Consider the following 72,089-nt stretch of genomic DNA (forward strand, 5'->3'; position numbering starts at 1 on the left):
GTGCGAGCGACAGTTTTTTCATGAAACCTCTCTCTTGTTTATATATTTTTCTTCCTTAACAGAAAGTGGTGCTAAGAAGTGATTCTTCCTAAATTAAGAAATGCATAGTATTAAACAAAAATAAGGTATTTAGTTCATGAACAAAAATTTCATTTCCAAGAGAGAAGAAGTCGGATTCGAGCAATTGATTGGAACAAATTCTGCAAAAACTTTCGATGTTGTTCAAAGGTACACAAATTTGATGTTTCTGTTACTCGATTTTAATAATCATTAGTATCAAGAGTTGTTGTTGTGTATTCTATGTACATAAATATGGATACACAGTGAAATTTTTTCTGGGTAAATAGAAAACTCTATTGGAAAAGTTTGCCTCTAATCACTGTGTGTTGTTGTTTGTCTAATAATAACAAAAGCAAACTTCTCTTTATTTTGTTTATTTTTTTATTTTTTCCCATTAACAGTGTATGGGAGAGATATTTATAGAGTTGAAATTTTTGTGTTAATGCCACATAAATTTCTTTCATTGGAACTTGTGAATTGTCTAGGTTATGTATTAAAATTAGATGTAACGGCCCGATCGGTCGTTTTGAGCATTTGCATCTCGTTCAGCTATCTAAAGTCTTGAGCATCATCGTATTATGTATTATGACTTGTGTGAATCGTCGGTTTTGGTTTTCAGGTTATTCGGAATCGATTTGGAAGAATGGACGTCATGATTGAAGCTTTAAATTGGAAGAGTTGACTAAGTTTGACTTTTAGCATTTGACCTCGGATTGGAATTTTGATGGTTCCGTTAGGTCCAGATGGTGATTTTGGACTCGGTCGTATGCCCAAATTTCTAATTAGATATTTCTAGAAGGATTCGGCACTAATTGGCAAAAATTAGAATTTGAAGGTTTGGAAGTACGTTAAGTTTGATTTGAGGTGCGACTTGTCGTTTTAATATTTTATGAGTGATTTGAGGCCTCGAGTAGGTACGCATTATTTTATGTGACTTGTTGGTATGTTCGGATGGGTCCCGAGGAGCTCTGGTAAGTTTCAGACAGGTTTGAGTTGTGTTGCGCTCGTTTATTATGTTTCGACGTCGTTTCTTCAATCATAAATGATACCTTATTAAGCAATTGAGCTCCAATTTATGTTTTAATTAATGAATTAGATCGTATTGTAATTACAAAGCCACAGAAAAAAGAATCGTCGAATTTGGACCTCATATGGGGAGTTTATGGTCATTTTACTAAGAATTGGGTTGCTAGATTTTTTAGATTAATTATGAAATTGTCACTCACTTGTCACGACCAAAATCCGACCTTTCGTGATGGCACCTATCGTGAAACTAGGCCAGCCACAACTCAACAATAAAAAAATAATATAAGTTTGAAAACATTTACGGAAGCTTTTAACAGTAAAAGAACTATTTGAAACATAAGAAATTCCATGAATAGATACAATCCAGCCCAAAACCGGGGTGTCATTAAGTGCATGAGCGTCTAAGGAAAAATACATAGTCTAATATAATGTTTAAGGGTACAACTGGAAAGTAAGGTGGATAGCCAAGGCCTGCAAATACCGTGCAGGTACCTTAATAATCTTCTAAGTCAGAAGCCTCGATCGAACATCCGCCACTGGATCCAAAGTGCCTAAATCTGCACACGAGGTGCATGGGATAACATGTATACATCTCAACAAGTAATAAGTCCAACCTTTGGACTGATAGGTAGTGACGAACTCAACCTCCTCAAGGATAACATAAATAATGTACAGAAACGTAGGCATGCTTTCAGTTAAATAAACAACTCGAATAGTAAAACAGAGCAAGTATGGACAAGGTAAAGAAATGTTACTCTGCTACATCTACATGTCAATGTACATGCTGTATGAAATGCACCATGCTGAATGCCTCATGTACCCACAATCTCAAATGCATCGTCCACTCAGTATTGTATAAGGCTCATACGACCCAGGAAAGATCCATACCGGAATATATACATCTCTGATAACAGTCACTCAGTACTGAGGAACGCCATTCTAGCCGATGGAGAAGATCCATCTCCAGATAATAACAATAACAACCTCACAACCACTCGGTACTGTATATGTCTCACAAGGCCCAGGGAAGATCCATCCCGGAATATATACACATCACTGACTATAGTCATCTAGTACCGAGGAAGGCCATTCCAGCCCTATGGAGAAGATCCATCTCCAGGTATCAATACTTCGGACAAGATCCATGTCCAAGGAAGATCCATCCCTCAATATCATCAACTGCACTCACTGGGGGTGTAAAGACTCCGGAGGGGCTTCTCTTAGCCCAAGATCTATATCAAGCCAACAAAGGCATGATCAATATCTCTCTGCGGCGTGCAGCCTGATCCCATACTGTCACTCAATATCATGCTCTCGGCCTCACTCAGTCATCACTCTCCAGTCTCACATACACGGGTTCAAAATGTCATGATACTAGCCCGAACAATGATATGATGTGTCAAATAACAATAATCGAGACTGAGACATGATATAATATGCATGAACAAGACTGAGTACAGAATATCAATGAAGCTAATGATATGACAGCAAGAAACGACATGTCCGGTCTCAGCAGTATTGGCGAGAAGCCTTAACATTATAATTAGCATGATATGCAGCTCATTAACTTTAATTACAACACAGATATCAGCAAGAAAGAGTCACTAAGAGGTGTCATGGAATGATCCAGGCTGCAATGCTCATGGTGCACGCCCATACGCCCGTCACTTGATATTTGCGTCACCTCAATAGTAATCATAGAACACATAGTTCAGGGTTTTGAACCATCAGAAGCAAGTTTGGAAGCATTACTTACCTCAAACCAAGCCAAATTCTAGCCCACAATGCCCTTTCCTCTCGATTCGGCCTCCAAATGCTCCGTCTCTAACCAAAATTAGAACCATAACATCAATATATGCTAAGGGAACAAAGCCCACATGAAAATAATCAAATTACATCAAAAATCCCAAAATTGGTCAAACTCGACCCCCGAGCACACATCTCGGAATACAATAAAAATCACATCAATAAAATCCTTATCTTCCCACGAGTCTATACATACCAAGAACATCAAAATCGGACCTCAAATGGCCCCTCAAATTACCACTTAAAGCTCTCCAAAACTCAAGCCCTAATCCTCCATTTTTAGGCTTTAAATCCCACTAATTGCATGTCTAGTTAGATATAAATCACCATAGATTCGAGTATTGAGTTCAAAACCTTACCTCCAAGTGTTATCCCTTGAATCCTCTTCAAATCCTCTCAAAAAGCTTCAAAACTGAGCACAAATGGTGAGAAATGGGCTAAAAATCGCGAAGGTGAGCTTTTATACTTTCTGCCCAGGCATCTCGCACCTGCAGCTCCAATTCTGCATCTGCGGACCGCTTCTGTGATTAAATAGCCGCACCTGCGGTTTTTCACTTAGGGGCCAAATATCCGCTCCTGCGCCCCAGGCTTTACACCTGCAGGCTCGCAAGTGCAGTAAATCTTTCGCTCCTATGGCTGCCTCCACGCACCTGCGATCATCGCACCTGCGGTCCCCACTCTGCAGGTACGGAAACAACAGAAGCAGCAAATTTTCTGCAGCACAACTCTAAGTCCAACTTTTCGGCAACCATCCAAAACTATCCAGAGGCCCTCGGGACCTCAACCAAATGCGCCAACAAGTCACTTATCGCCATTCAAACTCATACCAACCCTCGGAACACTCAAAGAAACGCCGAAACACCAAATCACTCTCGGATTCAAACCTAAGGATTCCAAAACTTCCGAATTCCGAATTCGATTAAAAAGTTCATCAAACTTCGTCTAAATGACCTAACATTTGCACACACGTCACAAATGACACTACGTACCTATTCCAATTTCTGATATTACATTCCGACCCCGATATCAAGATTTCCACTGCCGTCCGAAAAATGCCAAATTTCCAACTTCGCCAATTCAAGCTTAAATCTTCCACGGACCTCCAAAATACATTCTGGATGTGCTCCCAAGTCCAAAATCACTTAAAGGACCTAACCAAATCATAAAAATCCAAATCCGATATCGAATACTAAAAAGTCAAAACTTGGTCAAACCTTTCAAATTTAAAGCTTCAAGCTGAGAATTGTTCTTCCAAATCTATTGTGATTATCTTGAAAAACAAAACTAACGATTTACATAAGTCATAATACATCATACATGGCTTGTCGTGCCCGAGAACTAGCGAACGAAGTGCAAATTCTCAAAACGACCAGTCAGGTCGTTACATGACTTCATATTTAAAAATCTTCACTATTTTCAAATATCGAAACCAAAATATTTCCTTCATTATAAGGTCAAATAGAGTGATTCAAAAGCCTAACTTGATTGAAATTTTACAAGAAATCCATTGGAGGCGTCAAAAGTAAGTTTCGAGATCGTTTGGCATACGAAACAAGGCAGAACAGCTAGGCAAAAATATTTGATATCGAGGGTTTGTTTATTTGGTCATATTTTGAGGGGGGAGCTCAGATTTGGGCAATTTTTGAGGCGATTTTCACCATATGAATTGGGTAAGTGTTCTCTACTCGATTTTGGTTATATTTCGTGAATCTATATATATTTTTGGTAATTTGATTGTGAATTTTAAAGAGAAAATTGGGTGTTTCTGTCCAAAGTTTCATAGAGTGAATTTTTGAGTTTGAGCATCAATTAGGAGTTGGATTTGGGTGAAACTAGTATGATTGGACTCATAACTGAATGGGTTGTCGGATTTTGTAAATTTTGTCGAGTTTTGAGGCGTGGGCCAGGGTTTGATCTTTTGGTTGATTTTGTGATTTTGATTAAAGATTCGACCTTTATCGATTGAGTTTGTTGCCTATGGCATTATTTGATGTATTTGAGTTGCTTTTGACTAGTTTCGAGGTCAGTACGCGTGTGATGGCATCTTTAGAGCATTGGTTGGCTTGCTCGGTGTTGAATTTGGTTTTTTCGAGGTAAGTGACACTTCTAAACTTGGTGCTGAGGGTATGAAACCCTGAATTACGTGTTATATGATTGATGTTGAGGTGACACATATGCTAGATGACGGGTATGTGGGCGTGCACCATAGGTATTATGATTTAGTTGTTTCCATGGAACTGTGTAGCTATCTTATTTGAACATTTTTACTGTACTTTATATGTTAGAGCACTTGAGTTGTGATTCATACTAGGAATCATGCTTAGGCTATATGCTGATACTGTTGGGACCCATAGTGATCGTTCATTTCTTTTGACTTATTTGTTAAATTGCAGTTATGTACTCAGTCTTATTCATCTTTTCATATCATATCTCAGTCTGTGTTATTGTACATTGTAACATCTCATATCATTGATTGGGGCAGCTTAGTATGAGCGTTGTGAGCTCCAGGTACTTGAGAGATTAATGATTGAGTGAGGTCGAGGGCCTGATTGTGAGTGATATTTATGGGATAGGGTTGCACGTCGCAGCATGTTCTATTTATTTATGCCTGGATTTGGCTTATTATAGCGCTTGGGCTGAAGGAGCCCCTCCGGAGTCTATACACCCCTAGTGATCATAATTTATTTATATTGAGGGATAGATCTTCCTTGGGCATGGATCTTGCCCGAATCAGTTATATTTGGGGATGGACTTTCCCTAGGTTGGATTGGCCTTATACAGTACTAAGTGACTGACTGTCAGTTGATATATATATATATATATATATATATATATATATATATATATATATATATATATATATATATATGGGATATGGAAACTGGGCTTGGATTGACCATATACAGTATTGAGTGATTGAGTGTGTCGAGTGATTGAGCACGATGAGTGGAAAGCCTGAGATAGTGAGATAGAGTACTCTCAGAGTGTGAGTACATGAGTTCATCACTGAGATACATTGCATTTGACATACGTACTTGAGATACATGCATAGAGATGCATTTCTTTCTACTACTCCGGTTTTGGTAACATTCATGATTTTACCTGCATATTGACATGTAGGCACAAAAATGTATCTTTCTCATGCTATCTGAAAATAAAAAATCTTATTTATTGTTGAAAGGTTTTTGGGAAAATCACTGTTTTCAAACTTACTCATACGTTTTTGGTGTTTTCAGTGAAAGATTTCGGATTTACTGTTATACTTGAAAAGCATGTCTATTTTTCGTAACTGTGAATGAGTTGAGCATCTTGTCTCCGAGTTATTTTCTTGTATCACTTTTATTATATTGTTATGAGTTGTGGCTGGTTATTGTTGTTGGACCCTAACCTTTGTCCCAACTCGTCACTACTCTCAACCTAAGGTTAGGTTTGTTACTTATTGAGTACATGAGGTCGATTGTACTCATACTACGCTTCTGCACCTTACATGTAGATGTTGGATACTGATGTTGTTGTGTTCTATGGGAGCTGGATTTGAAGATGTACCCGCGTTCCAGATATAACAACCTTTTTTTTATGGTAGCTATAAACTTACGAAAGATTTGTTCATGTATATTTCAAACAGATGATGTACTTTATTTCATGGCAGCTTTGTAAATTCTAAATCTTAGACGCGCATGATTTGTACTGTCAGTCCTTGAAAATTCTTGGTATAATAGTTCAGTTGTATTATCATTTCTCCTTTTAATGAATCTCATTAAAATGGATAGTTGTTAATTGGCTTACATAGTGGGGTGGGTTAGGTGCCCTATGACTAGTCGGATTTTCGGTTGTGACAGAAGTCTTATAGTTTGACTTTGTAGTTCAAAAAGGCATGGTCGAGTTTGTGCAATGTATTTTTTTTAAAAGTCCAAAGAAATTTTGTTATTAGAAAAGGAATTGCACTATGTTGCAGTATTTTTATTCTAAAGAGAATATTTGTTTATGATAAAACTTAATTGAAAATTGGTATAACAAGAAAAGAAAAGATTATTGGAAATGGATATTGAACGGACATTACTACTGTGACGATCCGACCAGTCGTCTCATGAGTTACCGCTCTGTTTTCCCTATTTCAGCTTCTTTATGCTTTGTTTACCTGTGTTATGTGATATCGGGTTGGTCGGATCGAATCCGGAATGATTTTGGTAAGGTTCGAGACACTTAATCTCTTTTAAGGAAACTTAAGTTGGAAAAGTTAACTGGACGTTGACTTATGTGTTAGAAGGCTCGGATGTGAGTTCTGATGGTTCGATTAGCTTGTGGAGGTGATTTGGGACTTAGGAGCGCGATCGGAATGAGTTTTGAAGGTTCAGAGTAGATTTAGGCTTGAATTGGCGAAGTTGATATTTTTGCTATTTCCGGTTGGTAGGCGAGATTTTGATCTAGGGGTCAGTGGAATTTTTAGAGTTTTAGTAGTTCCATTGTGTCATTTGGGATGTGTGTGCAAAAGTTCAGGTCATTCGGACGTGGTTTGGTTGGGTTTTTGATCAAAAGCGGAATTCGGAAAATTTTGGAAACTTAGGCTTGAATCCGATGTGTTTTGGTTGATTTGATATTGTTTTAGGTGTTTTGAAGATTTGTACAAGTTTGAATAAGGTTTTAGGATATGTTGGTGCCTTTGGTTAAGGTCACGGGGGCCTCGGGTGAGTTTCGAGGGGTTGAACGGATCATTTTTAAGTTAAGAAAGTTGTAGATTTTGGGTTTCAGCAGTTGCAAGCATTTTGGTCTTCGCGTTCGCGAGTGGACCCTCGCGTTCGCGAAGGGTCAGGAAGAGAGGCATCAGGTTTGGCCTTCGTGTTCACGAAAGGGGAGTCTTGCATTCGCGAAGGGCCGGAATAGTAAGCATCGCGTTTGCAAGAGGCTTGGTCGCATTCGCGTAGGTTGGTGAAGCTGAGGCATTGCGTTCGCGATGGTGGGGCCGCGTTTACGAAGAAGAGTTTTTGGTCAACGAAATTTTTGTGCTTCGCAAACCCGAGGCGTTGATCGCGCTCGCGAAGAAGGAATTTAGGTTTGGGCAAAAGGTTTAAAAGGTCGTCTTGTCAGCGAATGTGGGGTTATTTTCTTCTATTATTGGTTGTTATTGGAGATTTTTGAAGAGGATTGAAGAGGGATTAAAAAGGAATCACTTGGAGGTAAGATTCTTAGACTTAGAACTCGATTCTATTGTGAATTCCACCTAGAAAATCATGGAAATTAAGCCAAAAATTGAAGAACTAGGGCTTTGAAATTTAGACCTTTGATTGAGGATTTGAAGGACCATTTGAGGTCAGATTTTAGAACTTTTTTATATGTATGAACTCGTGGGGAGATAGGAAATCTATTAATGTAAAAATTATCAAATTCCGTGACGTGGGCCCCGGGGTCGGGTTTTGGTAATTTCGGGATTTATGTTGTGTTTTGATTAATTTTGCTTAGGATTCGTTCCCTTAGCATATTTTGATATCCTCGTTCTGATTTTGGATAGATTCAACGCGAGTGGAGGCCGATTCGAGGGGCAAAGGTCGCGAGCTAGAGATTTGACCAGTTCGAGGTGAGTAATGATTGTAAATGATGTTCGGAGGGTTTGAAACCCCGGATTGCACATCGTAGTACTATATTAAGGTGAGGCACACACTTAATGACGAGCGTGGGGTTGTGCACTATTGGGGATTGTGACTTGGCCCGTCCCGATTTCTTGATTTTACCGCGTATTTGACTGAAATCTATTTGTTATCATCATTATTTGGGCTGAATGCCATATTTGTGCCTTGTGCCAACTATTTGAACCCTTCGAGGATTTTTACTAGTATTTCCTCAATGTTTTGACTTTATACTTGAACTCAGTCATGTTATATTTCACTATTTTTCGTACTCAGCCATGTTTACTCTATTTTAACACTTACATGATCTTTTAAATGATATTTTTGGGTTGAGAATCATGTTTTACTATTGCCCGAGTGGCTTGTGAAGATTTTGACTGAGTAAGGCCGAGGGCCTATGTTGTGAAGAAACATTTGATACTGATTATGAGGCCGAGGGCCTAAGATATGTATGCCACGAGATGGCTTGATTGATGTGAGGTCGAGGGCCTAGTGATGATGTCACGAGGTGGCTTGATATTGCGCTTGGGTCGTAAGAGGCCCCTCCAAGAGTTTGTACACCCCCAGTGAGCGCGGGTACCTATTTTGATGTGAGATTGAGACCGAGGGGCTGGTATTGTTCTATGTGATTGCCCGAGGGGTTGGTATTGTTCTGAGATGTTACCCCAGGGGCAGATTTGTTAATACTATGCCCTAGGGGGAACCTTTATGTGTTTAGTTTTCATAATTGACTATCAATTACCTGCTTAATTATTGAAAAAGACTTTTTATGAAACTGTGTTTGAGTTAAAGAATTTTACCTATCTTTCACTGGCTTACTGTTTTAATTATTTTACTGCTTCATTATAGAATGCTTTGTGTCTTACGTGATTTCTTGCTTTCAGTATTTATTTACATTTGTTACTCACTGAGTTGGAGTACCCACTTTACTCTCTGCACCCCTGTGTGCAGATTTAGGCGTTGCGGATCCTGCTAGTGCGAGTTGAGAGCTCCCGGCAGATACCGGAGTCCATGAGGTAGCTGCTTGACTCCGCAGTACCGTGTTTCTCCTCCTTTATCATTTCTATCTCTTTTCAGACAATTGTACTAGCTTATAGACTTACCAGACTTGTATTATGACTTATAGATGCTCATGACTAGTGACACCCCGATATCGGGCTGTGTTGGGTTGTTCTTCTGCGTATTTATGATATTATCTGCTACTTTGAACTATTTTTATCATGTTTCGACTGTTTCTCAAATGTTTAATCGTTAATAAATTGTAAAATGAGAAGTGTTGACTGGCCTTGTCTTCATTTGAGGCGCCATCACGACCGGGTCTGGGTTTAAGGCCGTGACAAGTTGGTATCAGAACCTAGGTTACATAGGTATTACGAGTCATGAGCAGGTTTAGTAGAGTCCCGCGGATCGATACGAAGACGTTTGTATTTATCCTCGAGAAGCTACAGAACCTTTTAGAAAAACTTCATATTCTTGAAATTCTTGTCGTGTGAATTTGTTGATCCGATTACTAAACTTTTGTTATTCTATTCTCTCACAGATGGCGAGAACACGCGCTACCGGTCAGGATGGACAACCACCCGTGCCACCAGCTGTGGCCACCAGAGGCCAAGGACACGATCGTTGTCGTGGTAGAGGCAAAGCAGTGAGGGCAGCACCTGTAGATCCACCAGCTGCCCCAGTTCAGGACCACGTCCCAGTTATGGGCACTCCAACAGCACCAACTCAGCATCAGCTGTGCCCATTGTGATTCAGGGTCTTAAGGAGGCCTTGGCTCAGATCTTATCAGTTTGCACTGGCCTAGCTCAGGTGGTTTCAGCCACTACAGCTGTAGCTATTTCTCAGGCCGGGGGAGGCAATCAGACTCCCGCCGCTCGCACACCTGAGCAGGTCGTGTAGGGACTTCACACGCCGGGGGCATATCCAGCCCAGCCAGTTGCAGCTGCTCAGGACTATGTAACTCCTGCTATGCCGGAGGATGAGCAGCGTAGGTTGGAGAGGTTTGGTAGATTGCAGCCTCCGACCTTCAGTTGTGGCAGAGGGCGAGGATGCGCCAGGTTTCTTAGATAAGTGCTAGAGGATGCTTCGTACAACGGGTATTCTGGAGACCAGCGGGGTCGATTTCACTACTTATCAATTTTCGAGAGCTGCCTTTACTTGGTGGGAGGCTTTTGAGAGCCGTAGGCCTGTTGGTGTAGCACCCTTTACCTGGTAGTAGTTCTCTGTTCTCTTTCTGGAGAAGTATGTGCCTCAGTCCCGTAGAGAGGAGCTGCGTAGGGAGTTTGAGTGGTTGCGTTAGGGAGAGATGACGGTGATGCAGTACGAGATGAGGTTCTCCAAGTTAGCTCGTCATGCTATTTGGATGGTTCCGACAGATAGAGAGAGGATTAAGAGGTTTGTTGATGGCCTCACTTATCAACTTCGTATTCTCATGACCAGGGAGAGGGTGATTGGTGCTACTTTCGAGGAGGTTGTGGATATTGCCCGTGAGATTGAGTCTGTTCGTCTCCAGGAGCGTGAAGAGAGGGATGCCAAGAGGCCTCGAGGATCTGGTAGTTACAGTGGTACTCCTTCGAGAGGTCAGTTTCAGTACGGAGAGGCCGTCCATTCAGGCATGCTCAGTCAGCTCGCGTAGGTTATTGTGGGCCGTCATCGGGTCATGGTTCTCACAGTTCTCATCAGGGCCAGTCATCATTTAGTGCCCTTCCAGCTCAGAGTTCGTCTTGTGCTTCATTGGTCCAAGGCTCTTCTATGCCTAGTATATCTACTAGTCACTCCGGTCCGAGGGGTTCCCTTTAGTCCCCTTCTCCAACACCTGGGAGTTGTTATGAGTGTGGTGAGATGGGTCATATGTGGAGGCAGTGCCCTCACCGTCTTGCGAGTTCATCTCAGTAGAGGGGTCAATCATCAACTTCAGTGCCAGTTACTTCAACTCCACCCACCCACCCAGCTAGGGGTAGAGGTCAGTCAGCTAGGGGTCGCCCTAGAGGGGGAGGTCGATCAGGTGGCGGTCAGTCCCATTTCTATGCACTTCCCGGTAGACCCGATGTTATTGCTTCAGATGTTGTCATTACAAGTATTGTTTCAGTCTGCCATAGAGATGCCTTTGTATTATTTGATCCCGATTCCACCTTTTCTTATGTAATCATACTTTGCTCATTATTTGGGTACGCCCCGTGAGTTTTTAGCTTCACCTGTTCATGTATCTACCTAGTGGGCGATACTGTTGTTGTAGACCGTGTGTACCGATCGTGTGTGGTGACTATTGGGGGTTTAGAGACCCGTGTGGATCTTTTATAATTATGTATGATGGATTTTGATGTCATTTTGGGCATGGATTGGCTATCTCCATATTGTGCTATTCTGGACTGTCATGCTAAAACAATCACATTGGCTATACCGGGTGTGCCGCGGATTGAGTGGCGAGGTGTGACGAATTATGTTCCCAGTAGAGTTATCTCATTCTTGAAATCCCAGCGTATGGTTTGGAAGGGTTGTCTTTCGTATCTAGCCTTTGTGAGAGATGTGGGTGCTGAGACTCCCAGTATTGATTTTGTTCCAGTTGTGAGGGATTTTCCCGATGTGTTTCCTGCAAACCTTCCGGGCATGCCACCGGACAGGGATATTGATTTTGGTATTGACCTGGTGCCAGGCACTCAGCGCATTTCTATTCCTCCGTATCATATGGCATCAGCGAAGTTGAAGGAATTAAAAGAACAGCTTCAGGAACTCCTTGATAAAGGGTTCATTTGGCCTAGTGTGTCACCCTGGGGTGCGCCAATTCTATTTGTGAAAAAGAAGGATCGCACTATGCAAATGTGCATTAATTATAGGCAATTAAACAAAGTAACAATTAAGAACAAGTATCCTTTGCCTCGCATTGATGATTTATTCGACCAGCTTCAAAGAGCGAGAGTGTTCTCCAAGATTGATCTCCGTTCAGGTTATCACCAGTTGAAGATCAGGGACTCAGATATTCTTAAGATAGCTTTCAGGACCCGATACAGTCATTATGAGTTCTTGGTAATATCTTTTGGGCTGACCAATGCCCCAGCAACGTTCATGCATTTAATGAACAGTGTGTTCCAGCCTTATCTTGACTCATTTGTCATAGTCTTCATTGATGATATTCTGGTGTATTCGCGTAGTCAGGAGGAGCACGTGGAGCATTTGAGAGTTGTGTTATAGAGATTGAGGGAGGAGAAACTTTATGCAAAATTCTTCAAGTGTGAGTTTTGGCTTAGTTTAGTGGCTTTCTTGGGGCACATGGTGTCTAGTAAGGGTATTCAAGTTGATCCAAAGAAGATAGAGGCGGTACAGAGTTGGCCCAGACCGTCCTCAGCCACAGAGATTCGCAGCTTTCTTGGTTTGGCGGGTTATTATTGCCAGTTTGTTCAGGGATTCTTATCTATCGCATCACCCTTGACCAAGTTGACTCAGAAAGGTGCTTCATTTGTATGGTCGGACGTATGTGAGGAGAGCTTTCAGAAGCTCAAGACAACTTTAACCATAGCTCTAGTGTTAGTTTTTCCATCAGCTTCAGGTTCATATACCGTGTATTGTGATGCTTCGAGAGTTGGAATTGGTTGTGTATTGATGTACGAGGGTAGAGTTATTGCTTATGCTTCTCGTCAATTGAAGCCCTATGAGAATAACTACCCCGTTCATGACTTAGAGTTGGTTGCCATCGTTCACGTGTTGAACATTTGGAGGCATTACTTGTATGGTGTGTCTTGTGAGGTATTTATTGATCATCGCAGCCTCCAGCACTTGTTCAAATAGAAGGATCTCAATTTGAGGCAGCGGAGTTGGTTGGAGTTTCTTAAGGATTATAATATCACTATATTATACCATCCGAGAAAGGCCAATGTGGTGGCCGATGCCTTGAGCCTAAAGGCGGCGAGTATGGAGAGCTTGGCATATATTCCAGTTAGGAAGAGACCTCTTGCAGTTGATGTTCAGGCCTTGGCCAATCGGTTCGTGAGATTAGATGTTTAGGAGCCTAGTCTGGTATTGGCTTGTATGGTTTCTCGGTACTTTTTATATGATCGCATCAGAGAGCATCAGTATAATGATCCGCATTTGCTTGTCCTTAAGGACAGAGTTTAGCATGATGATGCCAGAGATGTGACCATTGGTGATGATGGGGTGTTGAGGATGTAGGGCCAGATTTGTGTGCCCAATGTGGATGGGCTTCGGGAGTTGATTCTGGAGGAGGCCCATAGCTCGTGGTATTCCATTCATCCGAGTGCCGCGAAGATATATCAGGATCTGAGACAGCATTATTGGTGGAGAAGAATGAAGAAAGACACTGTGGGATTTGTAGCTCGGTGTCTCAATTGTCAGCAGGTGAAATATGAGCATCAAAGACCGGATGGCTTGCTTCAGCAAATGGATATTCCCGAGTGGAAGTGGGAGAGGATCACTATGGACTTTGTTGTTGGGATTCCACGTACTTTGAGAAAGTTCGATGCTATTTGGGTGATTGTGGATCGGTTGACCTAGTCCGCACACTTCATTCCTATATGTACCACCTGTTCTTTAGAGCGGTTGGCAGAGATCTATATCCGGGAGATTGTTCGTTTGCATGGTGTCCCAGTTTCCATCATTTCAGATAGGAGCACTCAGTTTACATCGTAGTTTTGGAGGTCTGTGTAGCGAGAGTTGGGTACTCAGGTTGACTTGAGCACAACTTTTCACCTTCAGACGGACAGGCAGTTCAAGCGCACTATTCAGATATTGAAGGACAAGATGGGTGCTTGTGTCATTGATTTTGGAGGGTCATGGGATCAGTTTCTACCGCTTGCAGAGTTTGCTTATAACAACAACTACTGGTCGAGTATTCAAATGGCTCCATATGAGTCTTTGTATGGGAGGCGGTGTAGATCTCCCGTTGGTTGGTTCGAGCCCAATGAGGATAGGCTATTGGGGATAGACTTGGTGCAGGATGCCTTAGAAAAGGTGAAGGTGATTCAGGAGAGGCTTCGTATAGCGCAGTTGAAGAAAAAGAGTTATGCTGGCAGGAAGGTTCGAGATGTGTCCTACATGGTTGGTTAAAAGGTTCTGTTGAAGGTTTTTCCCATGAAGGGTGTTATGAGATTTGGAAAGAAAGGTAAATTGAGTCCTTAGTTCATTGGGCCTTTTGAGGTGCTTCGGAGGAGTGGGGAGGTGGTTTATGAGCTTGCTTTGCCACCCAGCTTATCGAGTGTGCATCCAGTATTTCATATTCTATGCTCCTGAAGTATATTGGGGATCCGTCTCATGTTCTGGATTCCAGCACGGTTCAGTTGGGTGATGATTTGACTTATGATGTGGAGCCAGTAGCTATTATGGGTCGTCAGGTTCAAAAGTTGAGGTCAAAGGATATAGCTTCAGTGAAAGTGCAATGGAGAGGTCGGCCCGTGGAGGAAGCTACTTGGGAAACCGAGCGGGAGATGTAGAGAAGATATCCTCACCTGTTTGAGGCTTCAGGTATGTTTCTTGATTCGTTCGCAGACGAACATTTGTTTAAGTTGGGGAGGAAGTGACGACCCGGTCAGTCGTCTCATGAGTTACTACTCCGTTTTCCCTATTTCAGCTTCTTTATGCTTTGTTTATATATGTTATGTGATATTGGGTTGGTTGGATTGAATTCGGAATGATTTTGGTAAGGTTTGAGACACTTAGTCTCTTTTAAGGAAACTTAAGTTGGAAAAGTCAACCAGACGTTGACTAATGTGTTAGAAGACGCGGATGTGAGTTCCGATGGTTCGGTTAGCTTCGGGAGGTTATTTGGGACTTAGGAGCGCGATCGGAATGAGTTTTGGAGGTTCGGAGTAGATTTAGGCTTGAATTGGTGAAGTTGATATTTTGGCAATTTTCGGTTGGTAGGCGAGATTTTGATCTAGGGGTCGGAATGGAATTTCGAGAGTTTTAGTAGTTCCATTGTGTCATTTGGGATGTTTGTGCAAAATTGTAGGTCATTCGGATGTGGTTTGGTTAGGTTTTTGACAAAAGCAGAATTCGGAGGATTTTGGAACTTAGGCTTAAATCCGATGTGTTTTGGTTGATTTGATGTTGTTTGAGGTGTTTTGAAGATTTGTACAAGTTTGAATAAGGTTTTAGGATATGTTGGTGCCTTTGGTTGAGGTCCTGGGGGCCTCGGGTGAGTTTTGAGGGGTTGAACGGATCATTTTTAAGTTAAGAAAATTGCAGATTTTGGGTTTCAGCAATTGCAGGCATTTTGGTCTTCGCGTTCGCGAAGAGTCAGGAAGGGAGGCGTTAGGTTTGGCCTTCGCGTTCACGAAGGGGAGTCCCGCATTCGCAAAGGGCTGGAGTAGTAAGCATCGCGTTCGCGAGAGGCTTGGTCGCGTTCGCGTAGGTTGGTGAGGCTGAGGCATCGCGTTCGCGATGGTGGTGGTCGCATTCGCGAAGAAGAGTTTTTGGTCAACGGAATTTTTGTTCTTCGCGAATGCGTGGCTTTGACCGCATTCGCGAAGAAGGAATTTACGCCTGGGCAGAAGGTTTAAAAGGTTGTCTTGTCCGCGAATATGAGGTTATTTTCTTCCATTGTTGGCCGTTTTTGGAGCTTTTTGAAGGGGATTGAAGAGGGATTCAAGGGGAATCACTTGGAGGTAAGATTCTTGGACTTAAAACTCAATTCTAATGTGAATTCCACCTAGAAAATCATGGAAATTAAACCAAAAATTGAAGAACTAGGGCTTGGAAATTTAGATCTTTGATTGAGGATTTGAAGGACCATTTAAGGTCGGATTTCAGAAATTTTGATATGTATGAACTCATGGGGAGATAAAGAATCTATTGATGTAAAAATTATCGAATTCCGAGACATGAACCCGGGGATTGGGTTTTTGTAATTTCGGGATTTGTGTCGTATTTTGATTATTTTCACTTGGGCTTCGTTCCCTTAGCATATTTTGACGTCCTCGTTCTAATTTTGGATAGATTTGATGTGAGTGGAGGCCGATTCGAGGGGCAAAGGCGTCGCGAGCTAGAGATTTGACCGGTTCGAGGTGAGTAATGATTGTAAATGATGTTCTAAGTGTTTGAAACCCCGGTTTGCACATCCTAGTGCTATATTGAGGTGAGGTACACACTTAATGACGAGCGTGGGTCGTGCACTATTGGGGATTGTGACTTGGTCCGTCCCGATTGATGATTTTACCGCATATTTGACTGAAATCTATTTGTTACCATCATTATTTGGGCTGAATGCCATATTTGGGCCTTGTGCCAACTATTTGAATCCTTCGGAAATTTTTACTGGTATTTCCTCACTGTTTTGACTTTATACTTGAACTCAATCATGTTATATTTCTCTGTTTTTCGTACTCAACCATGTTTACTCTGTTTTAACACTTACATGATCTTTTAAATGATATTTTGGGCTGAGAAACATGTTTTACTACTGCCCGGGTGGCTTGTGAGGATTTTGATTGAGTTAGACCGAGGGCCTATGTTTTGAGGAAACATTTGATATTGATTATGAGGTCGAGGGCCTGAGATATGTACGCCACGAGGTGGCTTGATTGATGTGAGACCGAGGTCATAGTGATGATGCCACGAGGTGGCTTGATATTGCACTTGGGCCGTAAGGGGTCCCTTCAGGAGTCTGTACACCCCCAGTGAGCGTTGGTACCCATTGTGATGTGAGATTGAGCCCGAGGGGCTGGTATTGTTCTATGTGATTGCCCGAGGGGCTGGTACTGTTCTGAGATGTTGCCCGAGGGGCGGATTTGTTGATATTGTGCCCGAGGGGTGAACCTTTATGTGTTTACTTTTCATAATTGATTGTGAATTACCTGCTTAATTATTAAAAAAGGCTTTTCATGAAACTGCATTTGAGTTAAAGAATTTTACCTATCTTTCACTGGCTTACTATTTTAATTGTTTTACTGCTTCATTATAGAATGCTTTGTGCCGTACGTGATTTCTTGCTTTCAGTATTTATTTACATTTGTTACTCACTGAGTTGGAGTACCCACTTTACTCCCTGCACCCCTGTGTGCAGATTTAGGCGTTGCGGATCCTGCTAGTGCGAGTTGAGAGCTCCCGGCAGATACCAGAGTCCATGAGGTAGCTGCTTGACTCCGCAGTCCCGTGTTTCTCCTCCTTTATCATTTCTATCTCTTTTCAGACATTTGTACTAGCTTATAGACTTACCAGACTTGTATTATGACTTATAGATGCTCATGACTAGTGACACCCCGATATCGAGCTGTGTTGGGTTGTTCTTCCACGTATTTATGATATTATCTGCTACTTTGAACTATTTTTATCATGTTTCGATTGCTTCTCAAATGCTTAATCGTTAATAAATTGGAAAATGGGAAGTGTCGGCTGGCCTTGTCTTCACGAGAGGCGCCATCACGACCGGGTCCGGGTTTAGGGTCGTGACAACTACTCTCTCGTTATCTATTAACAGATGATGCTAAAATAAATTGTTGATTTAAGTTGACTTGGCAAAGTTTCTTAGTCAGATTTCCTTCAACTTTTCTCCATTTGTCTATTATTTCTTAATTATTTAAGAATTGCATAATTCTTTGTTTATTTTATTATTTCAGGATCAAATTAGTTCACTTATCTAGAAACTACATATAAATTCAACTGTACCATTTTACATGTAAACAGTTTAGTGCCCACCGTGGGGCCTAAACAGTCGTGCAACTAAATTGATCCTTGCCTTTTTTTTTACTAACGTATTTTAACTATTTTGTCTTCGAAAAAACTCATAAGAAATGGCAGATAACACTGTTAATGACACACACAACCCCAAGATTCGAGGAAATCAGCCTCATTTCGAGGACTTAATCAGTGACACCCACAACGAGGGGAATGGCGTCATACCGGTGCATGATAGGAAATATCCTCGACATGTTCGGGAGAAAACTCTCGATGATGCTGATGAGGAACATGTTGTTGATGTGGTAAGGGTCTTGCAAGAGCAGTAGATGATCATTCTAGGCCACCTCACGCGACAGGATTAGGTTATGACGGAGTTGAAGCAGACGCTGTCAAGGGCCTTGAACAACGCAAATAGACGAGATCCAATTCCTCCCGGTGTTCCCGCAAACCAAACAGCGTAGAGGGTTGACAACAACACTCCTCGGGGTGAAGTTGGCTCCGATGAGGCTGGGGGAAGCGGATCCGGCCTCAATACATCCTTTTAAGAATGAACTTTTACGATTTATGACCAAACTGACCAAACCCTGGGTGCGCCACCAGTGCTAGAAGACCCAGATTCAAAGAAGTATACTCAATTGCCATACAAGCTAAGTGCGACACCAAAATTAATACCCAAGCGGTTCAAAATGCTTGAAGTGCCAAAGTATGACGGAACTTTAGACCCTCAGGAACATATTACCACCTACACAACAGCAGTGAAGGGAAATGATTTAACTCCTCATGAAATTGAATCTGTGTTGCTAAAGAAATTTGGAGAAACTCTCACAAGGAGAGCCTTGACGTGGTATTCATTATTACCCGGGCATTCCATAGATTCCTTTGAAATGCTCGCAGACTCACTACAAAAAAAACATTGTAATAATAGCGGTTACTTTAGCGGGTTACGACGGGTTTAAACCGCCGCTATAAGCATTAGTGGCGGTTTCACGAAACGCCGAAATTACGTCCGCCAAAATGTTATTATGGCGGTTTTCGATTGAATGCCAGAATTGAACCCTCCATAAAATGGTGGTGTACAACCGCCACAATTGTCTCTTTAAAAGTCAGTTTGCACCCGCCATAATTGTTGTCCATTTGTAATTAATTATTACAATTTTTGTTCATTACATATATTTATCCTTTCAATTGCATGAAAGCTTGTCTATTACTTGTAGCAGTTTTGACACAAATATAAGAGAACGATTACTTATATAAAACACATTTTGTACATAAAAACCATAAGAACTTCAGAATTGCACCATCAAATGCATTAAAATTCATGGAGTAATATTTTACATCAATTCAACATAACGGAAAAAACAGTAATGAATCCTAGAAATACATTCAATGAACACTCAATCCGCATAGTTATTTCCATAGAGTGATCTTCTTAGGCTGCTAGATGACGTGATGCAATTTTCTATATCTTGTGCCAATAGAAGTAACAATTGATAAGTAACCAAAACTCAATCATGATTGATACACAGGATGGTAGTAACTAATAGGTATAACGTAACTACATTTTCACAAATGGTGAAATTTTCTTTAATACAACTAAATATATTAGACTCTCTTTGCTCTCATAATTGCACACATAGCACATGAAAATCAAAGCCTTCAATAAACAAACCAAACCAAAATAGGAGAAAGGTGATATAGTTATCCTTTGAGTTAAAACGCAATGAGACTCGAGAAACTTATGCACACTGTGCAGCCTTGCTCCACTTGCAATATCCGAGCTGCATACGCAGCATTATCTGCAGATTGGACCAAGCTTCAATTAACACTCAATTTCCATTCGTACAACATGTTCTCATCCACACATGATTTATGGTGTCCCTAGTTTACAGATAAAAAACTAATTATCAAGAGAACAATCACTCAAGCAAACCCCAAATCAATTAAAAGATTATCCACATATAGGTAATTGAAAAGAGAAATCGATTATGATCCTCTTCGCAATCAATCCCCAAAACTGATATCACTTAACAATTAATAAATATTGAGACTAATAATCAATAGATAACACCATTTCCAACAATTGATTTTTTCAGTGACGCATGTTATCGAACAGTCTGTGCGCATCAAATCATCATATTCTATTTGAGAGATTTGAGGGTTAGACTACTCCCCTAATTACAGCAAGAAGAGAGCGATCCATGGCTTGAGCTAGTTGAGAGAGAAGTAATACAATTACCTAAGAAATATTGTTATCATCAATAGTTCTGAGGCATTCAATGAATTTTCTTGCTGATTTATTCAAGTTCTTCATTCCTGCACCATAATAGTTTAAGCTAGTGATGAATATAAACTCGCAATAAGACAAACATATATTCCTTTTACAGTTTCCAAAGATCGACGAAAATAACAATTGGACCAGTCACAAGGTCACATATATCTCACTTAATTTAATAGTTAGCCAACATACCATACTCCTTGCACATCCAGAATAGTTGTGCTTGTATCAATGCACTTTTTGGCTACCCCTGTATAACCTGAGTAAGGATAGTAAAGTGGTAGATCAAACAAGCAAAAGATTACCTTCTATTAGAATGTTGTATGCCCCTTTATAACCAGATCCGTTAAGGTAAAAAATTAAATCTCACAAAAACATCCATATCATTTTGATCTCACATAATTTTGTCGGGTATAAAAAGAGAAAATCCAAGACAAAATGCAAAAGCAACAAAATGGAAGATGACAGACTAACAGAATATATCCTAAGGAAATTAAGAACCAAAATAACAACTGGTGTAAAAATATGTTAAGGTACATTGATGGTGTAAAAATTCATTGCACTGTCAGTATATATATTTTATATTGTTGTTAAATTACTAATTTTACTTATAATGAACAATAATTATTTGTAGGTGACCTGATAGTATAAATTAAAAAGTTACCTAAAATGAATGATTTCTACTTACCTTTTGACCCCAGGCAGTACCGAATTCATATCCACAGCTTTCAATTTGTTGTGCTTCCTCAATGAAACTTGAGAGGGAATCAGAATTAACTTGCTCAATATTATTTGATCCTGCTGAAAGAGTTTGAGCAACTGATGCTAATAACTTCTTTGATTTATCATAAGTTTTCGGTAAATAATCATCCCTCAATTCTCCTAATTATCATGAAACAAGTTTAATGTTAAGCAACTGTAAAATGAACTCTTTGAAAATTCTCAACAACAACAATAAGACCTTTAATAGCAAAAATCTACTACGGGGCGGATGGATAGTTTTTGGCTCTATAGCAAAATTCCCACCAGGAATTAAGTTTTCTATAGAATAAAGGTTATCCGACCGTTCACAAGTACAAACCATTAAAAGATTTTTAGATAGTCTTTTGCTCGATATCATAAATTTCTAAGGGGAAGCGAAGTTTGTTACCGAGCATAAGATTGTCTAGCAATTCATTAATGGAGTCCTCAAAGGTACAAGACTTCTAGTGTTCCAATTCGTATTCTTCACATTCGAACACTGGGAGGGAGGGGGGAATAAAATGAGGACACAACAACAATGACTGCCACATCGACCGGGAAACAAAAAACCGAAAACATAATTGCATCATCGGGGTAGGGGACTGCGCGGCCAACCCCATAGAAACAAGTTGTACAAGATAGCCACAAGAAATGGCAATTCCTTTTCAGTATAGCAAATGCTTATGTACTTTTGAAAATAGAAGGAATTAAATGAAATGAAATCCTTTTGCTTTTATCTTGTTTCTTGTTTGAACGATGAATTAACTTTGTCATTTGAAAGTTAAACAAGTACTTCAAATGCTAGTGCCGTAATGAACAGGAGACGTCCTCTTCAATAGCACCATAAACATAAGAGGGCCCTATCTTATGAAAACTCTCGCGTTAAAGTGTTGGTTTCGAAAGATTTTATGCTCGGAATCAAAATACCCGAGGACTTATACAAAAGGACACAAAAAGTAAAGTTGCACAAATACTTATAGACGCCCTCACAAAAAAGATTTGATGCCCGGAACCAAAATGTTTTTGGGAAAAATACATCCAAGGCTACACATAATAAATCACATATAGGAAAACTTGCGCAAAGTCCTTAAGCAAAAGGAATAAAATGCAAAGATTAAAAACTTGCATGGATATTCAAACGGAAGTAAGGCTCAAACAATACTTGAGCAAAAAGATGTCTCTGTTTACAAAAACATGCCAAAATGATACAGGTATAGGAATTGGAAAAAGAAAAAAAAGCTAAACTACAGTATCTCCGGAACCAGGAGGAAGAGACATGTCCACGCCCCTGGGAGAAGTAGATGGATCCACCGATAGCTCGACATTATCACCAGTTTGGCCTTCACCGTCATCGTACTCTAATTCTTCTTTAAATATTGAGAACTCGAAACCGAAACCAGAAGGACCAGGAGCTTCAGGCTGCAGTGGGAGTCCATTCTTAGCAGCTAACTTAAGCTCGTGAGCCTTAGCGTTTCAGCATCAAAATCAATGATATGAGCTTTGGTCTCTTCCAAGGTTTTTCTCCTCATGTTGTATATAACATAAGTTTTCTCAACAACGAGGGAAGACGCCCGATGCTTAAGGTCTTCTTTGAGTTGAGCTACCTAGGCAGAAAGGCTTTCCCAGGCGGACCTAACAGATCTGAGGCTAACATCAAGGTCACAGACAGTTGAACTAAAGAACCTATTATGCTCGATAATTTTTCTCTACTTCTCCTCCAACTAGGCATGTTTCGCCCCCGAAGCAGCAAGCTCTTTAGTTTTGGAATTCTAGGCTGCCTCCAAATTATTCAATCTTTCAGCGGAGGCTACCTCACGATCAGATACATCAAGAATGAAATTATGGACTTCAACCCAATTAGCTTTAGCTTCTTCAAATTGAACCCTTAACGGGGCGATCTCCTGGATAAGGGTTTTCTCTTCTTGCTCGCTTTGCTTCAAATGAGCTTCCAATACAACGACCTTAGTGGTCTTGGCTTCCAGTTCCGAGAGGCGAGCGGCACTTTGCTCCCGCTCTGCCAAAAACTGATCCCGTGCAGAAGTTATTTCTTCCTTCTCACGAATCAACCTCTGAAGGCCCTTAGAAGCAAGAAAGTTGGCATGAAAAGCAAGAAAGTTGAAACTCAGAATACATTTACAAAAATAAAGGAAATAATAAAGGAAGAAATGAGCGTACCACTGCGGCATTATGCATGGAGTTGTTCAACAAACACTCTCTCGAGAGTGCCTGAATATTTTCCCAATCTTCTCTGAAGCCAAAGGCTTCAGATTATTAGCAAGCTCTATCGGCCAGGATAACAAGTTGTATCCAGTAGAAACAGAAAGAGTAGCATTCCTCCTCCTTGTGGATCTTTAGAAGGGGCAACATAATTCTGCCCCAAGATCCCATGAACTGGGGAAGAGGAACATGTTCTTCATGGATAGATGTGGCCGGTGGGGATAATGTAGCAGTTGTTGGTGGAAGAGCGGATGAAGATGGAAATGATGTAGCAATTGCTAGTGTTGGTGAAAATGGAAAAGAAGGTGATGGAGTTGAAGAATAAGAAGCAGCTGCATCAAATGTAGTGCTCGTTGTTAGATGCTCGCCAAGCAAAGACGACAGGGACTCGGTATTCAACCCTGCAGCACTGGACACAACAATTGGGGTGGGAGTTGGCATTTTCCACCAAATCACACTCTCCCCAAAGTGTCGAGACATCATCCTCGGTTGGTATAACTAACTCAACAGATTGAGTATTCTGTTAAGTTGATGATGAACGTTGCCTTCTGTGTAGAGAAGCCTCATCATCACTAGCTTCTCCATCATCATCGATCATCATGGTGTCTATGACCGGCCCGGGAGGATGTCTAGTATCACACCTTCTGGAGATGACTCGTGGTCAATAATCTTTGCCCTCTTATTTTTTTCCCGACCACGAAAGAACGCTTTTTTTTGGTTGCTTGTTCTCTGGACAAGGACTCCGTGGTAAAATACCTATGCTCAAAGTAGGTCCGGAGACACATGTTTGAGTAAGCACCTCCTAAAGCAGCATCGCCGCATCAGCAGGATCATCCAAGACATCCTCCTTGGGGACAACAACAGAGCCTGCAAGTAGACCCGATTTCAAGAAAAAGATAGAAAGGATCAATCAAGTTCTTCACATGAAAAATTGAAACAAGGTGAGATTGAATTACTATGATTTTTGTCCTTCCTCCCATATTTAGGGGCTAGTTCTTTCCAATAACGAGTTTCGGGTATCGTAACTTCCAAAATCTTCTGAACCCACCGGTCTAAACCTTCAACCACCCTTGGGATCCATCGAGTTACTGAAACAAGCGAACGATGAAGGATTGATATGGATGTGGAAGAATATTTAGAAAGGAAATATTAAATAAAGATTGTCATCGTCCATGCTAGACAACAGAGCATGGTGGCCATGTTTGCAGAGGTTTCTCATTCCTCTGCGAAAGATCTTGGGAGAGTAGATATTTATTATATGAGTTAATGTTAGCTCTTCTCCACTCTCCTGGCACAAACACCATAGGCAAGCAACCGTCCTCCATATAGAAGGACTTACTTTTGCCAAACACACTTGGTAATGGAGGCAAAACTCCGCAATCACATAATCAAGCTATCTGCTCAAAGAAAATACACCCAAAGTAAAGGGATACATGTAAAAATATGTAAAACCCTTCTTGGGTAGGGTCACTCGCTCCGATAGATCAGGAGCAATAATATCTAAATTATGGCAGCGACAGTCTTCCTTCACAACAGGAATGCTGGAAGGACGGATGAAAGAAAGGTACCTACTGACGGCCCATGTACGAAAGTTAGCAGTAGGGAATTTTTCTTCGAAGACTTTTATGGTAATAAGACTTCTAAGGATAATGGAGTCCACTGTTAGAGGAACAGATTCCTCGGCCTTGTTCTTGTTCTTTTGAAGAACTGGTGCGCTTTGAGGAAGAAGCCACTATATGGAAGAAGAAGAAGATTTTTTGTTTGAAGAAAATTAGAGAGAAGATGGAAAATAAAGATGCAAATCAGATAAGGGAAGCTTGGAAAATTATGGAGTATAAGAGAGAAAGTTGATGCATATAAGCAAAAGTTTTGGCGGCTAAATTCATGGCCATGATCACCTCGATAATCAGAAAATGTTATGCTGAATCATGGGATGACGCGTGTTCAGGGCATTAAACGCGGAGAGACGTGCACCTAATCAACCATTAGAAACCTTCAGAGGAAGTTATAGTAATTCCCGCCAAAAGAATATTTCTATCAACTTCCTGGTAACACAAAGTTGTGTCACCAGAAAGTAGGGGGACTATCTGTATTGGGTAAAATACGTTATACCACGTGACCGTCCTAAAAAGGGACATGTGGAACCTAAGACGGTGGGAATGTCCAAGATCGAAGGCAACTGCTCCGTCTGTCACAGGGGAGAATAACGCTCATAAGGATGTAACAAATATTCGTTGCCCGGTAGCATTTAATAAAGAATATTCCATAGTATTAAATACGACTGCCCGTCACAAGAAATTTGGCATTTATGCTCAACGTTACATCTTGATCAATGGACCTCATAATTGACATTAAAGAGGGGCATGATCCTAGGACCTCCTTCCCTAGACGTAGCTATAAATAATGAGCTCAGCTATCATTATAATGGTCAGAAATTTTCTAGCAAACTTACACTACATTCTATACAAAGCTTCATACAATCTTACTTTCTCACTTTTGATTTCATTATTGTTATGCCCGAAAACCATGTTCCCGAAATTGTTGCTTCTGTCGTTCCGTCTACATTTTATGGCTAAGTATTGCATAATTCTTTATTTATTTTATTATTTCAGGATCAAATTAGTTTACCTATCTAGAAATTACGTATAAATTCAAATGTACTGTTTTATAGATAAATAATTAATATGTAAAAAAATATTTGTATAGTGAAATCACTTAAGTATAAGGTACGTATGGATAAAATTCTAGAATAAATAGTACTAGTAATTAACTCACTATCATAAAAGGAACTCTAGAACAAATAACTCGATGACTAACTCACTATCACAACACTCCCCGTCTATTTTATGTGGCAAAATTTGAATTGATACAAAGTGAAGAAAGAAAGAAAGATTTTTGAAAAGTGCGCTCTAAAACAAGCCATAGATCTTTGTGTGACTATTAAAACTTCTCTTTAAAGGGTGTTTGGTTGGTGTTGGATATTGGGTTTGGGTCGCAGGTCGCCCATATGGACTGACGCTACCCATTTAGAGTAGATAAAATCTTAAAGAGGTTACCTAGGGAAGTAAAACACAGATAAATAAAAGAATAAAACTGTTGCACGTAAAAAATTAATGGGTGTGTGATCACTTTGTGCGAGCGGCAGTTTTTTTGTAAAATCTCTCTCTCCTTTATATATTTTTCTTCCTCAATAGAGAATGGTGATGAGAAGTAATTCTCCCTAAATTAAGAAACACACTGTAATAAATAAAAATAAGGTATTTAATTCGTGAATAAGAATTTCATTTCCAAGAAAGACAAAGTCGAATTCGAGCAATTGATTGGAATAGATTCTGCAAAAACTTTCGCTGTTGTTAAAAGGTACACAAAATTCGTTGTCTTTGTTACTCGATCTTAATAATCATTAGTATCAAGCGCCGCTGTTGTGTGTTCTATATATATAAATATGGATACACAGTGAATTTTTTTTATGAGTAAATAGAAAACTTTGTTGGAAAAGTTCGCATCTAATCACTGTTTGTCTAATAATAACATAAACAAACTTCTCTTTGTTTGTTTTTTTTTTTTTTTTTTTTTTGTGTTTCCATTAACAACATATGTGAGAGATATTAATAGAGTTGAAATTTCTGTGTTAATGCCACATAAATTTCTTTCATTAGAACTTGTGAATTGTCTCGGTTATGTATTAAAATTAGAAGTCTAATACTTTTACTTTGTAGTTCCAAAAGGCATGGTCGAGTTTGTGCAAAGTATTTTTTTTCCAGAAGTCCAAAGCAGATTTTTTATTAGAAAAGAAATTGCACTATGTTGCAGTATTTTTATTCTAAAGAGAATATTTGTTTATGATAAAAATTAATTGAAATTTGGCATAAAAAGAAAAGAAAAGATTATTTGAAATGGACTATTGAATGGACATTACTACTCTCTCGTTATCTGTTAACGGATGATGCTAAAATAAATTGTTGATTCAAGTTGACTTGGCAAAGTTTCCAACTCAGATTTCCTTCAAGTTTTCTCCACTTGTCTATTATTTCTTAATTATTTAAGAAAGCATTTTTTTTTTTAAAGTGGAATGTTAATCGTGTGTTGTAGTAGTCACTCATGACTTCACTGTAACTGAGAAAATCTGATATATCACTGGCCATGAAGATGAACAAACAGTAAAAAAGTTGTTACATTTTTCTAAATGCTTAGACTAGGTATTTAAATATTAAAAATACTAGTCTTAGTTACATATATCCCGATTCTTCTACAAGTTATTGTGACATATGTTGTCACACAATAGTTGTAAACATTCTTATTGTTTCCTTGGTCCTATTTCAGATATGGCTGACAACAACAACAACAACAACCCAATATAATCCCACTTAGTGGGGTCTGAGGAGGGTAGTGTGTACGCAGACCTTACCGCTACCCTAGGGTAGAGAGACTGTTTCCAAATAGACCCCCGACATCCTTCCCTCCAAGAACTTCTCACCTTGCTCTTGGGGAGACTCGAACTCACAACCTCTCGGTTGAATAGGGACAAATTTGAGATATGGCTGAATAGGGACAAATTTGAATTACTTCAAGTGGGAGTTCTCGAAGTCGAGGAAGGGGACAACATAGAAGGACACATCGTCATGGGACTTATTTCTATGATGATTCAGACTCAGAGCCTGAAGTCATCAGGAATGTCCCAAGGGCGAGGCAAAATGAATCAGATGGCTGAACGAAGGGGAGGAAAAAGAAATTTAGGGAGTTTAAGGAATTTAAAATGGATCATGATACTTTCATACCTGAACATGTACACATTTTTAAGTTAAAAAGATCTGAATTGTCTAATTACATAGAGATTATTGATTGGGAAGCATTAGCTATTTTAGCGAACTCTCTTCGAGAGTCGTGAGTGAAGTTTTAACTTAGATTTATTATGATATTTGGCCTAGTGCACCTTTTAGTGTATATGTGCAAGAGTTAATATTTGATTGATATATCAATGTCCTAGCAACACATGTAAATTGTTAGTATATGTTTTATTTTAATGAAATTTAAATTATACTTTTTATCTCACAGTTACATATATTATTTATTATTTTATTTTATAATAGATTGAGACTTGAAATAAAGTACACGCTAAAAAGTAATTTTAATATAATTAAAATATTTAGATATCGATGATGAATGAAAACGTAGTGACCTTTCAATTATATACTAAATGTAAAATTAATATTATAATTAATTTGCTTGAGTGTGTAATCACATGCATAAATTGATTGCAGTATATATTGATGAGTTAAAGTTGTAATATTGTCTCTAATAATAGATATGACATCAAAAAGTATCATTGCTAACTTGAACAAGGATGACAAACTGACTGGTGAAAATTATGACATATGAAGTCGTAAGATGTGGTATGTACTCGAAGAGCAAGATGCTCTAGAAAGTATTAACCATGTTATGAGTCACCTAGAGGACGAGAACACTATCCAACATAGGAGGGAGATGGAAACTTACAATATTTGAAAAAAGAAAGATTCCACTACACGTGAAATTATTGTAAGTTCAGTTGTTGATGATCTCATCCATAAATGTAAGTAATATCCTACTGGTCAAGCCATGTGGGCACATTTGAGAGAGGTATATGGGGGTAAAATTGTGACTCGTCTTCACAGCTGACAATCAAGTTTGACACGTATGAAAAATGTCATGATCACGGTGTCAAGCAACATCTAAGGATGATGTCAAATATTATTGCTCAACTCAAAATTGTTGACCATGTTATCTCTGATGAGAAACAAGTTCAGGCAGTGATTCGGTTTCATCCCAATAATTGGGAACATTTGAAGGTTAACTTGACCCACACAATAATAGTATCAAAACTTTTGTTGATGTTGTCCGCCATGTGGAGCTTGAAGACTAGCGGTTTGGTGCTACTAAAGTTGTACCTAATGCCTTTGTGGCAGAATCAAGTGGTACAAAGAGATCAAGCTTCAAGCGCAAGAGAAATTAGAAAAATTACCGAAAGGGTAAGGAGACTGGAGAAAGATCCTCCAAGAAAGGAAACAAGCCAAATTTCAAGAAAGAAAAACAGTTCTACAAGAAGAAAGACAAGAGTAAGATGAAGTTGTCACGACCCAGATTTTCCACCCTCGGGAGTTGTGATGGCGCCTACTAATGTGAGCTAGGCAAGTCAATTATTGAACAGATTACCTTTATCTATTTTTATACCTTTTTAGCATTTATAAAGCAATAATGTGAAAACAACGAAAATTTCATTAAGTGGAAGGAATGTAGTAAAATATCTGAAATATGAATCTAATACAACTGTTTAAGCCTTAATCACCCAGAACTGATGTCACAGTACCACAGACGATCTAAGAGTACTAAATACAAGGTCTGAAAATAAAGATACACTATTTCCGAATCAAGAAATGAAACAAGAAATAAAGGATAGAGGAGACGCCAGGGCCTGCGGACGCTTGCAGGTCTACCTTGGATCTCCGCATGTACTGAAGGTAGCCACCCAAATGCTATGATCCAAGAGCTGCTCTGGGATCTGCACATAGTGCAGAAATGTAGTATCAGCACAACCGACCCCATGTGCTAGTAAGTGCCTAGCCTAACCTCGGTGAAGTAGTGACGAGGCTAGGACCAGACTACCAAATAAACCTGTGCAGTTAAATCATATATAGCAGCGGAAAAATAAAATAAGAATAAACAAGTAAAGATGGGAGGGGGTACATGCTGCGGGGGTGTATCAATATCAACAGTAAATCAAGAGTAACGGCATAAGGACAAGTTAGAATTCATGGCAAAACAATAAGAAACTTGTATCCAATCTATAAACACTTTGTATCAATAATTGTTGCGGCGCGCAACCCGATCCCAATATATAACAACATCGTTGCGCGTGCAACCTGATCCATATCATTTATCACTGTTGCGGCGTGCAACCCGATCCCAATATATAACAACACTGTTGCAGCGTGCAACCCGATCCATATCATTTATCACTATTGCGGCGTGCAACCCGATCCACATATATCATTATTGCGGTGTGCAACCTGATCCACATATATCATTATTGCGGTGTGCAACCCGATCCACATACACAATCAACAACAATCATAAAAAAGAGTCTCGGTAAGGGATCAATAAAGAACTACACTATCCCGGCAAGGAAATTGATAGTATAAGTAACTACGTCCCGACAAGGGAGAACAGCTATAACCAAATTTGTTCCAACACCTAACTACCTCAGCTAACACCAATACTCAGTCATAAGTAATTTCCACGAGAATAACCATAATCCTTGCTTAATACAGAGAATCATCAACTTAAGCATTCGTAGTAATATCTAAGAATACAATAAATTTCAATTCAAGACTCACGGTCATGCTCTACACCAACGTATAGATACTCATCACCATGCCTATACGTCGTACTCAACAAGAAACAAGTAGCAAATAGGACACAACTCCTAATCCCTCAAGCTAAGGTTAGACCAAGCACTTAGCTTGATGCCACAAACACAATTCACGTCTCAACTATCGCTTTACCCCTTGATTCCACCACCAATTCGCTCGAATCTAGCCACAAGTTACTTAATTACTTCAATAAACACTAAATGAATCAATTCTAATGCACGAAAATGAGTTTTCTCAAGTTTTATCCAAAAGTCAAAAATTACCCCCGGGCCCACATGGTCAAAACTCAAGATTTGAACCAAAACCCGATTACCCATTCCCCCACGAACCCAAATATATAATTTATTTTGAAATTGGACCTCAAATCGAGGTCCAAATCCCCAATTTTTTAAAAACCTAGGTTCTACCCAAAACACCCAGTTTCCCCTATGAAAATCATTGGTTTTGAGTTGAAATCATGTTAAAAGATGTTAATGATTGAATGAAACGAGTTAAAATTGACTTACAATCAATTTGGAAGAAGAGTTGTTCTTGAAAAACCACCCTAGGGAGTTTGTGTTTTGAAAAGATGTGAAAAATGGTTGATTTTCGGCTAAGTATAAAAATTGCAGGTTGCAGGTATGGGAATTGCGAACAGGGTTCACAATTGCAAACCCCGGCCTTTGCTATGTTCGTATTTGCGAAAGCAGTGTTGCATTTGCAAAGTCGCATTTGCGACTAAGGGGGATTCCAGGCAGATGTCGCATTTGCGACAGACACTTCGCATTTGCGAAGAAGGCAGCCCAGGCCACCTCTCGCATTTGCGATACATTGCTCGCATTTGCGAGACAATACGCAGCCTGCAGGCCTGAAGCATACCAGCAATTCCCTAAGTTAAAATTTCACTCTGTGGCCTATCCAAAACTCACCCGAGTCCTCTGGCCTCCAAACTAAACATGCACACCAATCTAAAAACATCATATGGACTTGCTCGTGCATTCAAATCACTAAAATAACATCAACAACTAGGAATTTAGCATCAAAATCATGAAATTTTCTTAAGAACTTCAAATTTTCAATTTTCTCAAAAATGATCTGATTCACGTCGTTTCAAGTCCGTTTCTTACCAAATTTCACAGACTTATCTTAAATCACATATAAGACCTGTACTGGGCGCTAGAACCAAAATATGGGCCCGATACCATCGAGTTCTAATCACAATTCATTTCCAAATCTCATAAATAATTTTAGAAAATAATTTTCTTTAAAAAATTCATTTCTCGGGCTTGGGACCTCGGAATTCGATTTCAGGCATACGCCCAAGTCCCATATTTTCCTACGGACCCTCCGGGACCGTCAAATCACGGGTCCGGATCCGTTTACCCAAAATATTGACTAAAGTCAACTTAATTCATTTTATAATCAAAATTCACCATTTTCATAAATTTTCACATATTAGCCTTCCGGCTACACGCGGACTGTGCACGCAAATCGAGGTGAGATAGAAAGAGGTTTTTAAGGCCTCGGAATGTAGAATTCATTTTAAAAATAGGGAATGACCTTTTGGGTCATCACATTCTCCACCTATAAAACAACTGTTCATCCTCGAACGGACAGAAGAAGGAAGTACCTAAGTCGGGGAAAAGATGGGGATAACGACTCCACATATCGGACTCAAACTCCCAGGTTGATGCCTCAGCAAGCTGACCTCTCCACTAAATACGAACAGAAGGAAAACTCTTTGATCTCAACTGACGAACCTGCCTGTCTAGAATAGTTATCGGCTCCTCCTCATAAGACAAATCCTTGTCTAACTGGACAGTGCTGAAATGTAACACGTGGAATGGATCACCGTGATATTTCCGAAGCATGGACACATAAAACACTAGATGAATGGCTGATAAGCTCGGTGGCAACGCAAGTCTATAAGCCACCTCTCCCACTAGATCAAGAATCTCAAACGGGCCAATGAACCTAGGGCTAAGCTTGCCCTTCTTCCCAAATCTCATCACGCCCTTCATAGGTGACACTCGAAGCAATACCCGCTCACCAACCATGAATGCCAAATTACGAACCTTGTGGTCGACATAACTCTTTTGCATGTACTGAGCTGTACGAAGCCTATCCTAAATAATCCTGACCTTGTCCAAGGCATCCTGAACCAGATCCGTACCCAACAACCGAGCCTCTCCCAGTTCAAACCATCCAACCGGAGACCGACACCGCCTACCATATGAAGCCTTATAAGGAGCCATCTGAATACTCGACTGGTAGCTGTTGTTGTAGGCGAACTCTGCCAAAGGCAAAAACTGATCCCACGAGCCTCCAAAGTCAATGACACAAGCTTGGAGCATATCCTCCAAAATCTGAATGGTCCGCTCGGACAGCCCGTCCATTTGAGGATGAAATGTTGTGCTCAACTCAACCCGTGTGCCCAACTCTCGCTGAACTGATCTCCAGAAATGGGAGGTAAATTGCGTACCTCGGTCCGAAATGATAGACTCGGAAACACTATGAAGGCGAATTATCTCCCGGAAATAGATCTCAGCTAACCTTTCGAAAGAGTAGGAGACTGCCACAGGAATGACATGTGCTGACTTGGTCAGCCTATCGACAATTACCCACACTACGTCGAACTTCCTCTGAGTCTGTGGGAGTCCAAAAACGAAGTCCATAGTGATCCTTTCCCACTTCCACTCGGGAAGATCAATCCTCTGAAACAAACTACCAGGGCTCTAATGCTCGTACTTAACCTGCTGACAGTTCAAGCACCGAGTCACATATGCAATGATATCCTTCTTCATTCTTCTCCACCAATAATGCTTCCGCAAATCCTGATACATCTTCGTAGCGCCCGAATGAATAGAGTACCGAGAACTATGGGCCTCCTCTAAAATCAACTCTCGAAGCCCATCCACATTAGGCACACAAATTCGACCCTGCAATCTCAAAACTCCGTCATCACCTAAAGTAACCTGCTTGGCACCTCCGTGCTGCACCGTGTCTCTAAGGACACACAAATGGGGATCATCATACTACCGATCACGGATATAATTCAATAAGGAAGAACGAGCGACTATGCAAGCTAACACATGGTTGGGCTTAGAAACATCCAACCTCACAAACTGATTGGCCAAAGCCTGAACATCCAAAGCAAGCGATCTCTTACCGACCGGAATATAAGCAAGACTGTTACTCAAAGCATCAGTCACCACAATGGCCTTTCCTGGATGATATAAGATGGTGATATTATAGTCCTTTAATAGCTCCAACCACCTTCTCAGCCTCAAATTTAGCTCTTTCTGCTTGAACAAATACTGCAGACTCTTGTGATCCATGAATACCTCACATGCCACTCCATACAGATAATGCCTCCAAATCTTCAACGTGTGAACAATGGCTGCTAACTCCAAATCATGAACCGGATAGTTCTTCTCATGAATCTTCAACTGCCATGAAGCATAGGTAATGACCTTGCCATCCTACATCAACACCACACCAAGTCCAATACGAGATGCATCACAATAAACTGTATAAGGCCCTGAACTTGTGGTCAAAACCAACATTGGTGCTGTAGTCAGAGCTGTTTTGAGCTTCTGAAAACTCGTCTCACACTCGTCAGACCATCTAAACTGGGAACCCTTCTGGGTTAACCTGGTCATCGGGGCTGCAATAGACGAGAACCCCTCCATGAACCGACGATAGTAGCCTGCCAATCCCAAGAAACTCCGGATCTCTGTAGCTGATGCTGGTCTAGGCCAGTTCTTGACTGCCTCAATCTTCTTCGGATCAACCTGAATACCCTCTGCTAATACAACATGACCCAGGAATGCAACTGAACTCAGCCAGAACTTACACTTTGAAAACATAGCATACAATTAACTATCCCTCAAAGTCTAAAGAACCACTCTAAGATGCTACTCGTGCTCCTCTCGGCTACGGGAATATATCAAAATATCATCAATGAAGACTATCACAAACAAATACAAGTAAGGTCTGAACACTCAGTTCATCAATTGTATAAAAGCTGCTGGGGCATTTGTCAACCTGAATGACATCACCAAGAACTCATAATGCCCGTACCGAGTGCGAAAAGCTGTCTTAGGGACATCGGATGCCCTAATCCTCAACTGATGGTAGCCAGATCTCAAGTCAATCTTCGAAAATACCTTGGCACCCTGAAGCTGATCAAACAAATCATCAATCCTTGGCAATGGATACTTATTCTTGATTGTAACCTTGTTCAACTACCGGTAATCACTACACATTCTCATCGATCTGTCCTTCTTCTTAACAAACAACACCGGCGTACCCCAAGGCGAAAAACTGGGTCTAATGAAACCCTTCTCAAGCAAGTCTTATAGCTGCTCCTTCAACTCCTTCAACTCAGGCGAGGCCATACGATACGGCGGAACAAAAATGGGCTGAGTGCCCGGAGCCAAATCAATGCAGAAGTCAATATCCCTATCGGGTGGCATACCCGACAAGTCTGAAGAAAATACCTCAAGGAATTCACGAACCATAGGCACAGAATCAATAGAAGGAATCTCAGCACTAGAATTACGAACATAGGCCAAATAGGCCAAACACCCCTTCTCGACCATACGTCGAGCCTTCACATACGAGATAACACTACGGGTAGAATGACTAGGAGTCCTTCTCCACTCTAAACGAGGTAAACCTGGAAAGGCTAAGGTCACCGTCTTGGCATGACAGTCCAAGATAGTGTGGTAAGGTGATAACTAGTCCATCCCCAATATGACATCGAAATCAACCATGTCCAGAAGCAGCAAATCTACACGAGTCCAAGACCCCCAATCACAACTATACAAGAGCTATGTACTCGATCTACCACAATAGAATCACCCACCGGTGTAGACACATAAACATGAGCACTCAAAGAATCACTAGGCATGACCAGATACGATGCAAAATAAGATGACACATAGGAGTAGGTAGACCCTGGATCAAATAAAATTGAAGCATCTCTGCCACAAACTAGAACAGTACCTATGATAATTACATCGGAAGCCTCAGCCTTAGGCCTGGCTGGAAGAGCATAACATCGGGGTTGGACCCCACCACCCTGGACTACATCTCTGGGACATCCTACTGATGGCTGGCCTCCACCTCTAGCGGCCTAAGCTCCACCTCTAACACCTCTACATCCACCTCTAGCACCTCTACCCCCACCCCTAGCTGGCGGGGCGAGCGGTGGAACACCTGGTGCCTGAACCATAGCACGGGAACCTTGTTGCTACGACTGAGTACCCACCAATCACGAACAAGCCCTCCAGATATGCCCATACTCACCGCACTCAAAACATCCATATGAATGTTGCGGCTGAGGAAATTGAGACTGACCTTGGCAACCTGAATGACCACCCCGAAAACTCTGGAGCGGCAGTTCACTGATTGGAGCTGGTGGTGCACTGTAGGGCTGCTGATCAGAATACTGCATCTGAGGACCACGTCCTCCTGAGACACCGTGAGAAACCTGAAGTGCTGACTGAAAAGGCCTAGGAGGATGGCCCCTACCATACGAATCTCTATCTCCTGACGAGGTACCACATAATCTGCCTAAATGACGAGGCCTCTTGTCCGACCCATGACTACCTCCCTACGATAGAACCATATCAACTCACCGGGTCGCATTGGCCGCCTCCTGGAAAGATATCTCACTCCTAGTCTCCCTAGCCATCTGAAAACGAATCGGCTGGATAAGTCCATCAATGAACCTCCTCTCCCTCTCTCTATCTCGGTGGAAAGTATGATAAGAGCATGACGAGCCAAGTCGATGAATCTGGTCTCATACTGGGTAACAGTCATAGAACCCTACTGGAGACGCTCAACTGCCTCCGATAGGCCTCTCTCTGAGTGATGGGGAGAGACTTCTCCAGAGCTATCTAAGTAAACTACTCCCAAGTCAAGGCTGGCGATCCGGCTGGTCTAGCCAAACAATAGTCTCTCTACCAAGTCTTGGCAGATCCAGACAAGCGAAAAGTAGCAAAATCGACCCTATTGGTCTCAATTATCCCCATGTTCCTAAGAACCTCATGACAATTGTCTAGATAATCCTAGAGATCCTCAGAAGATGCGTCGCTGAAAGTAGTAGTGAAGATTTTGGTGAACCTGTCCAATATCCACAAAGCATCGGCAAACATAGTTGCTCCATCACCGATCTGAGCCACCACACCCTGCTGAACTACTCTAACTAGTTGAACTGCTGGAGTTTGAAACTGGGGAGCTACCTGCTCCAAAGTGCGAGTAGTAGGAGTCTGGGCTCCTCCTCCAGCCTGAGAGACGGCTGGTGCTACGGGAAGCAAGCCTACCCGGGTGACACTCTCCATAAGGCCCACTAGACGGACCAGAGCATCCTGGAGTACTGGGGTAGCAATAAACCCCTCTGGGACCTGAGCTGGGCCTACCAGAATTGTTGGGTCAGAAACTCATCATCAAAATCAACCTGAGGCTCTGCTGCTGGTGTTGCTGTTCTAGGCTGAGCTCTACCCCTACCTCAGCCTCTAGCACGACCTCGGCCTTGCCCTCTGCCCCTTATGGGAGCTGCTGCTGGGGGCTCGAGCTGCTGGTTAGTGGATAAGGAAGCGCGTGTTCTCGCCATCTGCGAAAGAACAGAGTAGAAATTCAATTAGCATTGAGAAACCAAACCACACTATAGGAAGGAATAAATGTGAAGTTTTCATAACTCTGTAGCCTCTAGGGTATAAATACAGACATCTCCGTACCGATCCCTCAGACTCTACTAAGCTTGTTGTGAACTGTGAGACCCATTTAACCTAGAGCTCTTATACGAACTTTTCACGACCCGGATTTCCCACCCTCGGGAGTCGTGATAATGCCTACTAATGTGAGCTAGGCAAGCCAATTATTGAACAATTACCTTTATCCATTTTTATACCATTTTAGCATTTATAAAGAAATAATGTGAAAACAACGAAAATTTCATTAAGTGGAAGAAATGTAGCAAAATATCTGAAATATAAATCTAATACAACTGTTTAAGCCTTAATCGCCCAGAACTGGTGTCACAGTACCACAGACGATCTAAGAGTGCTAAATACAAGGTCTGAAAATAAAGATACATTATTTCTGAATCAAGAAATGAAACAGGAAATAAAGGGTAGAGGAGACGCCAGAACCTGCGGACGCCTGCAGGTCTACCTTGGATCTCCGCGTGAACTAAAGGTAGCCATCCAAATGCTATGGTGCAAGAGCTGCTCCGGGATCTGCATATAGTGTAGAGTGTAGTATCAGCACAACCGACCCCATATGCTGGTAAGTGCCTAGCCTAACCTCGGCGAAGTAGTGACGAGGCTAGGACCAGACTACCAAACAAACCTGTGCAGTTATATAATATACAGTGGAAAATAAAACATAAATAAACAAGTAAAGATAGGAGGGGGTACATGCTATGGGGGTGTATCAATATCAATAGTAAATCAAGAGTAACGGCATAAGGACAACTTATAATTCACGGCAAAACAATAAGAAACTTGTATCCAATCTATAAACGCTTTGTATCAACAATTGTTGCGGCGCACAACCCGATACCAATATATAACAACACCATTGCGGCGTGCAACCCGATCTATATCATTTATCACTGTTGCAGCGTGCAACCCGATCCCATTATATAACAACACTGTTGCAGCGTGCAACCCGATCCATATCATTTATCACAGTTGCGGCATGCAAACCGATCCATATATATCATTGTTGCGGCATGCAAATCGATCCACATATATCATTATTGTGGCGTGCAACGCGATCCACATATATCATTATTGCGGCGTGCAACTTGATCCACATATAATATTGTTGTCGCGTGCCACCCGATCCACAGATATCATTATTGTAGCGTGCAACCTGATCCACATATATCATTGTTGCGGCGTGCAACCCGATCCACATATATCATTGTTGTGGCGTGCAGTCTGATCCACATATACAATCAACAATAATCATAACAAGAGTCCCGGCAAGGGATCAATAAAGAACTACACTATCCCGGCAAGGGAATTGACAGTATAAGTAACTACGTCCCGACAAGGGAGAAACAGCTATAACCAAACTTGTTCCAACACCTAACTACCTCAGCTAACACCAATACTCAGTCATAAGTAATTTCCACAAAAATAACCATAATCCTTGCTCAATACAAAGAATCATCAACTTAAGCATCCGTAGTAATATCTAAGAACACAATAAATTTCAATTCAAGACTCACGGTCATGCTCGACACCAACATATAGATACTCGTCACCATGCCTATACGTCGTACTCAACAAGAAATAAGTAGCAAATAGGACACAACACGTAATCCCTCAAGCTAAGGTTAGACCAAACACTTACCTCGATGCCACGAACACAATTCACGTCTCAACTATCGCTTTACCCCTTGATTCCACCACCAATTCGCTCGAATCTAGCCACAAGTTACTTAATTACTTCAATAAACACTAAATGAATCAATTCTAATGCACGAAAATGAGTTTTCTCAAGTTTTATCCAAAAGTCAAAAATTACCCCCGGGCCCACATGGTCAAAACCCGAGGTTCGAACCCAAACCTGATTACCCATTCCCCCACGAACACTAATATATAATTTATTTTGAAATCGGACCTCAAATCTAGGTCCAAATCTCCAATTTTTGAAAAACCTAGGTTCTACCCAAAACACCCAATTTCCCCCATGAAAATCATTGGTTTTGAGTTAAAATCATGTTAAAAGATGTTAATGATTGAAGTAAACGAGTTAAAATTGACTTACAATCGCTTTGGAAAAAGAGTTGTTCTTGAAAAATCGCCCTAGGGAATTTGTGTTTTGAAAAGATGTGAAAAATGGTTGATTTTAGGCTAAGTATAAAAATTGCAGGTTGCAGGTATGGGAATTACGAATAAGGTTTGCAATTGCGAACCCCGACCTCTGCTGTATTCGCATTTGTGAAATCAATGTCGCATTTGCGAAGTCGCATTTGCGACTGAGGTTTCGCATTTGCGACTAAGGGGGATTCCAGGCAGATGTCGCATTTGCGACAGACACTTCGCATTTGCGAAGAAGGTAGCCCAGGCTACCTCTCGCATTTGCGAGACAGGCTTCGCATGTAGGTCTGAAGCATACCAGCAATTCCCTAAGTTTAAATTTCACTCCATGGCCTATCCAAAACTCACCCGAGCCCTCGAGGCTCCAAACCAAACATGCACACTAATCTAAAAACATCATACGGACTTGCTCGTGCATTCAAATCACTAAAATAACATCAACAACTAGGAATTTAGCATCAAAATCATGAAATTTTCTTAAGAACTTCAAATTTCTAATTTTCTCAAAAATGATCCGATTCACGTTGTTTCAACTTCGTTTCTTACCAAATTTCACAGACTTATCTTAAATCATATATAAGACCTGTACCGGACACCGAAACGAAAATATGGGCCCGATACCATCGAGTTCTAATCACAATTCATTTCCAAATCTAATAAATAATTTCAGAAAACAATGTTCTTTAAAAATTTCATTTCACGGGCTTGGGACCTCTTAATTCGATTCCGGGCATACGCCCAAGTCCCATATTTTCCTACGAACCCTCTAAGACCGTCAAATCACGGGTCTAGGTCCTTTTACCCAAAATATTGACCGAAGTCAACTTAATTCATTTTGTAATCAAAATTTAACATTTTTCACAGATTTTCACATATTAGCCTTCCGACTACGTGCTCAGACTGTGCACGCAAATCGAGGTAAGATAGAAAAGGCCTTGGAACGCAGAATTCATTTTAAAAACAGGGGATGGCCTTTTGGGTCATCACAGAAGTGCTACAATTGTCAAGTTCCAGGGTATTTTGCTCGTGAGTGCACTAAGCCGAAAAAGGTTGCATTTCAAAATGCATATATATATCTAGCACTGTTTTACTAACTGAATCTTATCATGTGTAAAAGGTAGACTCAGGGGACACCGACCATGTGAGCCATGATAGAGAAGCGTTTATAGAGGTTCGTCAAGTTCCACCTCGATCAAAGCATGTATATGTGAAAAATAATGCAAATATGAAGTAAAAGGGATATGAACTTGTAGAATGGGCATGCGTGGTGGCCGATCTTTGATATTGCATGGCGTCCTACATGTTCCAAATATTTGAGAAAACTTAGTATCTGTGTCTGTTCTTCTAGATTTAGATTTCAATTTGAACTTTAGTTGCAATGGCCTTAGAATTACTCTAGACAATGGCTTTTTATGGTTTTAGACATCGTTATGATGGTTCTATTGTGTTAGATTGTAATCCTTCTATGTATAACTATTATATTGATCGTTGTGTTATGGCATGTTATTCTAGTAATAATGGTGTTGATGTTATTACATGGTATGCAAGATTAGGTCACATAGGGCATGGTTAAATGAATAGATTGGCTAAGGAAGGACATTTAGGTTCTTTCTCTAAAATTGAAATGCCAACTTGTGAAAATTATCTTGCTAGAAAGATTACACGTAAACCATATTGAAAGGTTAAGAGAGCTAATTTTCCATTGCAATTAATCCATTTTAATATGCGTGGTCCAATGAATGTGAGGGCTAGGTCTGCTGCTTTATATTTCATTACGTTTATTGACGATTTCACGCACTTTGGTTGTGTCTATTTGATTTTTCATAAATCTGAAGCACTAGAATGGTTTAAGAAATATTTGAATGAAGTTGAGAATTAATTATCTAAAAGGATTAAGACCTTAAGAACCGATAGAAGGCGTGAATATCTATCAAATAAGTTTGAAGACTTGTGTAATGAAATGGGCATCACCAAATAGTTAACCATTCCTTACACACCTCAACAAAATGGTATAGCAGAAAGGTGGAATAGAATACCATTGGATATGATAAGGTCCATGATGGCGTGGGCAAATTTACCTATCTTCTTTTGAGGAAATGCGTTATTGACTGTAGCTTACACATTGAACAAAGTTCCTTCTAAATCAGTTTCTTCCACCCCTTATGAACAATGGACTGGTCATAAACCAAACTTAAATAATTTACGACCTTGGGGTTGTGATGTGTATGTAAAAGATTCTTTTAGCAAGTTTGAAAAATTAGGCCCAAAAGGTAAGAAATGTATCTTCATAAGATATTTAGAACAATCCAAAGGGTATGTGTTCATTGGTGAATTAGAGGATGGAAGTTTTACTAATATTGAATCAAGAGACATCGCATTTTTGGAAAATAATTTTCCAAAGAAGGGCGAGGTAAGGAACATAGAGCCTATTTATGAAATGTTGAACTCAGATAGTCAGCTAGTGTCTTCTGACGCAGTTTATAATCAAACTGATCAGGATCTTGTTCTGATCCGAGTGAGAGTGGGAGTTCTCAATCCTAAAATCTTTCTAACGAATCTGAATTTTAACTACGAAAGAGTACCAGAAAAATTATACCCAAACGTACTTATAAGATTAAAGATTATGTTTTCTTGGTGCCTTCCATAAAAGTGGATGAGCCAAAGTCTGTGACTGAGGCTTTATCGAGCCCTGAAAAAAATGAGTGAATGAAAGAAGAATCAGAGTCCATGAAAATCAACAAATTCTGGGATCTAGTTAACCTCCTGCCTGGACGTAGAGCCATTGGGAACAAATGGGTTCTCAAAATTAAACGCAAAGCGGATGGGTTAACAAAAATATACAAGGCATGATTAGTGGCAAAAGGCTTTACTCAAGAAGCTAGAATAGATTATGAAGAAATATTTTCACCAGTTGTGAAGTTTACCCCAATTCTCTTACTTTTGGCTATTGTTGCACGTTTGGATTTGGAATTATACCAAATGGACGTGAAGACGACTTTTCTCAATTGAGAACTAAACAAGGAAATCTACATGGAATAACCTGTAGGCTTCATCATTGAAGACCAAGAAAAGAAGGTCTGTAAATTGAAAAGATCTATTTATGGCCTGAACCAATCTTTAAGGAAATGGTATTTGAGATTTCACAAGAGGTGATCTTGTATGATTTTACCATGATCAACGAAGACCATTGCATTTATGTGAAGAAGTCCAGTGGGATATTTGTAATTCTTTCTCTTTACGTAGATAATATTTTATTGGCCGAAAACAATTTGGAGTATTTGAAAACTATCAAGTCATGGCTTTCAAAGTTATTTGACATGAAAGATATGGGTGAGTCAAACTATATCCTTGGAGTTAAGATCCAAAAAGACCCTTCCAAAATGTTATTAAGTCTATCTCAGGATCACTCATGTAAAGAAAATTTTGGAGCGTTTTTGCATGAATAGTTGCAAATCCATGGATACTCCTACAGCGAGAGGTGAAACTTTGAGCCTTGAAATATGTCCCAAGACTGAAAATGAAAAGGAAGACATATCTCGAGTTCTGTATTTAAGTGATGTCGGGAACTTGATGTACGCTATGGTGTGTACTCTCCTAGATATTTGTTATGTCGTAGGTCTGGTTAGAAGGTATCAATCCAATCCTGGAAGAGATCATTGGAAAGTTGTAAAGAGAATTTTCAGATACTTGAAGGGAACTACAAATTATTTACTATGTTATGGTGGAAATGATTTATACTTGAGAGGATATACAGATGTTGATTGGGCTGGTGACCGGAATAATAGAAAATCAATATCCGGTTATGCTTTCTTACTTAATGGTGGTGCTATTTCATGGAAAAGTAAGAAACAAATTTGTGCTGCCCTTTTGACAATAGAAGTTGAGTTCATGGCTTGTGCATTTGCCGTACAAGAAGATGTTTGGTTGAAGAAATTCTTTGAACATTTGGTATTACAAAGAATTTTCAAGGTCTCATGACTCTTTATTGTGATAGTCAAGCGGCTATTACATACACAAAAGATCCTAAGTATCACAACAATACCAAACACATTGACATCAAGTATAACTTTGTAAGAGATATGGTAGCAAGTGGAGAGATAAATTTACAGTGATAGTTGATCCTTCAACAAAGGTGATATCTAGAGACCTGTTTGAGAAATATGTGGCTCTTGGTTTGCGAAGGATATGAACATATTTATGCATTGTACAATAACTTTATTATTATAATATGCTCATCAATATTTGACTCTTGAAATTATGCTTATATCTCGTATGCATGTGATTATGTTTTGTTGATAAAGTGTGTCAAACAAGTCGCGAGATTAGCTCTCTCACACGAGAAATCGCCTCTTACGTTAAGAATTGTGAAGAGATGAGACCGTATAGAACCTTGGATAATGCGAGGTTATATTCACTTGTAAAGGTCGATCTTGACAACTAGTCAGACTCACAAATTCCACTATTCGATTATGACTTATTTTTTATAAGCTAGATGCGAGTTTCTCTAAGAAGTAGACATTTGTAGATGTCTAGAACAAGATCTGTACGGTATTGAATGAGTTAAAAGATAATGAGAAGCATGCGCCAATAAAAGGCAATAATACTGTAGCACGTGTTTCATACTGCGTGTGCTTAGCGACCAATGGGGTAGTGAAAAATTGATCCCTGCTCCTTCATTGTGTGAGCCCAGAAAGTCAAAATTGACTTTCATTGGAATACCCTTTAACCTTTTGTTGTATCTTGAAGTACCAATCAATGTTGCTACTTTAGCATGTCATTAATAGCTACGTGTTATTCGGCATTGCGGTATGTCTAGGAAAGCAGTTGATCTGGGATGGATAGTTTCGAGTAGAAAAGGGAAGACAACTAAAATAAATAAATAATATAACTTGTATTCATTGGTCGACCATTACACTTAGCATAGAGTAAAAAGTGTAATTGTAGATAAAATTGTACATGAACTCGAGTTCACCTCTTTCGAGGATGAGAGATCGGATAACTAGCTACTATAGTAGCCAATGATGTTTAGGGTATAGCGAGTAATAAAATTCTCATGTTAGTAGTGAATCCTTTCCTAATGTGGTTGAATTTCTAGATGAAGCTATATTTATTAAATGACCTTAAACGATCAGAAATATTATAGCTCCGGAAGCTCGCAGGTCACACGAACTATTTACTAGTATGAATTACGTGTGTTATTCACATAGCACTAGTATGGGTCTAGCCCATCATGTACGAAGTGGGAGATGTTGGATATTTGGTCGCGAGCCGTCCATATGGATTATCCCTACCCATTTAGAGGAGATAAAATCTTAAAGTGGTAACCTAGGGAAGTTAAAACATAGATAAATAAAAGAAAAAAGCTGTTGCACGTTAGCAAATAATGGGAACTTGCGATCAATTTGTGTGAGTGACAGCTTTTTTTTTAAACCTCTCTCTCTCCTTCATGTATTTTTCTTCCTCAACAGAGAATGGTGCCAAGAAGTGATTCTCCCTAACTTAAGAAACACACTGTAATAAATAAAAATAAGGTATTTAGTTCCTGAACAAGAATTTCGTTTCTAAGAGAGACGAAGTAGGATTCGAGTAATTGATTGGAATAGATTCTGCAAAAACTTCCCCTGTTGTTAACAGGTACACAAATTCGATGCCCTTATTAGTCGATTTTAATCATCAGTTGGGAAATAATTTAGCCCATATTAATTATTCTAGGATTAGTTATCCCACCCTCCCATAGGGATAAAAGAACACTACAATTCCGGGATAACTGGATTAGTTATCCCACGATTTTATCCCAACCAAACATGGGATAAACTAATCTCAAATTTAATTTCAGGATTAATGATCCCTTATTCCTCGTACCAAACGAACTCTAAGGGTAAAACAAGAAGTTTATAAATTTTAAAAACTATCACTATGTTTTGAACGGACTTAAAAAAATATTGCCATATAAATTAAAATAGAGGGAGTATTAAATTGCACTAATAATCGAAAAACATCTGTATGTATATAATTTAAATATATTCCTTGAGAGCTGCATATTTGTTCATGCAATCTCATCCTCCTAAACGTGGCTTTTCGTGAAAGATCCGCAAGATCTTGATGTAAAACCAAAGAATCGTCAAACACTCTATTAATTCGGAAAAATTTAAATAATGCCATAATATCAGTAAGACTACCCAACTCCCAACCGAATTATCAATTAAAAATATCAGCGTTTCAGAGTCTCAATAATTGATATTACTAGCTACTCTTTGTTTGTACCTAAAAAATGTTTATCATGTATTATATTTTTTTCCGGATATGTTCCTCTTATGTGGTATGATGTTACACTATTTTGTCGTTTATTTCTCTTTAAATTACTTATCTCAATAAAACCTCATTCTGATTATAAAATACTCCTGTAATGCATGTACACTTGTCTACAAAAACCAAACAAAATAAAATAAAATTTAAAAAAGGACAGTGATATACTGATATACATTATCAAATATCTTGTCCATTTCCTCCGCCACAACCACCACTATATCTCAAGCCACACCTCTCCGATCCCTTCTCCGGCGGTGTCTTCCCGGAGCTCCGACATGTCACATTTATTTGCAATTCTCTCTCTAATCATACTCATAATAATACCAACCCTAATATACGCTTTTATCTATGCTCTAAAATGCCCACAAAATATTTTCCGACGAAGCACCGACGAAAATTCCGGCCCGGCGGCGTCGAAAACTGGAATTACTCAGCATATGGATACGGTTTTGAACTTAAAGTATAAGAAAGAGTTAACGTCGTTAGACGAACCAGGCAACGAGTGTCCGGTATGTTTGACGGCGTTTGTGGAAGGAGAAGAAGTTAGACAGCTGAAAACATGTAAACATATATACCATGTTGTTTGTATTGATAAGTGGTTATGTTCTCATTCTAATTGTCCTGTTTGCCGTGCTTCTGTTCCGGTAAAGCGTCCTAGACGGCCGCCGGTGATTATTGATGATGATTTCCGGCAGGGTTTGCCGGATGCTGCTTCCTTAATTTGATTGTTATATAATTCTCTTCGTTTTTTAATGTTTTTGGATTGTGGGGATGGAGGTCATGCCAGTAGATTTGTTGTGGGCGGAGTTAGGTGGACGGAAGGGAGTCAATCTGACATTTTTCGCCGAAAATTATATTATGTATATGAAGTTAATTTTTTTTGTATTGTATCCCCTTAGCTTTTTCTTGTATTTACCTCTTTTTTTTCCGATCCCTTTGGTAAAAATCATACTTCTGCCACTGGTTTCATTGATAACGGATACACTTTAGAGTCTAGTGATGGTAATTGTTTGTAAATTATTATTACTGTTAGTATAAGAACTTTGCAATTTATGATCTATATATACTCAGTGTTGGTTTTATATTTTTATTTTTGTGAACAGATACATAATTACACAAAATAAAATATTATTTTTGTTCTGATTTATTGAAAATAGATTAAATAAATTTTTTTGACTTAAAATTGTTACTAATACTTTCTGTTGTTGTGCAGACTAACATAGCTTACTGTCAATATCTTTATATTTAAGAAACTACTGGTAACCTGGCTAATGATCTTAAAATTCCTATCAAATCAAAAGAACCCTTGTTGGAATTAAAATCAAGGCTTAAAAGAGAAATTTGCAGGTAATGATTGTGTGGCTCCAAATTAATTGAAGTGGGGTATTCAAGAATGCCTAATAAATCAAAGAGACAAACAACGGTTGAGATCCATGATTGTGAAGTGACAATGTGCCAAATCTAAGTTGTTTTTTAGTGCGAAGGCTGTACTATTTAGCAATGTCCAAATGCATTTTGAAGTTTGCTTCTTTCCGTAGTCCACGAGCTAAACAAGGTGCATTGAATTAGTAATATTCAGAGGTCTTAGGGTTCAAACCACGTTATTCCAGGATTATAATCCTGAAATTATATAGCTTTCTATATAAGAGAGATAATTCAATGATTTTCGTATAAATTTTCTCCTTAATTTTAACTAACATACCCATAATCAAGTACCGAATAAATTTAATCCTAGAATTTATATCGGAATAACCTTTTAATCCTTCCTCACAGAGTTATTGAAAGAGTAGTTCTAGTTTTGGCCCTCGAATTTCGCTCCTTTGGGTAAACACAAATATAGAAATTTGGAATGATCTCCACGCCGAGATGATTATCATGAGTGATTTGCAAATCAACACGGACAGTTTGGCCGAGGTCGACCAGTGATCAACAGAACGAACCGTTGAACAGTCCATCAGGACCGAGGTCGAACAACATAGATAGAAATAACGGCTTATTTTGTATTGGGATCTTCAGAGGGAATATTCTATTGAATATTCTCTTTGTTTGTAGTTTTTAGGGTTTTTTGGGAATATCTCATATAAATAGTATGAGAGATAAGGCAAAAGGCATGTAATATTCCATATGATAAGAACTCTTTTGAAAAGCAAGTTCTCTAGATAAATACAAAGAATAACTTTCTAAAGAGATTCGACCTTTTTGGATTATCCATTATCATTTCCACCAGATCCGAAAAAGTGCTCACTATTTTTGTTATATTCTTGTCATTCATCACCGTCAGACGAAGGAATCATCCACCTCATCCAATATTAGGTGAATCTTCCTCTTTATTTACATTTAGTGCCATTTATTTCTATTTAATATATGATACCTCTAACATATTATTACATTCGACGCATTTAATACTGATGCATTAAATCCGTTTCTTCACTACCCACTTTTTTTCACACCATTAATCTAAGATATGTAGTAATTAGCTCTAACTAGGATTAATTCCCCTTAATAACTGATTAATTAGCTTAACCAAAGATTATCCTTTTTTTGGTTCAAACAGTTCTAGCATTACCATTGCTAGATGAGCGATCTCGTCCAAATCGATCAGTAACTCATCGTGATATATAGAATGGAGTCCACGGTTCAAAACAAATATAAATGGCAAGCTCCTTCAGAAGTGAAGAAAAGAAAGAGCGCCACAACAACACAAAAGACAAGATATAAGGGGACAATCATACGTTAAACTACCTATTGCGAAAGATCGTGGGTTAACTAGCACACAATCATACACAAAGCAAATAAAAAAGAAAAATTAACACAAGAATTTAACGAGGTTCGGCTAAGCCTAATCCTCGGGGCAGAAGCAGAGAGAGTTTTTCATTATGAATGAGAAGAAAAACACAATACAATCTATAGAATCTCCAACTACAACCCCTATATATAGATCCCAAATAGTCTCAAACCTATAAGAGAAAGGTTTTCCAATTTGACAAGGACTATAGATTTTCATTTCCCAAATCTATTAGGACAATGAGTTTTCTTAAACTTATAGGGATTATGGGTTTCCTAAAAATACAAGGAAATAATTCAAGCCACAAAATAACAAATCTTCCTCTTGGATTGAATTCTCTTCATTAACAGGAATAACGTCTCTCTACCTTGCCCTCAGCCCTCGCGGGGGCTCTACCCATTGGCGCACATATCGAACAAGTCTAGAAAACACCTAAACTTGTTAAGAGACTCAATCTCTTTATCCATAGCACTAATCCGTCTATTTGGTTCTGTACTCGGAATAGTTTTTGGATAGCTATAACACTCAAATTCATCAACGGCCTCTGCAACTGCCAAAGCAAATCCCACAGGATTCGTGTATCCAAGAAGATTCCCATCAACTACGTTGCAAACCTTTGCGATCGGTTGATCACTCTCTTTTATCTGCCTGTTGCAATGCTATATGGTTGATGTTGCACATGTGCATTAATATTATCATCTTGATTAATATTTTGCACCTCCTTCACTTTCTCTATTTTTGAACTACTGGGCTGAGCTAATGGAGATTCAATTTCTAGATCTATGCAGTCACTGACACCATGATGTGTTTTTGCTATTGCCTTCTCCCTCTGACTGTCCAATGAGGCAGATTTATTGAATGTTACATCCCTACTGATAATTAGCCCTAGAGTCTTTTGATCTGTGCACCACAACCTATAACCTTTCACTCTAGTTGCATACCCTAGAAATATGCACTTCGTTTCTATCGGCTCAAGTTTTCCATCCCTCATATGAGCATAAGCAGGCCAACCAAATATTCTTAAACTTGAATAATCAGCATGCGAATCGGACCATACCTCAAAAGGATTTTTAAACTCAATAGTTGTGGATGGAGATCTGTTGACCAAATAACAACTGTATTGATTGCTTCTACCCAAAAATCCTTACTAACACATGAGTGTGAAAGCATGCTTCGTGCCCTATCAAAAACCGTTATGTTCATGCGTTCTGCAACACCATTTTATTGTGGTGTTCCGACATAAGTGCAGTGTCTCACTATTCCTTCTCTGTTGCAAAAATTATTGAACTCAAAATTACAAAATTCCAACCCATTGTCAGTTTGAAGACGCTTAACTTTTCTTTCTGTCTGCCTCTCAGCTATCGTCTTCCATTTAACAAATATCGGAAATGCCTCATCTTTTGTTTTCAGAAAATATACCCACACCATCCTTGAGTAATTATCAATCAAAGTCATAAAATACCTGGCACCACTCTTGGAGGGAACTATGTTTGGACCTCACAAGTCTGAATGTATATAATCTAACTTGTCTCTGGTCTTGTGCTCTGCCTTCTTGCTGAACTTTACCCTTGTCTGTTTACCAAACAGACAATTCTCACAAAAATTTGAAACTTGATTTTTGTATCCATCCAGCAAATTATGCTTGCTCAACAAAAATAATCCCATGTCACTCATATGACCAAGTCGCAAGTGCCACAACTGAGACTGATTCAGGTTACTTTTCCTAGAAGCTACAACAAATTCCACTTTAACTATACTAGCCTGAAGATGATACAATTTAGAATGCAATTTACCCTTCATGAACACCATAGAGCCTTTACACACTTTAAGTATTTTATTCTAGGAGTGAAACTTATACCCTTGATCATCCAATGTCTAAAAGGAAATTAAATTTCTCTTTATTTGAGGAACATGCCAACACTCAATGTTTCTGATAAGTCCATCGAACATTCTCAATCTGATGTTACCAATTCTTTTTACTGATAATAGATTGTCATCTCCCATGTAGATAGTCCTACTGATCTGCTTGTAAGTTGCAAACCAATTCTTGTGTGGACACATGTGGAAAGTAGCACCAGAATCAAGAACCTAAGTATTCTGCCCATGACTAGAACTCACGGCAAAGATTTCCCCTACATAATCACTATCATCAAAATTATTGCCAGTGTCAACAACATTTACCGAAATATCTACTTTCTGCTTTCCTCTTTTCTCTTTCAGCTCGGGACACACTCTCTTATAGTGACCTTGCTCCCCACACTCATAACAGTTCTGCTTTCTTGCTCTAGACTTCGATATGGCGATTGATTTTTCCTATTAAAGTCCTTTTGTTGTGTTCTTCCTTTACTCACAAGACCCTCACCCTTAGTTCTGCTGTTTGGAAAGCTCTTTTTCAACTCTTTAGATTTTAGTGCATTACTAACATCTTTAGTGAAATATTGTCTTTCCCATATAGCAGCATATGGGAAAAAGTATCATAGGATGGTCGTAAAGAACATGACATAATCAAGGCCTGATCCCCACTATCAATTTTGATATCCATATTCTTCAGGTCTATTATAATTGAATTAAACTCATCAATATGAGCTTTAAAAGGTGTACCTTCGTTCATACGGAGATTGTATAACCTCTTTTTGAGGTAGAGGCAGTTTGTCAGCGATTTCTTAAAATACAGATCTTCCAGCTTCTTCCATGCCATTGTTGTAGATGTTTCTTCAGCAATTTCCCAAAGAATGCTATCTGTAGTGCTCATGAAGATCACACTCAAAGCCCTCTCCTTCAAGTCTGCCTTCTCTATATCTTTCATCTATTCAGGAAAATCCTCATCAATTGTCTTCCATAACCCTTGTAACACCAGGGATAATTTCATCCTAATCTTCCATAGACTGAAGCTAGAACCCCCGTCAAATATCTCTACTACGTACTTTATTGAAGATGATGAAGACATCTTAACCCTAGATTATATGTAGAAACCCGAATCTTACTTTGATACCGATTGTTGCGGAAGATCGTGGGTTAACTAGAACACAGTCACACACAAAGCAAATAGAGAAGAAAAATCAACACAAGGATTTAACGAGGTTCGGCTAAGCCTAATCCTCGGGGCAGAAGCAGAGAGAGTATTCCATTATGAATGAGAAGAAAAACATAATACAATTTATCCCCAACTACAACCCCTATGTATAGATTCCAAATAATCTCAAACCTATAAGAGAAAGGTTTTCCAATTTGACAAGGACTATAGGTTTTCCTTTTCCAAATCTATTAGGACAATAAATTTTTCTAAACCTATAGGGATTATAGGTTTCCTAAAAACACAAGGAAATAATTCAAGCCACAAAATAACACTACAGAAAATATTTGGGGTAAATCATATGATCATAATATTGTAGACGATTGTGATGAGACCCAGACAGTTTCCATAAGTTGATTCGGGTGACATAGCCCTTAAGTACAAACTAGAGATACATACCTTTTAAAAGGGGGGAAATGGTTAAATCATAAATGTTAGTGCTATATAAAATTGAATAACTTTATCATACTCCGCCATTAGAAAAAAGGTCTTTTATTTATTGTGAAAATAATCCCCATAGAAATAATATTCATAGTATACGACTGTAATAAATGTGAATTACTAAAATACAATAATAAATGTTAATAATAAGAGAAATAAGGACACAAAAATTTTAATGTGAAACCCCTTCTAAATAAGGAAAAAATCATGGCCCAAGAAGAGCAACTGATTTTACTATAGCAAGGATTTTATAATTTGTGGTACCGTGTAAAATACTCCAAGATTACTAAACACTCAATACCCTCTTTTGATTTTTCCACATCACTACAATACAGCTCAAACCCTCTATATTTTTTCTCACAAAGTATTTTTCGTCTTTGTGAATTACTTTTATTCTCTCTGTTTCGCGTGTCTTACAACCGAGAGCAAAGGCACCTAGTTATAGTGCTTAGGATTGCTTAATTGATATCATCAGTGCTTTCATGTTAGTAGCACAAGTCAAATACCACACTATGAAACCAAAGGAAAATTTGCCGAAAAAATCTTCCTTGTTGTGCACTTGGTTGGCTTGACATTTCAAAGCCAAAGGAAGTTTTCTTCCTTTCAATGGGCATGAGATGGATCCATCAAATCTCCCCCTCCAGTCCCATGTACTTGAATAAGGTATCTCCAGTTTTTCATATAGAGTTCGGCCAACAAGTTCTTTGCATAGTTTGAACTTGCCTCTCGGTATTACCTTGGTTAACATTTCCGCAGAACTTTTTCACTCGTGTGAACTTTCTTTACCTTCAAAGATTCTTTCTCCACTTACTCATGAATCCAATGATATCTCACGTTGATATGCTTTGTTCTTGCATGGTACATAGAGTTTGTGCTCAAGTCTATTGCACTTTTACTGTCATAATAGACAACATACTCATTTGATGCAATTCAAGCTCTTGAAGAAATCTCTTGAGCTATACCATCTCATTGCCAATTTCTATAGTGGAAATGTACTCCACTTCAGTTATTGAAAGTTCAACTTAGTTCTACAATTTAGACGACCATAATATAGCCCCCTGAAAAAGTAAATAGATATCAAGTAGTAGATTTTCCATTATCAGTATCACCGACCATATCAACATCTGTATAACCTTTCAAGACTGGATCCAAAACACAAGCATTCATCCAAGGTTCTTTTTAGATACCTAAGTATTCATTTCACAGCTTCCCACTATTCTTTTCCGAGATTATCAAAAAATCTGCTAACAACATCGTCGATAGGAGCAATATCAGCTATGGTACATACCATTGCATACATTATGCTCCTGATGGCATAGGAATATGGGACTTCAGTCATGGTTTCTTTATCTTCCTTTGTTATAGGACACAATTTCTTGCTCAACTTTATATGACCAGCAAGAGGTGTGCTAACTGATTTAGCGCTCATTATATTGAAGCGTTTAAGCATACGTTCAATGTACTTCTTTTGTGACATCAAAAAGTATTTATTTGTCCTATCTTGGAAAATCTCCATTCCTAGAATTTGTCATGCTAGACCCAAGCATTTCATGTCAAATGACTTGGACAAATCTTCCTTCAACTTGGCAATTAACTTCTTATGTTGTCCTACAATCAGCATGTCATCTACATACAACAACAAGATGATAAAGTTATTGTTCGAGAATTTTTTATGGTATACACATGGATCTGAAAAAATCTTTGTATACATTTGACTTCTCATGAATGAGTCAACCTTCTTGTACCATTGCCTTGGCACTTGTTTCAGCCCATAAAGACTCCTTTTAATTTGCACACCATGTGTTTTTTTTACTTTACTTCAAAATCTTCTAGTTGATCCATATGAATCTTTTCTTCCAAATCTCCATGTAGAAATACAGTTTTCACATCTAACTACTCCACTTCAATATTTAATCTAGCTATCAAGCTCAATATTATTCGAATAGAAGTCATTTTGACAACAGGTGAATTTTTTTATATCAAATTCAACACCTTTCTTTTGTTCGAAACCTTTTACCACTAATCGAGCTTTGTATCTGACCAACTTGTCGTTCCATCTTTCTTGAGCTTAAAGACTCACTTTCACTTGAGCGGTCTTTTGTCTTTTAGAAGTTCAACCAGTTCATATGTGCCATTCTTTTGTAGAGAATTCATCTCTTCTTGTATAGCTTTCATCCACTGGATTTGTTCTGGATGAGACATCACCTCCTTGAAATTCTCTATCTCCCCCTCATCATTAATGAGGATATACATTGAAGAAGTATACCTTATAGACTCTAATTTCTCTCTTTAGATCTTCTCTAAGGTTGTTATCCTTCTTCGTGTTGTTGTTGCTCTTCTCATCCTCTTGTGGACTAGGGTGCTCCCCCTACTTAACAACCTCTTCATCAGCACCTTTTGTATGACATTCTTCACATGTGGAAGGATTGCGCATAGGTACATTAGGAGTAATAACAAGGTTAGTGATTGTACCATTATCATTTTTTGTCTTTGTTGATTGATCACCATCAATCCTGACCGCATCTTCTTTGAAGATCACATCTCTGCTCGTGATGATCTTTTTCTTTTCTGGGTCCCACAATCTATAGCTGAACTTTTCATCTCTACAACCGATGAAGATGTAGAGAATAGATTTGTCATCCAGCTATGTTCTTTGCTTCTTCAGCACATGCATACAAGTTTTACATCTGAATACTTTCAGATGGGAGTAGGACACCTCTTTGTTGGTCGAGACTTTCTCTAGAATGTCTAAGTCCAATGGAACTGATGGGTTTCTATTAATCAGGTAACAGGCTGTATGAGCTGCTTAACCCCAAAATGACTTAGGTAGTTTCGTCATTTTGAGCATACTTATCACTTTTTTGACAATGGTGCAATTTATTCTCACCATTGTATTGTGGAGTTCCAGGAACTATCTTCTCATGTCTAATTCCATGGCTTGAGCAGTATTCTTCAAACTTCTTTGAAGCATTCTCTCCTCCATTGTCTGTTGTGAGACGCTTCAACTTTTTACCTGTCTCCTTTTCCACCAGAACATGAAATTTATGGAAGACTTAAAATACTTGGTCTTTTGTTCTCAAGAGATAAACCTCGCAATTTTCTTAAAGCATCATCAATAATATAAGAAAGTATTTGTTACCTCTTATTGATTCTACATCTGTTGGATCACAAACATCAGAATATACGAAATCAAGTGCATTCAATTTTCTTCCATGAGTTGCTTGAAATGATACCTTATGTTTTTTCCAAATAAACAATAATCACAGGGATTCATAGTTGTATCTTTTGCAAAAGAGATAAGTGATTTCTTGGCTAGGACCCGCAATTCCTTTTCACTCATATGGCCTAATCTCTAATGCCATAAATCTACAAACGTATCATCTACAGTTGCATGTAATCCACCTTCATATATCTTAGCGATTTGTCTTATACAACGTGTAGGGAGCAACTCCTTTAGCAATCACCAATGATTCTTTGGTGAGTCTCCACTTTCTATCGGCAAAGTGATTCTCGTTGTTACACTCTATATTTTTGTATGTAAAAATGTGCCGTAGGCAAACTAATGTAAGACGAAGAACGATATCATCTCTAAAAGTATATAAATTAAGTTATTATGTTACTTGGGAGGTAACAAATATTGAAGATCACGAACAACAAGTACAAAGAGAGTTGGAAGGTTCAGAAACTAAAGCTGTAATAACCCAAAATATTTTGTTTATAAACTTATTAATTTTTAGAGGAGAATTAAATTAGTTTGTAGCTATCGGATCGAATATTAAGAAAGTGAGAGGGAATTGGTGACAATGATATATAAAATAGTGTATTAAATAAATGGCTAGGGAATAATGTTTTGATTTACTTACTTAGTTGACTTAGGTTGGTTGTGCTAATAATAAAATAGAAGGCAAGTGGACCAAGCCACCTTTTAAGGACTTAATGTCCAAAGCCTTTCCAAAGTGGGAATAGATGAACTGCTAGGGTATTAACTTTAGAAAAAGATTTTTTTTTAGATAAATAGCAGGTTTTAGTCTTGGAGATTTGACGGCAGCACTTTTGAGAAAAAAGGCTAAGACGTTTTAGCATCGGGAGAAAAACTACGCAAACTAGGGATGTTGGTTTGCTCAGTATTACAAGATTTCAGTGTATTTTTGTTCAGTTAAATTTGGTCAATTGATAATTATGGTAGTATAGGAGATATGAATTTATGCTTATGCCATGAATAATAGGCATAATAATTACTATGTAATAATAGGATGATAGTGATTATATAAGGATTGGTAATTGTGAAGATGAATTGGGATTGAAAATTGGACGCCGACTCCGTTCCGTCAATGCTTTTACGAAATTCTGCAAAAAATAATATGAAACTACTGCTACTTGAAATCCTTACTACTATATTTAAGAATGAAAATATAGGAATCAAGATGTCATGATTGATAGTAATAATAAGCTAATGGTTGGTGGAAGTAAAATCTTGCCATGAAAAACTAATGTTGATGCAGTGTATATAAAATGGAAATATACTAGAAAGGGACTTCTATATGTAAAATACAAAATGATTATCTACTAAGTGGTTAATAGTGAATAAGGCACATCAATGTGTAATGATGATGACATGTGAAATGGTATATTAAGATAGTGGTGAATTCCCAGCATAAGAAATAGTATTATGGAATTGTAGAGTTATTTCAGAAGCTAATGTTTTGGCTATTTTGGTTGGCAATTTGGCGTACTAGTTTTTATTAGTTGGATCCAGTTTGATTTTGATTTTGACTCGTCCTAAGATTATGAAATTATTCGCCTAGATTAATTAGAACATGTTATTTAATATTTTGGATAGATTTGGAGCCTTTGGAGACCGAGTCGAGGGACGAGGGCATCCCGGAGTAGGATTTTACGTTATTGAGGTAAGTAACAGTTTTAACTCTGGCTTTGATGGTATAAACCCAAGAATTTGATATCGTGTGATTGTTTGGAGATGATACCCACGCTAGGTGACGGTCGTGTGGGTGTATACCTCGAGGGATGGAGACTTGGTCTGTCCCGTGAGACCTCACGGCCATCATCTGTGTTTATGTAGTTACTTGTTGTTGAACTTGTCTACTTTCATGTTAAAGATCATGCTTAGGCTTTATTCATGCTCACATTATTTGTACTCAGTCATAGAAATTATTGTACATGTTTACCTCAGTCTCTATTATTTGCTAATATGCTATGATACTTGATGTGGGATGTGTCCCCTTATTTGTTGATGATGGTGAGGCTAGTGAGGTACATGATTGAGTGAGGTCGGGGGCCTGGTTATAAGGTTAATACCATAGCACGTGAGTTGTTTGCGTAGCACGTGAGTTGACCGTGCGGATCCAGGTATTGATATGATGGCACGCGAGTTTTCCATGTTTAGCGCTTGGGCTTTGGGAGCTCCTCTGAAGTCTGTACACACCCCCAGTGAGTGCAAAGTGATAAGTGTATTGAGTGCTGAGTGCTGAGTGCGAGTGTTGAGTTATGGAGTGAGACATTGCTATGAGGTTGCATTTACTTTTGCATTTTACATTTCAGTTTGAATTTATTTGGGTAACCTACGTTCTTGATCTTTTTGCTTCAGCTTGAAAGATGATACTTTCACATTTCTAGCTCAGATATGTTTAAAATTAAAAATGAGACACTAACTCATCTCTTTCTCGATTAGATAAAAACCAAACAAAAGAAGTAGAGCATATCAATATATGCCAAACATGTTGCTGAAAAATCAGTCATTAGACGACTTGCGGTATATGAAGTAGATGGTATTTTTTTTCCAGAACTTCTTCAATGGTGCTTCCCCCTATGATCATTTTACTTTTTTATTTCTGTTTATTTTTTTAAATTGTGAAAATAAATAATTGGACTGTTTTACTTAGTTCGTCACTACTGCTCAATTCCTTAGTTATTTCTGTTACTACTGAGGTAGTTGTACTCATACTACACCCTGCACTTTATGTGCAGATCCAGGTGAGTTAGAGCGCGGTGAATATTGAGTTTAGGCTGGCTATCTGTGGAGATTGCAAGGTAGCTGCTAATTCCACGGGACCTTGTTACTCCTTTTGTTATTTTTTCTTTTAGACAGTTAGACAGTTTATATATCTTAGTTTATAGTTTTAGACGCTCATGACTTAGTGACACCCCGATGTTTGGGGCTAGCTTCTGTATTTTTATATTAATTATTTTTAGAGTTTATTTAGTTTATGAGAAATTTGAATATTGCTATTGTTTTATTAAATACTTAAAATTAATTAGTAGTAATATTTTGGGAAATAGGCTTGCCTTGCAACACGATAGGCGCCATCATGACCATGGTTAGATTTTGGATCGTGACAAGTTGGTATCAGAGCCTAGGTTACTTTGGTCTCACGAGTCATGAGGGGGTTTAGTAGAGTCTTGCGGATCGGTACGGAGATGTCTGCACTTATCTTCGAGAGGCTGCAGAACCTTTAGGAAATTTTATATTCTTGGATTCTTATCGTGCGTTCTGTGTATTCTAGTAACTGAACATTTGTTATTTCATTCTCTCACAAATGGTGAGGATTCGTGCTACCAGTCAGGGGGGACAGTCATCAGCTCGGGCCGCGAGAGGCCGAGGCCGCGATAGAGGCCATAGTAGAAGCAGAGATATCGCTGGTGCAGTAGCTGGGGCAGCACCTGCAGTTCCCCCAGTTGTTCCCGCTCAGGATCAGGTCCCTGAGGTAGAGGTTCCGGCGGGACCAGCTCAGGAACCACCTGTGCCTATTGTTATTCCAGGCTTTTAGGACGCCCTGGCCCAGATTCTATCAGTGTGTACGGGCCTTGCTCAGGCGGTTTCAGATACTACGGCTACAATTACTTCTCAGGCCGGGGGAGGCACTCAGACTCCCGCTGCCCGGACACCTGAGCAGGTAGTTCAGGGGATTCAGACACCGGGGACACCTCCAGCCCAGCTGGTTGCAGCTGCTTAGGACTATGTAGCTCCTGTGATGCCAGAAGACGAGCAATGTAGATTGGAGAGGTTTGGGAGACTCCAGCCTCCATCATTTAGTGGTACTGAGAGTGAGGATGCACAGAGATTCTTGGACAAGTGTCAGAGGATGCTTCAGACCGCGGGTATTCTGGAGACCAGTGGGGTCTCATTCACTACTTTCCAGTTTTCTGGTGCTGCACTTAATTGGTGGGAGGCTTACGAGAGGCGTAGGCCGGTTGGCGTAGCGCCCATTTCTTGGCAGCAATTCACCGTTCTCTTTCTGGAGAAGTTTGTACCGGATTCCCGCAAAGAGAGGCTGCGTAGGCAGTTTAAGCAGCTTCGTCAAGGTGAGATGTCTGTTACACAGTACGAGATACAGTTCTCCGAGTTGGCTCGTCATGCGATCTGGTTGGTTCCCACAGACCGAAAGAGGATTAAGAGGTTTGTAGATGGCCTTGGGTTTTAGCTTCGATTGCTTATGACCAGGGAGAGAGTATCTGGTGCCATCTTTGATGAGGTTGTTGACATTGCTCGACAGATTGAGATGGTTCGAGGTCATGAGAGGGCTGAGAGGGAGGCTAAGAGGCCTCGTGGTCAGGGTGGTTTCAGTGGTTCTCCTCAGGGTGGTCAGTTTCAGCAGAGTCACTCATCATTCGGCGCACTGCCAGCGCAGGGTTCTCAATATGCCCCGCCCACTCAAGTATCATTGGGTAATTCTTTTGGGTATCAGGAGAAACGGTTTCGCTAGAGGAGAGGTTGTTTCGAGTGCGGGGATTTTGGTCACATTGCGAGATATTGCCCTAGGCTGTCGGGTGGGACTCCACATCACGGTGCTCGACCGCCGGCACCAGCACCAGTTCCTCCACCACTCGCCTAGCCAGCTAGGGGTGGAGTTGAGCCAGCTAAATACGGAGCCCAGTCAGCTATGGGTCGCCCGAGAGGGGGAGGCAGAGCAGGGGGTGGTCAGGCCTGTTTCTATGCCCTTCCAGCCAGGCCAGACGATATTGCTTCAGATGCTGTGATTTCAGGTGTGTTTTTTAGACTCGTTTGAGGACGAACGCTTGTTTAAGTGGGGGAGAATGTAATAATTCAAAATATTTTTTTTATATACTTATTAACTTTTAGAGGAGAATTAAATTAGTTTGTAGCTATCAGATCGAATATTAAGAAAGTGAGAGGGAATTGGTGACGATGATATATAAAATAGTGTATTAAATAAATGGCTAAGGGATAATGTTTTGATTTACTTACTTAGTTGACTTAGGTTGGTTGTGCTAATAATAAAATAGGAGGCAAGTGGACAAGCCACCTTTTAAGGACTTAACGTCCAAAGCCTCTCCAAAGTGGGAATAGATGAACTGCTAGGGTATTAACTTTAGAAAAAGAACAAAAATTAGATAAATAGCAGGTTTTAGTCTTGGAGATTTGACGGCAGAACTTTTGAGAAAAAGGGCTAAGACGCTTTAGCATCGGGTGAAAAACTATGCAAACTAGGGACGTTGGTTTGCTCAGGTATTACAAGATTTCAGTGTATTTTTGTTCAGTTAATTTTGGTCAATTGATAATTATGGTAGTATAAGAGATATGAATTTATGATTATGCCATGAATAATAGGCATACTAATTATTATATAATAATAGGATGGTAGTGATTATATATGGATTGATAATTGTAAAGATGAATTGGGATTGAAAACTGGACGCCGACCCTATTCCGCCAATGCCTTTATGAAATTTTGCAAAAACAATATGAAACTACTGCTACTTGAAATCCTTACTACTATATTTAAGAATGAAAATATAGGAATCATGATGTCATGATTGATAGTAATAATAAGCTAATGGTTGGTGGAAGTAAAATCTTGCCATGGAAAATTAATGTTGATGCAGTGTATATAAAATGAAAATATACTGGAAAGGGACTTCTATATGTAAAATACAAAATGATTATCTACTAAGTGGTTAATAGTGAATAAGTCACATTAATGTGTAATGATGATGACATGTGAAATGGTATATTAAGATAGTGGTGGATTCCCGGCATAAGAAATAGTATTATGGAATTGTAGAGTTATTTCAGAAGCTAATGTTTTGGCTATTTTGGTTGGCAATTTGGCGTACTAGTTTTTATTAGTTGGATCCAGTTTGATTTTGATTTTGACTCGTCCTAAGATTATGAAATTATTTGCCTAGATTAATTAGAACGTGTTATTTAATATTTTGGATAGATTTAGAGCCTTTGGAGACCGAGTCGAGGGACGAGGGCATCTCGGAGTAGGATTTTACGTTGTTGAGGTAAGTAACAGTTTTAACTCTAGCTTTGAGGGTATAAACTTAGAGAATTTGATATCGTGTGATTGTTTGGAGGTGATACCCATGCTAGGTGACGAGCGTGTAGGTGTATACCTCGAGGGATGGAGACTTGGTCCTTCCCGTGAGGCCTCATGGCCATCATCTGTGTTTATGTAGTTATTTGTTGTTGAACTTGTCTACCTTCATGTTAGAGATCATGCTTAGGCTTTATTCATGCTCACATTATTTGTACTCAGTCATAGAAATTATTGTACATGTTTACCTCAGTCTCTATTATTTACTAATATGTTGTGATACATAATGTGGGTTGTGTCCCCTTATTTGTTGATGATGGTGAGGCTAGTGAGGCACATGATTGAGTGAGGCCGAGGGCCTGGTTGTGAGGATATTAATACCATAGCGCGTGAGTTGTCCGCGTAGCACGTGAGTTGACCGTGCGGGTCCACGTATTTATACCATAGCACGTGAGTTGTCCGCGTAGCACGTGAGTTGATCGTGTGAATCCAGGTATTGATATGATGGCACATGAGTTTTCCGTGTTTAGCGCTTGGTCTTTAGGAGCCCCTCCAGAGTCTGTACACACCCCCAGTGAGCGCAGAGTGATGATTTTATTGAGTGCTGAGTACTGAGTGCGAGTGTTGAGTCATGGAGTGAGACATTGCTATGAGGTTGCATTTACTTTTGCATTTTGTATTTCAGTTTGAATTTATTTGGGTAACCTACGAGCTTGATCTTTTTGCTTCATCTTAAATGATGATACTTTCACATTTCTTGCTCAGATATGTTTAAAATAAACAAATGAGACAGTAACTCATCTCTTTCTCGACGAGATAAAAATCGAACAAAAGAAGTAGAGCATATCAATATATGCCAAACATGTTGCTGAAAAATCAGTCACTAGATGACTTACGGTACATGAAGTAGATGGTGTGTTTTTTTCCAGAACCTCTTCAATGGTGCTTCCCCCTATGACCATTTTACTTTTTTATTATTTTAAATTGTGAAAATAAATAATTGGACCGTTTTACTTAGTTCATCACTGTGAGCACGTGATTTTTGCCCTATGAGAACTACTTCCAAAAATTCAAAATAAAATGGTTTGGTGTTGTTTGTGATTTATTTGTATTTTGTTTGTGCATGTTTATTTCTACTTTAATTAAGAAAAATACAAAATACATGTTGCATGCATATTTAGGATTTAATTGTGCATTTTTGAATTAATTAAACCATGTCCTATTTTTAAGAATGAAGATCACAAAAATAGGAATTTCGGTAGCTTTGTCATTTTTATTGTTTAATTGTGTGATTTTATTTTTGTTTGATCTTATGTGTTAATTATTGTTAAGGGTTAATTAATATCTTTTTAAAATAATCTTGGTTTTACCATTTAATTTAGGAATTTTGGTTTTTAGGAATTAAAAAGAAAATAGAAGAAAAAGAAGAAAACAAGAGAAGAAAATCGGACTGGGCCAATTTTAAAAGAAAGTTCAGGCCCTGTCCAAATACCCTTTTACCCGGTCCAATCCAACCAGTCTTAGAGACGGGTGGAACGACGCCGTTCGGGCATGAAGAATCTGGGTCGTTGATACGACTGGATCCAACGGTCCAGGTCACCCCATCCTTACCCATTCCCTGGCCCGACCCATTACCCGGTTCAAACCGACCCCCTACTTAAACCAAACGACGCCGTATGGGTTAATCTCCTTGATCCTGGCCATTGATCTTAATTGATCTAATGGCCGGGATTAAATTCCCCACATGGTATATATTCCTAAATCCTACCCCGCCCCCTAAACCAAACCCCCTCACATCTTCGTCTCTGAGCTTCAGAGATCAAACAAACCCTCCGCCTTCAACCACCGTGCTCCGCCCACCGGAAATCGCCTCACGGCAGTTCCGGTGGTCCAAACAACCCTATCTTTTCACCACTGATTCCCCTCGACCTCCCTATTCCGAATCCCTAACTCTTATCCCTCGAATCCCGGCTGTGTGCTTCGAATGTTAGATCGAAAATCAGGTCGGAACCCTATCTCGTCCAATAACCTCCAAATTCACACCACAGCTTCGCCAAGACTTCCTCGTTCCAGTCCCACGCTCAGTTTTCTTCGAATCACCCCCGAGCTCCTCGAATCTTAGATCAAAGGAATCGACCCAAACCCTAATCCGTTCAAATGCCACCAAACTCACACCATATGATCTCCTGGACCCCCTCACCATGAATCCCTGATCGACTCTTTTCAAATCATCGTGGGGTAGCTCGAATTCCAGATCGAAGTTAGGCAGGCCATGTTCCATGAATTTTGAGCCAGAGACTGACTTTAGCCATGCTGTTTTCCTTCGAAAACACATGGTTAAAGTCCGTCTCGGCTTGAAAATGGGAAGAGCCTCGAGTTGTTTATCGAGTTATGATTCGGGTAAGTCTTTTACATCCAGTTTGATTGTTCACTCTTGCAGTTTCGTTTGTTTACTTTGTCCCTTCCCCTTCTATAAATTGGCATGAATTTCCCGTTTGAATTATGATCAGTAGTCTAAGGTCCAAACTTGGGCCAGTTTGCGAGTTTGTGTCTGTTTAGTTTCATTAGTCTAAGGTCCAAACTGGGTGAATTTGTGTCTGTTTGGTTTGTTCAAGTTCCGTTTACCAATTATGTTGTCATGGTGATCCCTTAATAAGCAATGTTAGCCTGTGCAATAGACCTAATGCTTAGGAAATGGTTCATGATTGTCTGAGCCTAGACTCGTGTTATTAATCGGGTTTTATTTCATGACACTTGCTTTGCCTCATCTCTAATTGCAGTCACATGTTGATAGTAGTTGGGTTTAGCTAATTTGTTGTGAATTAAAACTTATTCTATAGTGTGTGATTCCATTTGCTTGCAATTCATGCTGTTGATTACTTGTCTAGTTGGTTATCAGGGAGTCTATTGGTTTTTCAAATCTGAAGTTTTGTAATCTGTCCAGTTGAGTTAGGAGTCAGTTGTTAGGAATTTGATAGTTTGAATTGGTTATAGCTGTTTGGGGTTTGTTACCAATTGAAGGGATTGGGTAGGACAGTAATTTCAGGGTCTTTTAGGAGGGTAATTTGGGAATTAAAAAGTTTAAAAATGGCTAGTTTTAGTGTTCTGTCCAGTAAGTACTAATTAACATTAAACTAATGCATTTGTTTGTGCTAATGGGGAACAAAACATAATGGTATGAAAGGCTTTAAAGGGAATGGATTAAGAAATAGGTGCCCATACCTATTTGAATTTAAATAAAGAAAAGACAAGGGTAGTGGGGAACAAGGGAATTAAAAAGAGAACAAAACATATACTAGTGGAATTGAAGAGGAGATGATGGGCAGAATTAGTTTAAAAATTCTGCCTAAAGTGCTTTTGAGTGTGGGGGGGGGTCTGTTTTGGTTATATATAGAGTCATTTTTAGACAGAGGAGAGGTTTTTTTTTGGACACAGTATAGGGGGCTGGGTTTTTGGGAGCAGAAAATCAGTTCTCTTTGGATTTTTTTTTCGAGTTTGGGTTTGGATCTCTCTGTGTCTGGTCTGGCTTTTCTTTTAGGCAGACTTTAGAAGAGAAAGTAATCTGAAAAGGGAGAGAAAGGAGTTCAAAGTTTAAATAGTTTTGAGATGGTTTAAGATGAGTTTGGGTGTAGTGTTGCAGTAACGTGTTTTTCTGATTTCATTTCTGAGGTCGTTTGAGCTGTTGAAGTTTGAGTGTTCTGGTTTTAACTGGTTTCAAATCCACTTGGGTCTGCTGCATATGCCACTAGCTATTGGTACCTGTTGTTTGGTATTTGCAGTGGCTGTTTGCTGTTCTGCTGTATTGTATTGCTACTGCTGCTGCTGATCCTCTTCTTCCTCTTCTTACATTGTCAATACCAGGTACACTTCGAGACTTTGATGTAGCATCTCGTATCGGATGCGAAATAGAAATGAAGCAAGTTTCCTACTGCGGATTTATAGTGAAAAACTTCTGTTACATATATGGATAATTTGCTTATGATGCGTGTATTTGTCCACTGTAGTTAAGTATTCTGAACTCTAATGGACTGTGATGGACTATTTGTTTTAACTTGTGGACTGTGTTGGACTGTTATAATAGATTCTAGAATTTAGAACATCAATCTGATTAAGTTAAACTAATTAGATGTGTATTCCTGGAAGCATAAGAATTCTATAGCTAACAATCTAATTTAACTTGTGTTGATTAATGGAATCTCAGTTTGCTTTCATATATATTCCACTAAATTGTTTTTCTATGATATAGTTGATTTTGAAATCAGTATGACAGCCACTTTAAGTTTGATGGCCCGGAATTCATTGTTATAGTATAAGTGTTGGTAATTCCGGATTAATAGTTCATAGCAGTAGTTAATTGAATTGAACATGCCTTATTAATAAGACTGCTTTGAATCTTCTCGTGGATGTTAGTAAAATCAAATAATTGAGCTGTTTAGTCCAAAACTCGATCCCTCATTAGGAATCACTATTAGTTAAACAGGTGGAGTAAGCTGAATTTTAATATGAGATTCAAATGATCAATTGTTCCTTAGTTTGAGTAGATAAACGTGATTCTCCCTTCTCATGATTTGTTGAGTGCACGTTAAATAACTTGAAGTTATTCCAGTGAATCTGCGTTCAACAATAATTGAAGCTGAGGTCAGTGGTCCACTTTGGACATTTTGGGCTTTGGTACTTTCACAAACGGCCCAGGTCTAGCTCTGACTGCATGTTCATTTGGACCTGGGCCCAGATCTATAGTTGGTTTGCTCTTTGTACACACTTAGATATGGGTCTATTTATACGGACTGCATTCAGAACCTAAAGTGAATAAAATTTGATTTCGTATGAGTTCAATAGACCCAGGTCTTCTAATTTTTAAATAATGCAAAACTAATTAGGATCTTCTTCTTTGTTTTAGAGGCAAATAAAATAGAAAATTATAGATTGTTTTAGGATTGGGCCTTTAAATAAAAATGATGAGACGAGCCTCGCCGAGTAAAAAATGCAAGTTGCGGGGCCCTCAATAAATGGTTAAAATAAAACATTTAGAATTCGGGACGGGCTATTTAGCGAATTTCACGGCCTTCCCCAGAATAACAACGCGTTAGTCTCTTTAGGCGCGTATTTTAATAACATTACCTCCCTAAACTCGGGTGCACATTTATGTGACCCAAATCCAAATCTCGACGAAGTCGAAATATGTCGATAACCACGGGTACATTGATTGTGACGTGGTTCGAGATACGTTTTCACAACGTTGCAATTCTCTGTTAAAATAATAATGATAATAATAAAAGCGGTTAAAAGTTAAAATTTGCACATAGGTTCATAATTGTATAAAAATCAGATAATTAAGACGAATATGACAGTTGAGTGACCGTGGTAGAACCACGGAACTCGGGAATGCCTAACACCTTCTCCCGGGTTAACAGAATTCCTTATCCGGATTTCTGGTTCGCGGACTGTTAAACAGAGTCAATATTTTCCTCGATTCGGGATTCAACCAATGACTTGGGACACCATGAATCTCCCAAGTGGCGACTCTGAATTAAATAATAAATCCCGTTTCGATTGTCCTTTAATTGGAAATACTCCATCTGCGCCCCTGCGGGTGCGGGTGAAAAAGGAGGTATGACAGCTCTGGCGACTCTGCTGGGGAACCGAACCCAGAATCTCGGGTTCAGGGTTCAGAATTCGAGCTTAGATAAATTGTTATAATTGGCTTTGTTTATTATCTGATTTTTACATGTTTGGGCCTAATGTGCTAAATGATGCTTTTACCGCTTTGATATTATCTGAACTGTATATAAACTGTGCCGAGACCCTTCTCTTCTTACCTCCGGGGATGTGCTTGCTGGTTGAGACTCCCTATTCTGTTAGTGTCATATCTTGAAATAAGAAAGAGGTCGAACAAGTTACAAAGTCGGACGACCCCGCGGGTCCCCGGTACGTAGCCCCCTCCTCGACTCGAGTTGTCCGCTCGGGTACACAGTCTAGAACAAATGCCTAGGTTACGAACCTAGAATAACTCAGCTTCATGTCGGATCCCTATTAGGAACGTTTGTTTTCATCATGTGCATTTGATTTTGGAGGCTCAACACAGGGGTTGGGTCTGTCTAGGACAGGTGTACCAAAACAATAAAAGACCATCCTGATGCATCCAACTTGCTACCTGTGCATTTGTTTGCTTCGGACTTGCATGCTGACCAGCTTTTGAATATTTGGAGGAAAGAGAGATAGAGGTAGTTAATCGCATGTTTTGAAAAAATCAATGTCCAAATAGCGTCGAAACTCTGTCGAAACTCTGTCGGATTTTTGAGAAAATGAAAAAAAAGGGTTTTGTTTATGAAAAATGGTTTTATTTGCCATTGAAAAGAGTCTTGTTTTCAAAAGAAGTTTGTTTTATCTACCCGAACTACGCCGGTTTGATTCTCACAGGGTGCGGGATACGTAGGCAACCCTCATCGGGTCCAACCTCCCCTTTTACAAAAATAGCCAAAAATGTCAAATTTTAATTGTCAACATAAATAAGTCGGGTGATGCCATTTTTGGCAAGAATAGCCGAATGTTCCCGAAAGGGACGCCGGAAGGCTGACTTTGCATAAACGGCCACTTTTAGTCATTTTTGGATTTTCTACCGGTCGACTCGCCCAACTTTAAAATCTTCGTTCCCGAAGTGCTGAAAAGCCATGTGCGGAGCCAGATCTTCCTTTTAATCTGTGAAAAATTAAAAATAGTCAATTTGTTGAGTCAAATAAATTTATTTCTTAATCACCTTAATAAATGTGCAGGACGAGCACGATGCAAGATGAACCTTTTTCAATAATGACTAAAATCCCTTTCAAGTTGCGGCTATGGTGGGATTATTTAGGTGGTGAAGGGCAAGACGAGGTCAAGAAATATCTAAAAGGTCTTACGGGTTTATTGGAAATCCAGCCTCGGGGGATATCATAAGAGCTTTGGTCACCTGCTAGGACCCAGCACATAATGTCTTCCACTTCTCCGATTTCGAACTCACTCCGACTTTGGAGGAAATAGCCGGGTACATCGGAAATGCTGAAGTTCCGTTGAGGCAAAAATAACTGGTTGCTCCAAGAGCTGTCACTGTGCATCGATTTTTAGATTCGTTAAAGATACCCAGGATAGTCCATAACCCAGATTTGGCTACAGGTTTTTGTAATCCACGCTTCATATACGACCGATACGGTCATGTCGGAGGATTCAACAACCCGGGTAACAAGTTATGCAGCAAAAGTAACCGCTAGAAATGGGACGAGCATAGACGAGTGGCTTTTATGATAACCTTTTTGGTCCTTTTGGTATTTCCAAGGAAAGACGGAAATATTGATCTGAAAATAGCCGGGGTCGTCAGTACCTTGCTCATTCAAGATGAAAGCACTCTTGCGCCTATGATAGTATCTGATGTCTTCCGAGCTCTCACAGCCTGCAAAGCCAGAGGGAACTTTTTCGAGGGGTGTAACTTGTTGCTACAAATATGGATGACTGAGCATCTCTGCCGCCGTTCCCAGCTCTTGAGTTATGGTTCCTCGAAGAAAACTTGCATAGAAGAGTTCTACACAAGAATCAAGGGGTCAGTCTACCCGAGGGAGTTACGGCATGGACATCATTCTTTCGGACCCTCACCGCCAGCCAAATACAGTGGACACTAGGATGGTTGCCCGTTGACGAGGTCATCCATATGCCGACAGCTAGGACCCACTTTCTATTGATGGGGCTCAAGAGCATTCAGCCTTACGGGCCATATCGGGTTTTGAGACAGCTCGGGAGATGCCAAACGGTGCCACAGGAGGAAGATCTTAGTGCTCAAGTAATTGAGATTAGCCCTGACGGACAGTTCCCTAAAGCAAGAGTCCGTCAGATCTGGAGTGAATGCCAATATTTAAAAGAGGATACATGCGTGCAGGATCGGGCCAAAGGCGAAGTGGCGCCAGGATACCTTGCTTGGTACATGAGAGAACTTGAGCACCCCTCCAGGAGTTCGTCCAGGCGTCTCAAGAACATTGGGATTGGTTGGCTAAAGAAGAGAGTTACAGGGCAGAAATAGGCAAGCTGAGGCAACAGATTAGAGACCTGGAATTTGAAAATAGTCTGCAAGTTGATGTCGACCGGGGAGAAAAGAGAAAACTAGCTCAGGAAAACGAGGTCCTCAAAGCTCAAATCCAGGAAATGAAAATAACTACCAGAAACCCAAAGAGAAGCCGGGCTGAAGAAAGACTCATAAACGGTCTAAAGAAGAAAGTCCTCGAGTATCAAGAAGACCTGGAAAAATCTAAAGCTGGTCTAGCGAGAATCCAGGTGAAATGGACAAAAAAGGTAGAAGAGCGAACACGGTCTATGCAACAAATAAAGAGGGGCTACGAAAGGAACATCGCTATATTGAGAGAAACAATATCCACTCTCAAAGAGCAGATCTTCAGACAAACCCGAGATGCCAGAGCAGATAGGAAGCGCTACTATGATCTAATGGCCCGAATGGAGAAACAGATGAATGAGTTTCAGGATCAACTCCTTTACAACGCGCAAATGCTGGGGACGTGAAATCAACAAATAGAGCGATTGCTTATGGAAAGGGACAGAATCAAGGGAAGAATCGACGATATCGGGCACTACATCACCATAAAGTGCATAGCTTGTGAGGATATGTCCCATACCACCTTCTTTGCTTCAATAATGATTCATGTCCACCAGATCATGGAAGATTTGAAAGATCTGCAAAGGGGCCTTGCACCAAAGCCCGCGACGAGGCCGAACGACGCCCCGCGGGCGCCAAAATTCAAAACTCTGAAACATTCATAGTTGAGTCTGTATTTTCCTTGTTTTTAGAGTCTGTTGTCTATCGGATTTTGTATTTTCCTTTTGGCATAAGGTCTGTAGTCTGTATCAAGTCTATCAATTTCCTTTCAAAAATGTTTTGCCTTGTAATAAAACGTTTTGCTAGTAAAGGTTGAAAACTCCAAAAATGGTGTCTTTATTTTCCGCACTTGTGGCAGAACTACGCCCGGTCTGATTCATGCGGGGATATGATACGTAGGAAATCCACATAAGATTCGACCACCACTAAAAAGAAGAGAAAAAAAAGAGGCAAAGTGAATAAAAGAAAGGAAAAGAAAGAAATAAAAAGAGAGATAAAGAAAGTTTCGGAAACACTTAAAACGAGGCGCAAACAAAGTAAGACGGAATGACGCATGTGGTCGAAGCAAAGACATGTTAGAAATAGTTAAACTGCCTAGGAACATTGCATCCCCCAACGTAAAATTGCAATATGTGTAAACTCTAACGCTAACAAGTTTGTTGTTTATCCAGAGATTTCGAACCAGTTAGTTTGTTAGAACGTTCTGGCAGATTACCATTACCAAACAAGATCCAAAGGGCCCGTACTAAAAAGCATGACTAGTTCAGACCAAAGTGTCGAGGATGAAAGGACAGAGAATCAAATGCTGAAGGAGGAAATGGATAAGATGAGACAGGAGATGAAAGAAATGCAGTTGTCCTTATCTAGGGTACAAAAAGTGCCTAACCCTCCCGTTATTCCCACTCTCCCACCAGGACACACGCCGGAATACTCTCCCCCGACCCTTCGACAAACTTCCCCAGTCACCAATACTATTAGGGAAGAAATGCCTATGATCCCCAAGCTTCACAACCCAATCAGAACCCTCCTCCACCAAATGTTCCTGTTTTCGTGCCACCCCCACCAGCCGCGCTGCAAAGATCATCCAGCGAGCCATTGTTTCAGGCTCACGATAACCAATATTACCCCCCTGAACCAACCTTCAAAGCACCCAAGACTCATACTTATAATACTCACTTCGAGATACTGGTAGAGACTAAAAAGCCGGCTAAGAGCCCAGAGCAAGATGAAGTGCTTCGAAAGTTTAAAAGCTTGGAGCAGTCCTTCAGGAATATCCATGGGTTAGGCAACCAAGTCAGTGTGGCCTACAAAGATCTGTGCCCATTCCCCGACATTCAATTGTCGGCAGGGTTCAAGATGCCAAAGTTTGATCTATACGAGGGGCACGGTGATCCAATGGCACATCTGCGTGGTTTTTGCAGCAAGATGAGAGGAGCAGGTGGTAAAGATGAGCTGCTAATAGCTTACTTTGGTCAAAGTCTAAGTGGGTCTGCACTGGAATGGTACACAAGACAAGATCCGAGCAGGTGGTACACTTGGGACGATCTAGCACAAGCATTCACATGTCACTTTTAGTATAACCTTGAGATCGTCCCTGACCGTCTCACATTGCTGAAACTTGAGAAGAAGCCCGAGGAAAGCTTCTGAGAATTTGGGTTCTGCTGGAGAGAGCAGGCGGCAAGAGTTGATCCTCCGATGAGAGAGGGGCAAATGGTGGACTACTTTCTACAGACTCTAGAGCCGACTTACTTTGGTCACTTGGTGATGTCAGTTGGCAAATCTTTCAACGAAGTAGTAAAAATGGGCGGTATGATTGAAGAGGGACTTAAGTCCAACAAAATCTTGAGCTATTCGGCGATTAAAGAAACCACTCAGGCCATCCAGAGCGGCACGGGAGGTGCGCTCGGAAAGAAGAAAAGGGAAGATGTCGCAACAGTTGATGGCAT

The 72,089-nt window shown here is 39.7% G+C and overlaps 2 long non-coding RNA genes across 3 annotated transcripts; one reads left to right on the forward strand and one right to left on the reverse strand.

The window, feature by feature from the left end:
* Window positions 1-19,668: 19,668 nt before the first annotated feature.
* Window positions 19,669-21,515, reverse strand: LOC107780980 (uncharacterized). Of its 2 annotated transcripts, XR_001646935.2 has the most exons (4): window positions 21,101-21,515; window positions 20,605-20,671; window positions 20,374-20,450; window positions 19,669-19,933 (listed from the first exon to the last, which is right to left on the reverse strand). It is a non-coding gene; the product is annotated as an uncharacterized LOC107780980 (long non-coding RNA). The 2 variants fall into 2 exon arrangements; XR_001646934.2 differs by lacking the exon at window positions 21,101-21,515 and having other exon boundaries at window positions 20,605-20,989.
* Window positions 21,516-60,492: 38,977 nt separating this feature from the next.
* LOC142164849 (uncharacterized) lies at window positions 60,493-65,666 on the forward strand. The gene is made up of 3 exons (XR_012695922.1): window positions 60,493-60,694; window positions 61,410-61,476; window positions 65,370-65,666. It is a non-coding gene; the product is annotated as an uncharacterized LOC142164849 (long non-coding RNA).
* The last annotated feature ends 6,423 nt before the right edge of the window (window positions 65,667-72,089 follow it).

This window comes from Nicotiana tabacum, chromosome 10 (genome assembly GCF_000715075.1).
Source record: "Nicotiana tabacum cultivar K326 chromosome 10, ASM71507v2, whole genome shotgun sequence".
NCBI lineage: Eukaryota > Viridiplantae > Streptophyta > Magnoliopsida > Solanales > Solanaceae > Nicotiana > Nicotiana tabacum.